At 47.3% G+C, this 71,149-nt stretch overlaps 1 protein-coding gene and 1 long non-coding RNA gene across 2 annotated transcripts; one reads left to right on the top strand and one right to left on the bottom strand.

Moving 5' to 3' along the window:
• The first annotated feature begins 4,851 nt into the window (after window positions 1-4,851).
• GAP43 (growth associated protein 43) lies at window positions 4,852-58,320 on the top strand. Its single transcript, XM_084512030.1, has 3 exons — window positions 4,852-4,969; window positions 35,782-36,409; window positions 57,524-58,320. Exons 1-3 carry the CDS (start codon window positions 4,940-4,942, stop codon window positions 57,610-57,612), a joined length of 747 nt encoding a protein of 248 aa, XP_084368156.1. The 5' UTR covers window positions 4,852-4,939; the 3' UTR covers window positions 57,613-58,320.
• Window positions 58,321-66,183: 7,863 nt separating this feature from the next.
• LOC311429649 lies at window positions 66,184-68,866 on the bottom strand. The gene is made up of 2 exons (XR_014688324.1): window positions 68,430-68,866; window positions 66,184-67,904 (listed from the first exon to the last, which is right to left on the bottom strand). It is a non-coding gene; the product is annotated as an uncharacterized lncRNA (long non-coding RNA).
• Between the last annotated feature and the right edge of the window lie 2,283 nt (window positions 68,867-71,149).

Genomic DNA, 71,149 nt, shown 5'->3' on the forward strand with positions numbered 1-71,149 from the left:
GACAAAAACAGGGAAATTATTGAGGCCATTTCTTATTATGTTCCCTATTGTAAAGTCAGGTGTCTTCGGTGCTGTGAGCCCAGCTGTGCAGGCATGGGAAGAAAAGAAGAAATCACCGGGAATAAATGCAGAGCATCTGTGCATATTTCTTTGGCTAACACGTTAGCAACAGGTGCTAGTAACGTCCTGTGTGTTCATTGTGGTGCAGGATGAGAAACCAAGCAGTCACGAAACTGAATGAAATATTTCTGTACTGGCATTTTCTGAAGCAGAAAAGCCTTCCAGAGAAGGCTTCAGACCTCAGAAGACGCAGTGCCACGCTGCCATTGTGACTGCTGAGAAGCATGGGCTTAAAGCCGCTTATTACAACCTGTTGCACACAGTCTTAGGTCAACATAAACTAGGCTCTCCTTCCTTATTATTAATAATTCAGGATTAACTCAAATCCAAAAATTGGCCTGAGTAATCCTTGTGCTGAAGACTGTACTCCCCCAAGGAGATTGTGGTATCACAGAACAGTTTATAAATATATCTAAATAAAAATATAATATAATGAATATGTCATAAATCCATATAAATCAGGCTACAACAGGAGTTTGGTCGCAGTGTTACCCTGCACTATTTTGTGTCAATAAGACACAGATGACTGAAAGTGAGCCCAAACGAGACCAGAGTTGGATAGCTACTGAGGATACTAAAAATGCAAGTGGGCCAGCAGTGGGATTTTCAGGAATGCCTATTCAAATGAGGATCCTAAAAAATCTTTATGAAATTGGCTTTTTTCCCTCCAGCATGAAATTTGGCTAACAAAAGGCGAGGCTACCACTATATGTGGAACATATGAATAAGGAGAAAATCCAGTCTATCTCCCAATGAAAGCAAATCCCTCACTTCAGTGCTGTTTTTACTGAGGCTTTAAATATCCCTAGTAACGGGACTTTCACAGTACTTCTCTGGAGAAGACGCCTCTTCAGCTTAGCTTGCTTACCACTGGGACAGCTCTTAGAGGCAAACTATCTTCTTTTTTTTCTTGGTTTTATTTAAGTTCATCTGGCCAGGGGGGTTGGCCTGATTGCAGTCGCAGAAGCTGGTTCAAATTAAATGGTTCTCCAAACTAAAAGTGATTATCAGCTCTTCCTCTTGCCCCTAAACTAGCAGCTGAGCCAAAGATGCTTTTTCCTTGGACCAGTAGGGACCTTGAGCTGCTGGTATAACTTCAGGCAATGCTAAAACTCGTAGCAGAAGTGAGCAGGGAAAAAGCAGTGGTTTGTGTCTCTTAGTTCACCACCCTATGTTGTAACAACCACCAATGTGTCTCATTGCTTTGAAATGTTCTGGACCCTTTTAAATTGAAAACATGGCTTTGAATTAAAGGAGTCGTCTTAACAATTACTTTATGTGCACCAAACCCTCCTTCGCAGAGAAGGAACATGCAGCATGCACCAAGCAGTGGGCTATGTATTACTCCAAGTAATTCCTTCCCTTTCTTGAGGCTTGCAGCTTTAGAAAATACCAAGCTCCTTCACCTCCTTAGCTGTCATTTAGTCAAGTCTCACAGATGAATCTTTTAAAATCTATGTGCATTGTTCACCCCCTCCTGCCAGCCCCCTTCCCCAGCGCCCCATTCACATTGTTCTTTGGCCTGCTCTTCCTTTTGTTTGTGTACATTCAAAAGCCAAGGTCAGAGGGGCCTTCCAGGGCATGTCTACGCTGCACAGAGCAGCGTTATCCAGAAACTCTGAAGGAGTGCTGAATGAGCCAGCGTTGGCAGCACAGTGAAGAGACAAAAGTGTCAGCTGGATGAAAGCGTCCTATCTTGACTTGGTGACATCAAGAAATGGGGATTCACGTCTCTTTCCCTTGAGTTTTGCTTCTGCTGCTCATTAACACCTTGGCTGAAGTGTCTGCCTTTAATTTCTTACTCAAATTCCTCATTCCCTTCAGCCTCTCTTTCACTGCTGCAGACTCATCCTTTCTTCCTTGAGTGTTGCTATCAGATAGTTTACCCTACAGGCTGACGTGATGGCATAGCCAAGATGACAGGACAAGGGATGTTGGGATGTAATTGTCAAAACCATATAGTTGGCTAAAGAATCTAAAGTCCAACTTTTAAAGGTACTTAAAGGGTCCTGATTTGAAAGAAAAGGGGTGTCAGGAACTGAAGTACCCTGGAAACTCGGGTCTCAGCATCTCTCTCTTTTACTTGAGCAGATTAATTCAGAGGGAACTCAGACGTGACTCTGCAGTGGGCTGGCTGCCCACCACCCCTCCACATGCACGGGGAACCCACTGAGGGGTTTTGGCCTATGTGACAAAAGTGGTTTGCAGTAAGCTAGAGCACAGAGTGCCCATGGGGCTGGGCAGGTGGCTCTGACTCTGGATCTGACTCAAGGTGGTGATAAACCACCCCAGGTGTGTAGAGGAAGGGGGTTGCCCCCAGCTGGCTGTACCAGCGCAGCCATTCTGCTGCCAGCCTGCTCCCTCCCTGGGTGGGTGTCTGGGAAAGGGGGAGGCAGGCAGGCTTTCCTCGCTAGGGCTCCCTACAGCAGGGAGGTTCCCTAAAAAGGCCTCCTCAGTGGGAAGAACATGAGCTTCTCAAACACTCCTGAGGCGTGATTCATCTGACCTAGTTTAGGCTCCTGCTATAGGATGATCTGAATCACACCCGAGAAGTTCCCATTCTTCTTCACTACCACCAAAGGGAGCCCAGGGTGACGCTCTCAGATAGAGCCACGCACGCTTGGCCAGATGAATCCCATCTCCCAGGGGCACACGGAGCACTCATGTGGGTTAGCAAGCGCACACAAGCTCACGACACGCTGACTTTGTTCTGGTGGTGAGCCCCCAGCAACTCCCAAAGCTGGGGCAGGGCCTCCTAAATCCCATGGGCATATTCCAAAATGTCACTGCGCCGCTTCTCAGAGCCTTGGCACGGTGTCGCCAGCGGTGGTGCGTGCCACCAACACCCCTTCCTCCAACCTGATGCCCATTGCTTTCTGCAGATCCACTTACCTGTCTTTTTTTTTTTTTTAATGATTGCATAGTTGGCGTTCTTTCTCTCTGCATGCATTTTCTGAAGCTGAATCTAATTTTCATTACTTAATCCTGTGGTCTTCTTCAGTGTCAGCTGGTGTTTGCAACTCTTCCCAGTTTAGTATCATCTCTGAATCTCATTACCATGCCATTATTTCCCTTTTCTACACTGCAAAACCAGAGCCAACATTTATACCTGCTTAACCCCGAAAGGCGCTTCCCTTAAACTACACACGGATGTAGATAGCTAGGTAGATTCTCTTTGAAATGCTGTTTACTTTCCTTAAAAAAAAAAAAAATAAATATAGGGTGCTGGGAACTGCAGTGATGTCATAGCAACTGAATATGATTATGGAGGAGCCTGCGCTGAGGGGTATTCCAGAAGCTGTATCTATATATGCATTTATCTGTGGAAGGGTGCGTGTCAATATTTGTATTAACAATGGATTTGGATATACTTAATAATAACCCAAGACAATTTTTTTTCTTCTCTTTTGCGAGCAGGTTAACATTAAGAATAAATTAGAAGCAACTCCAGGGCGTAGCAGAGAAGTTGATGTAGTGACATTAGTACTATGAAAGAGAACAGCATCCGGCTGTGCCTCCCAGACACAGCAAATAAAATAAGCTAAATTTGAATTTTTGTAGATGAAATCCTGAAAATCCAGCAGCCTTTTTATATTTTTAACATGCTCGACAATCTCATGCTTCGGTTTAGACGTCGTCTGGAATATCTTTTTTCTTTTTGTGATGACAGATATAGCGATCCTGCTCATATACATTCGGAGAAAACACCGTGCTATAACTTCCAAGACGTGTGCTTGGGGGTGTGCGCGTGCATTAATGCTCACTCAGACCCCGGCATCGCCATGATCTCCTGTGCATGCAGATCCATATATTTTTGTTCCCACACGTGCACAGGGGCGGGCTGCGTGTGTGAACGTGCACGTCTCCCTTATAATAACTCGGAGAAATTTGCAGGCTGGGATCAATAGGCGCAGGAATTACTTAGGCAGGGAAATTGAGAGGGGGAATAGAGGAAGGGGAAGGGACGATGGCTGTAGCTTTTGGAGCTCTTCTGAAGCACGGATCTGTAGCAGCAGCAGCATTTTCTGCACCTGGACAAAGTCCACGGGATGGACTTGGGGGACGGGGGAGAAAGTTGTGCTGCAGGACTCGGCCCTGCGGGGTTTGTGCCTGCACATAGGAAGGAGGCAGTGTGTGCATATATGTTGGCGAGTGTGCCGGCGAGGGGGAAGGGGGGGGGCTTTTAACAGCCATTTTACCATATTTTCCGACTCCCCTTTAGCTCCCACCTACGGCACGTCACCTGGGCATGAAGCACACCGCATGCGGCGGCGAGGACCCCGCTCCCTCTTCTCCCCTCCGCGCCCACCCCATTTCTCCCCCATATAAACCCCACTCCCACCCACCCACCCACCTGCTGCCTCCCCGCCGCAGTGTCCCCCTCTGTACAGTGGGGAAGGCGTTGGGTAATTGGGTCCAGATTGGAGATGTTAATAATTCATGAGGCTGGCAAAGGGACTTTGGGGGGGGGGGAAGGAGCAGGCTGGGCTGGGGGTGGGGTGGGGTGGGTTGGGGTGGGGAAGGTGACGAGCTGGGGGGACAATTCTGGGCAGGGTAGGGATAGCGGGAGGGAGGCAGGGAGAGGCGGCGTGTGCATGTGTGGACCTTAGAGCCGCTGCTAACTGCCCTGGTGTGTGTGTGTGTGCGTGAGCGTGTGCGTGTGCGAGAGAGGGAGAGAGAGAGAGAGAGAGAGAGAGAGAGAGGGAGGGAGGGAGGGAGGGAGGGAGTGGAGAGGGTGGGGGGGAGAGATAAGAGAGAGAAGAGGAAAAGGAGAGAGGAGAAGGAAGGAAGAAGAAGGAAGGAAGGGGACAATACGATCATGCTGTGCTGTATGAGAAGAACAAAACAGGTAGAGCTGAAGATTTTTACGTTTCTTTCTGCTAAGAAATCGCCCAGGCTCTCGGGGGGTCCGTGGGGTGCGTGTCTGCCTTGCGTGTGTGAGGGGCTGGGGTAGGGGCAGGGGCAGGGGCAGGGGGGAGGAAATTTCAGCTGCTTTCAGCAGATGTCTCTTTTGCAATTCTTTAGCATCTTGCGACTGAAGGCTCTTTTCACACCCTTCAGCGCGACTGCTTTGCCTTTCCGGGGCTGGCGATGTGGGGAAAGGGGGGTGGCCTACGTCCACATTTGGGGAGCTACCAGGATCCCCCCTCTATTCTTCTTATTCTTTTAATTGTCAGCAGATGCATTGCCTAGGGTTTTCGGTCCGTGGATCGGAGGGTGTGGATGGGGGGTGGGGGGGCTGGCAGGAAACGTGATGATATCTGCCTCTACCTTGGAGATAAAGGAAGCAATTCTTCGTCTTAAGCCGAAAAAGAAAGGATGCCCGGTGAGCCTTGATCCCCGGTCAGAACGCTCCCTTTTGCTCACGGCTCCGATGAATGGGGGATGCTTTATGTGCATGTGCTGCGAGGTGGCTCAGAGGACAGGTGCATTCATATTTTTTTGTGTGTGTGTTACAACAAGCTGAGCAGGACTTAACCTGAAGCCTTTTTTTTTTTTCTTTTTTTTTTTTTTTTTCTTTTTTTAAACCTCCGGTATAAGGAAAAGTGTAATTAATTAATAACAAAAGCGTGAGCCCGGGGAGGGGAGAGTCACCCTCTTTGCAATACCCTCCATAGTACAACCAGTTAGCCAACTGCACCAGCTGGGAGAGAGACAGAGGACCACGCCTCTGTCAGCTCCCAACTCGGCTGGGATGAGGGAGGCTCGCGGTGTGAACCTGTTGGAAACCAGCTCATTCTCTTTACTGGTACCACCTGGCTTTTCCCGTCACCAAACGGGGACGCTAAGAAGATTTGGGTGGCGGCTAGTTTTCAGTGACAACATTTTCGTGACCAAAACGACAAGGAAATTTAATAATAATAATAATAATAAAAAGCTACATCATTTATCCCCCCCACCCCCACCCCCTGGCTCTTCCCCTTTTTATTTCATGTTAAGTCCAAACCTGCTCCTGCTCGAAAGAGCCCATTTTGGCTGAGCTCCTTGGACTTCCTTGGGAGGATCTGGGATTTATTCAGTCGGAACTTGGAGGCAGGAGCTGGCCCTGGGGATCTTCATAAGGCATTTTGGAAACTTCCCCTAATTATGAATCTGTAGGTAACGACAAAGAGCTTTGGTTCTGGGAGCAGAGCTCAACTCAGTGTGAGGTGTGGAACCACAGCGGTTACTTTCTATATGCATGCATTTCTGTGTCTCTTACAGTGGAGCACTGCAGCACTCGGGAGCAATAGCCTAGCACACTGAATGTAATTAACTCTGGTTACTACAGAGAAAATCCAGGTTAAGGTGTGTTTCTGAATGGAGATCCGTGCGTTATCAAACGAAGGAGCGATTTTGTAGAATAATGGGGAGGGGCAGGCGAGCAGGATGGAAAGGGACCCTGCGTCATCCCGTGTTTTTCCCCATGCAGGTTTCAAATGCTCCACAATTAACCATACGTTCACTAAAATCTGGAGGGAGGGAGGGAGGGAGGTGGTGGTGGCTGGGGGGGAGAAACCACGTTGCAGCCAGCCAGCAGAGCACGTTCAGCCGGCAAATACGGGATGAAAAGAGCAGAGGAGGCAAAGGCAGGCAGACGGAGAGGCAGAGTGACAGAGCAGTGGGCGGAGGTGCACAGCAAATTTTGAAATAAAGTAGGTAGCTCTGGGATTCTTCGGAGTCAGAAGACAGCTACTGGGGGAGAGGGGGGTAATTTTGCCCATATCGCCACAGGCTGGGCATTAATTTCCCGATTAATTTTCCGATGTGTCTGCTCTTTACATCTCGCTGCCTCCACTCCTATCGCTCTGTATTCGAGCACGCCTGGCAATGCGTGGCATGCAGGTATCCTGCTCACACGGAGTGCTCTCGCCGCACACTGTACATTAATCCACCGCATGGTACACACCCCTTTGCGCGTGCATGTGCGGCACGCATCCTCGCTCTCCGGCCGCTTGCCTCTGTACTACACATATATGCAGAAGCACACAGGCACTCGTTCGCACATGCTTTCTCATCCCCATGCAGCCATACATCCTGAATGTGCAGATTCTGTGAACGTTTCTGGGCTCAGAGCCCAGCTCCTGCTCCTGTACCTGAATACACACCAAAACTGCCAAACTGGCGATACATCAGCTCGGTCAGCAATGTGCTGATACATCAGGGGAAGCTTTAATTTGAAGGAGAAAAAGATCTCGTTTTTCAGCTTGTGCTCTTCCTCTGTCCCCACCCAGACCTTTCACAGAAGGAAAAAAAAAATAAAAAAATAAGGAATAGGTTCTTCATGACAGACAGGAGCTTCCTTCCCAAAATAAAGACAGCTCTCCTCAAATTATTTTTTGGGGGAAGCCCTCGGCGTCCCGCCTTTCTGGCAGTGAAAGAGCAGGATGCTGAAATTACAGGCTTGGGCGTGGAAGAAAGCTTTTCATATCCATGTCTAGGTGTGCCTGTATGTGACTGCCCTCCCACCCCTCACAGACAGATACGTTCACACGCTTCTACCTTGCGTGTTATTCTTTCTAGTGGGTGCGATGCCAGCGTGAGCAGCGAAGTATCTGGCTGGCTGTGCCCACCCATGAGAGATGTAGATCGCTCGGTGTTGTCATTTCTGCCCGCAGCTGACGGCACCTCTGAATCCGTGCCCACAAAAGATTCGGCTAAAAGGAAGCATACCCAAAAAGGCGATTTCTGAAAATCTGAGGTAAACCTTTGCTGCCAGGAAGGAGGTGCAGCCACAGAGCTGGGCACTTAGATAGGTGGCTAGGAACGCGGGCGTCGCACGCACCGCACCGCATCCTCGAACAGATGGGCGTTACGGGGGTATGTGCTCAGCACCGGCTCGCATGAGTGATTAAACAATAACCCGCAAGCAGGTTTCCCACTTGTGGGTGCGATGAGGCTCATTCATCACCCGCCGTATCCGATGGCTTCCCTCCTGCTCTGCGTCCCCTGCTCCTCGCCCCAGCGCTGGCGAGCCGGCGGCTGCAAAGGTTTAAACCTGCCACACCCAGCGAGGCGAAGGAGGGAGGGGGGGGCGAGGCAGTCTGCATTGCTTTCCCCTTCCACGCGAGCAGCATGAATAAACAGGGCTGTACCTCTAAAAGATGCGGCTTAATGCAATCGGAGAAGGAGGAGGCATTAGGGAAGTGTTTTCAGCGATCGCAGCCAGCCGGCGAGGTGTCTTGTCGCTTCAGGAACTGCAGAGGTGTGCGGGAGGGAGGAAATGGTGAAAAAGGGAGAGAGCGGGGAAGATGCACGCGGAGTTCAGGTTCTGTTGCCTCAGGATATTAAAATATCTCCGACCTCATTTAGAATAACTCCATTATGATGCAATGCGTGGATGCCTCTACACTTGCAAGGCATGGTCTTGCCTTTAAACACCGCCACGGAGGGAGGAAAATGGGCATTTTAAGGGAAAGGTGGCCATCCACGCCCCTCCTCCCTCCACTTGCCAGCGTGGTGTAAATCACCACAGACCATTGACTTCAGGGCAGAGGCACTTCATCTGCACCTGGGGAGAGCCTAGCGGCTGCCTCTGCCTTTCTGAGAGATGCTGGGAGGTTTCTGCGCTTCTTTCGGTAAACAATTGCTGCATGGGAGTTTAATTACTTCAGGTCCTTACTCTGTCTCTTCCTGGGGCAATACCACTGGGATTTCTCCTGAGAAGAGCGTCTCCAGAGAAACACCCCATCGCCCTGTCCTCCTCCGCTGCCTCTGCCGACGATTAGGGGCATTGATTTCTCCTAGATCGCGTAATGTAGCTGTTCTTAATGGCACAGGCAAGCCCCTTCCTCAGGAACTAATTGCAGGCAGAGTTTCCAGGGGGAGAAGGGCAGCGGTAATGCTTGGTAGGAAAGAAACCAGTCTGTTGATACAAATTGCCACGTGCTCCTGAACAGGAGCCCCAGTTGAAAGCAGTCGGTGCCCATAGCTGCACCCAGGCATCCCCGCTGAGCAGGCCTGTGCAGGGCTGGGTACACGTGTGTAGCCTGAGACACCAACACGTGTTGTCTGAGGGCTTGTCCTGCCTGATGCTGAGAGGATCTGAGTTATCTCACAGCTGCTCCTGCCTCAGGATGAGGAAATGTGCCCCTGGCTGCCCTGCCACACCGAGAGGGTGGGCATCGCTTGGGCCTCCCGTGTCGTGTGTTAAGCAGAGTAGTATCTGCCTTGCAGTCACAAGTTGTGTGGAGCCTGGGCACTGCCCCAAGCTCAGCTGAGTCTGAATCCAGTGCTTGTGCTGTGGTGGGTGAGGCCTTCTCCTGCAGAAGGGTCACTCCGGCTGGGAGCCCTCCTCCAGTCGTGGGGCTTTCTCTGATGAGAAGACAAAAGTGCAGAGAGGCTTCACCTCGGGTCTGCTCTCACTTCAGGCCTGCTGTCATGGACACTGAAATGCCATTCCAGGATCTAGGAGCTGCCCCACGCAGACATTGCTCTTCCTCCTCCCCATTTCCCAGAGACACCATGTGGAGGGAGAATTCCCTGCTGCCCAGAGCTGCCAAGTTGCAAAGCCTTCTTGTGCTAGTGGGAAGGTGGACTTGGCCCTCTGCCCACTGCAAGATAAAAGCAGGCTGATAGCCTTGCATGACGTAAATCAAGGGTGTGTGTACCTGCTCGGGTTCACTGGCCTCGTGCCTAGAGGCATGTGCTCCCCGGGGCAGCTCTCTCCTGCTCCACGTGTGGAGGAAACGGAGCGTGTGTGGGACTGCTGGGCTTTGGGGTGAGATAGCATGAAGCAAAAGAGCCTGCTTGGTTTTACATCGAGTGCATACAACCTGGGACCTCTGCATGCTGCCTGTGGTGCATTAGTGCTGGTGGTGCATTGCTGACTGTCATTTGCTCAATCCACGTGTTGCATCCTGCCCTTTGTATAACTCTCCTCTTGCCCCCTCCTCCTTCACATGTGACTGCCCCTTTCTGTTGCTTCAGGCTTCCTCCCTACACAGGGAAAGCTTATTTTGGATTTGAGAATGAGTGCTAGCTCTGATGACAGATCCAGCCTAAAGCCATCTCAGTTTGGGAAACCTTTTAATGGCAGCTCGCTGTGTGCTCGTGCCCTTTGGAAGTCACTGTGCATTTCTCCTGTTTGCTGTGAGGCTGGCAGGTGTCAGGGATGGATTTGGCAGCAGATCACATCTGGCTGCACTTGAATTCAGAAGAACCAATGGCCAACTGTAAGGCAACAGCCACAGCCCGCTAGCTCTATACAGGGAGCTATGGGGCTGGTTAGGGGAGGTTGGCCATCTAGAAAGCCCAGTGGAATATTTATTGGCCTTGCTGGTGGAAATACCAGAATAGCAGAGCAGGTATCCTGGTGAAACATGTTTCAACAATTGAAGTCCAAAGTCAAAGGCTGAAATCCACCCGCATTCGCTTCATCTGTAATTCCAAGATCCTCCCGAGCACGCCAGGAGATGTCATGTAACCTCAGCGCTCTGATGGCCTCCTGTGGAGAAGGTGTTCATATATCCTTGGGGCTCTCTCTGTCACCTGCTGAGTGTGTTTGTAAAACTGCACAGCTTTTCACGGTTGCAAGCACCACAGGCTAGTAGTTAGTATATAGGAATGGGCTTGGGGAGAGCTGGTTTCTGTTCCTAGCAGTACTATTAACCTGTTTTCTGATTTAATGTAGGCATAGTTTTTCTGCTTGTCATGGCCCTCTCTGCAAGGTGTTTCTTTAATTTGGAAACTAAATAATTAGTGTGTGAAAAAAGGGATTCAGATGCCTTCAGGTGAAAGGTGATTTAAACAGGCAAAGCATTGCTTTATCCACCCTCAGTCACTCCCACAAGTCTGGGCTGTTCACTAGCCATTTGAGTTCCTCTGACACAAACCATTGATCTTCCCACACCCAGGTTTTATCTCAATGAGCCAGAGCTTGACAATAGGGCTACAACTTTTCCCCTGCCCTTCACCAATGTGCCAGCTCCTCCCTACCAGCACAGTGCACCAGCCTGTGTAGCCTACAATATGTGTGGGGTGGAGAAAGTGTCATGAAAATACTCATTTGTTTTGCATATAACAAAAGGAATTTGTGCTTTTAGAGTTACACTGATCCTGCTGTCTCTTCCTGTTATTCATTTTGTCTCTTCCCCCATCTGTTCTGCTCCTTGCCTCCTTCTTGCTCCCTTGACCATGCGGTCCTCCTGCTGTTTCTTCTCTCCTCCACCTGGGTACCAGCCCTCCATTAAGCTGTGCTTCCTGGGGACTCCTGCTGGCAGCATCAGCCACTGCCATCAGGGTCCTTTTCCCTTCACCCCTCCTGACTCTGGTATAAGCAGGGAAGCTGGTAGGAGGGGAAAATGCACAGGTTCTTCCTTTGTGCTTCCACTTGGCCTTTGTAGCATCCCCAGATCTCTCTCCTCCACTTGGGCAGCTGTCACAGCTGCTGTAAATGAGCACAGAGGCAGCAACGTGGTGCATCCTCACCTCTCACACTGCTGTCAGCATAGGTGAAAAGTTGCCCAGCCCCAGCAGACAGCTGGGGAGGGGCACGACTCCCGTAGGAGCAATGCAAGCAACACAAGATAGTATCACCATTCCTGCTTTCTTGAGGGTTCATGCTTCCTCTGAGCTTGTCCCTCAGCTACTAATGCCCCTCGTGGGTGCCAGGGTGTGGTCCAGCTGTCTTGCTAGCTCAAAAGGATGTGCTGAGCCTGGCTTCCTCCCACCAGGGCTGATTGGCTTTGATTCCTCGAAAGGGGAGCCAGGATGTACTTATCTTCTTTCAAATTATAATCAATAAATGTCAATCCCATTCATTACTCGTCTTACTTCTAAAGTTTCTTGAATTAATTCCAGTCATAATCGTGGTATATATTTATAGAAAGCCAGGACATCTCACAATATTTAAACGTTATCTCTGTAGCAGACATCTTTCTCTCAAGGCTGCTAATTTGTAGAGCTAATAGGCTCTGGAGGAATCTTATTCGTTTGGTGTGACTGTCCCTCAAATTTAAGGATACAGAGGAGTGTGTTTGGATCTAGACCCAGCTCTGAAGATAGTTTTATTCCGCTCTTCTCATAATTGCCTAGGCATGAAACTATAGTCTCAGGAACTTCTGTTTTTTATCAGTTGGGATGGTTTTTAATAATTCATGAAGTCCAGAAAAAATTAGTTTTGATTACTCTTATAGTTAAGACTTATCAATTGGCATCCATTTCTTTAGACTATTCAATGGAGGCTAATCTATTTATTTTATCAGCAGTATCCAATGACCTTATAAATCTGCAAAGTTAAGTAGTCAAGGGTGGGGAGATTGCGGCAGCATGGTGCCCTGCTCTTCTCTTTTGTCTACCCACAGCTTTTGGAGCCAGTTATTCAGTGGTGGACTTACAGATAGTTTAATGAAAATTACCCAGGTTTGGAAAGGTAGAGCTAAAGAAAGAAGGATGATTTGTTGATTTGCTGAAGTAAATCTTGCAGGTATTTAGTTTCATGTAAAAGCGGGGTCCCCTCCTGCAAATCACCTGCTGAAAAAATGCTCCACTGTGCTTGCGGGGTGTGGTGTGGCTGGGAGGCTGTACTGGAACTCAGGGGAGTTCAACAATGGGGAACTGATGTAAAGGAGCTTTTAGAAGCTGGACCAAAAGCTTGCCCTCAGCAGGGACACTTCACTGTAGACTAGAGAGAGCTGCACTGAAATGGCACTTGTGTTCCTCAGAACCAGCGACAGCTTTCTTAGGTTAGGATTCCCTTCTTAGCTTATTGCACTGGAGTAGTCAGACTGGCAGCTTGCAAAGGCCTGGACTGAGTCAGAACCTGTCAGAATGGAGACTTTTCCTGATTAGAGACAAAAAACAGTATTTTTAACCCTTCCTGCTGTTTGCATTTCCAGTGGAAGACCCAGAGGAACATCAAACCCTACGTAGAGTTTTGAGGACAGACACCCACAACAGAAAACTGATGTTTAATGTTGACAGAACCTTTAAAAATGCAATAAAAAAGCATGGCAAGGATGCAACCAATCCCACTTGAAGCACAGGATCTGCCAAAAGGCCCTTCCTTTGTGTCCAAAGGCCAGACAGAAATACCAGCTAGAAGAGATTCAATCCTGAGAAAAGGAAGAATGGAGCAAAAGGAAAAAAGATGTTCCCCCCAAATAACTGAAGAACTGAAGCTAACCAAAACCTTCATGAAGTAAACAGAATTTGGATCACTTCCAGAGGATAGTTAGAAAAGTTAATATGTGAATCAATACCTGACACTCCCTCTTACATGGTAGAATTATAGGCATGCAGGAAAAAGAACCTCCCATTGTGATGCCAGTGTACATGACTCTGTGGAAAACAAAAGAATTGACAAATCCATGAAAAAATAGCCCCAAAACCTTGTAAGATCTTTTAGCAAATCTTCCTTTAAAGTTAATTCTGTTTTACAGTTTTATTTTATTTTATTTTATTTTATTTTATTTTATTTTATTTTATTTTATTTTATTTTATTTTATTTTATTTTATTTTATTTTATTTTATTTCCATTTAAGTCATATGATTCTACAAGACAGGAAAAGATACCATAACACAATGCCTTATCTTGTAGAATTTCATTAATTTTTAATTAGGGTGTGGCTGAAAAGAGGAGTCTGAAGTATATCACAGTTATTTTACCATTGTTCTGAACCCAGAAATAAGGGATTTATACTGTAGAGCTTCCTTCCTTTCTAACTGTGGAGGTACCTCAAGTCCCGGGATAATTACACATACACCTATAAAGTCCTCTAAACATTTAAAGACTGCTTACTGGCATTCTTAGATGATTCTTAGTTTTATAAAAAATAATAATTAGCTGAATATCTACTTACCAGCTAAGCTACTTTGGGATCTACAAACCAAGTATTCTTCTGGTTGCTCTCCCTGAGCAGCCAAAATGGGTAAGTTTGTCAGGTGAAGCATCCACACAGAACGTACCCAAGACGAAGGGAATGTGCTACCTTCCTGTCATCCAGAAACATTTTTGTTAAAATATTCACCCAGGAACGTGGTGAATGCACCTTTTCTCCCTCAGTAGATCTGAACCCCCATCTCCAAAGAGAATGTGCTATTAGGCTACAGAATATGCCGGGACCCATTTTTTTTGCAGTGTTTCCTGTGCACAGTGACCTGTTTTGCACAGAAGAATCAAATATTAATATGGCCAGAGGAAAGGAGGGAAAGAATGTCATATTACCTTAGTGTTTATGATACTCATGGAGGGGAGGGAAGAGCTTTGCTTAAAACTTTACATCATGCATTGTCAGTAAGGTCATGGTGCTTAATGGCCATTTTGCATGTCTCCAGCAACATGGGTCACTGCTAGTAGATGGCTGGGACCATTAACAGTGGCCACGAAGGAAGAAGATCAGGATCTAGAAAAGGGGTAGAACAAGCCAGGATATACTGATGTGAGATGGTTGATTCAAATCTTACTAGTTTATTTACAAAGCTAATGGAAGCAACCTCTGAAGCATCAGGTATGAGAGTTTTGAAAACTCACAAGGGCTGGGTGAGGTGTCTGAAAGCTGAAATAAAAGCCAAGGATGAGATAAAAAAAATAAATAAATTACAGACTACTCAGTTTAACTTCATTCCTGGGGGAAAAAAAAAAAAAAAAAGTGGAAATAATCAAATAAAGAAGATGATTAGGAGCCAGCACAGATCTGTCAAGAATAGATCATGTCAAACTAATTTAGCTTTCTTCTATAACAAGCCTTGTGGATACAGGGGAAGTAGTTGTCATATCTTGTCATTTTGACATTATCTCACAAGCTTTTATCATAAGTGAAGCAAAGAAACATGGTCCAAAGTAAAACATTACAGCAGGGATGCAGAACTGGTGTAGCTAATCCCACTCAGTGAGTAACTCTCACTGATTTCCTGTCGAAATAGAAGACTGTATTGAGTGGGTTGCCACAAGCTTGAGCTGTGGCCTGTTAGTGCATAATGTTTTCATTAAGTACATTATACTTTATATTTTAATTTCAGCCTGGATCACTGGCTAGAGGAAATGTTTTTTAAATGTGCAGATGGCATGAACCAGATATATGTTGGCAAAAATTACTGGAATTCAAGAAAATCTTGTCAAGACAAGGACCTAGTTTGAAAAGCATCGGAGGGAATCCAAGTTACTCTGCAGGGGAAGAATTAACAAATTGCACCCAGCTGCCCATGGGGGCCAACAGGACAACTATCTGTCCTTCAGGAGGGGAGACAGGATCTGTAGAGGAGCACAAGTTCATCTTATGAGGTTGTGCAAATGGGGAAATAGGTTGTAAGACACATCCAATAAGCCTTCAGCTCTGCTCAGCACATGTAAGTCTCAGCTGAAATAGCAGGCTTTGTTCTTCACTGCACTTTAAGAAGAGTATGGTCCAGTGAGGGGGAGTGCAGACTGGGACGATGAGAATTGCTGGAGGTCAACAGAAGTGTAATCTGTAAAGAAAGATTGAAATAAATTGTGTTTTCTTTTGTTTTCTTAAAAGGAGTAGGGATGAGAGGACTCAGGATACTAGTCTTCACATACATAAATGACAAGTGCAAGAAAATAGGAATAATCTGCTCTTCATATCCAGAGTGGATAAAACAAGGAGTAATGGTCTTTAATGGGCTGTCAGAATGATTCAGACTAGGCTTTAGGAGGAGTTTTCTCACCAAAAGGATAGTGACACACTGGAGTAGATTGTCTGAGAAAGCTATGGCAGTCACTGAAGGGCTGTAGGAGGTACTTCTGAACCAGAGGATCAGAAGTATATCATACATTAACTAAATGGTCTCTTGTGGTTTCCCAGCAGTATTTTCTATGATTAATATCAAATATTCAGTGAAGCAAGAACTGGATCAAATCTGTCCTTTTGCAGAAGAGCGCATAACCAAATGGTCTATCAAGCTATATTTACTTCTGTGCTCTCTTTGTCTCTGGCCTCCTGTGTATTTATTTCATCCATGAAAAAAAAAGCCTAAGAGCTTAAGCAGTAAAAGCTAGGAGCACCTTACTCTGAATAGGCTTGTAGGGGGAAGGTAAGACTTGAGGTCCTTCAGGTACAGTGAAGAACTGAACTGACATCTCCCATTACTTAGGTATGCTAGTGTGATCACTGAGATGCTAGATAAACACCTATCAACTGCATGCTGTCAGATAGGACTAGAGCTGTTGTCCTTTTCTGGGCTGAGATTCAGGGCTTGGAATCCAAGACAGAAAATGCTTCCCTGATAACCAAGCAAGATGCCTAAGATAAGAGCAAGATGCCTAAACACAGAAAGTTTAGATGCCATTTTGTCTTCAGCATTTAATATAGGCAGGTTCAAAAGATTTATTTGCTGTATTATGATACTGAGGTGCCTAGTTCTCCCCATATTTTCTGGAGGACTTAAGGCTATGGTTTCTGCAAGGCATCTCATCTTCTTCCTAGACTAGCTTCAACATCTGTCTTCTGAACATGGACATCTGCTGGAACTCCACACTGGGATTCCCTTTTCATCATCCTCAGGAGAGGATTGTTACAAGGGATTTATCAGTAGGTGACTTCTTCTACCTGCCTGGAATAAATTGTCTCAAAGCATATATGTGGCTCAGAAACTCCCAACTGGAGTGCTGCACCCCTACTAGCACTCACCTTTAGTGCTTAATCCCCTCCGCTCCCATTATGATGCGTCCCAGCGGTAGCTGGGAATACTAAATAAAACATGCTGAGACATAACATTAAAGAGACTTCACCTTCACCAGATACTTTCTCATACAGCAGAAGAAATACTGCTGCACAAGAATGTAGGAGAAATAAAATTGACCTGTAGTATCTTCTGTTATCACGTGCTGAGTCCATACAGCCCTCAGGAAGATATCCTTTTCTAGGTTCTTCCAAAGCCTCTGCACAACACAAAAGCAGGAGCAAGACATCCTGCCTGTAGTCAGGATTACCCAGCTTTTGGGGGATGAGAAGTTTGAACAGTCAAAGACAGTCTTTACAAACTACATGGATTTTTGCTGAGCTTTTCCTGTTTGGATAAGAAGTTTCTTGGTAGGGATCTTCTTCAAATATGCATTGTGATTTTTTATTTTTTATTTGGCTATATCTGAGGTTGATATTAGAAGAATAAAGTTTGGAAAGCGCACTAGTTTTGCAGCTATTTAATAAGCAACTGCTGTGAATTTATAATACAAGGAGAGAGAAAGCCATTATGATTTCAAATGATGGAATTTCCAATTTTCTTTCTTTTTTTTTTTGCAGTTTTAAAATAGGAAATGAAGCGCTTTTTTAAAGCATACATTGAGTTTTCAGTCAGACGCTTTGGATGTAGTCAAATGATTAACTGAAAGAGTTGCCAATCCCTCTCTAATTTGCCTTCCCTCATGTACAGGCATAATTACGTGGTCCTTAATTATATGGTCAAATAGTGGTATATATATTTTTTTCAATAGGATCGCAGCCTCATTCAGTGCACAGAATGGGATATACTTAGGGACTGAATGGGTTTTGCCATAAACGAAGGTGTTTTCTATAGTCTCCTGTTTCACTTATTGCCAATGATGAAGGTTGTGTATTGAATTGGGCAGGGGGCTGTTCAAAAGCAGAAGAATGGTCTCATGTTATGGCAATTGAATACTGCCCCTGAACCTTCCCTGCCTCTTGCCACAAGTTCCAATGTGATACTGAAAAAGCCATATAAATGAGGCTTTCCATGGGTGGCCACTAATTGGCGTGCTCTCATTCTCTGGGTTCTCAGCCTGAGACACCTGGGGTCTGACTTGCCGAAATGCGGAGCTGGTATTGTATGGAGGCTGCTCCCAGCATGCACAGAGCTGGGGAAATGCTAATCCACTGCATCTCAATCTGGGGACACAAAATTAGTGGGTGCCCTGGACTTTTTGGCATTATCCTCTTCGTGTCTGATTTCAGTGGTTGTAAAGCAGAGGCAACAACCTCACCTGCCTCCCCTGTGAGAACATCTGTTAAGGCTCGTGGAGCGCTGAGATGCTGCAGCAAAATTGCTCAGTGGAAAAGCCTATGAGGAAATCAGTAATTCTGTATTCAGTGCTGGGTTTCAGATGTATGGCAAATAATGCACTTCACCATGCCTGAAATTAGGATGAAGGGAAAATGCTGAATGCACCCACTCAGTGAGCTTTGTCTATCCTTTGTACTAGCTGGGGTGGGGAGGACTTGCAGGAAAAAAAAAAAAGTGATATGATAAAAACTGTCATCAGGCATATGCACAAAGGAGTAAAAGCAAGATTTCAGAGGTAGTCTCCATTTTATGTTTTCTACTTCAGCCTTTAGCATGTGCCAATGAAGATGATTTTAAGACAGGCTTTTTATGTAATGTGTGAGTCACGGTACTTTGTGCTTGTGCCTATGAACAATGGCTTGCAGAATAAGTGGACAAAAATGGGCCAAATGTGTTGTTACTGAAACTAGTGCTGTTATTTTTGCTTGGTGCCACAAGAAGTCATTTTAGACTCTTAACACATCATTACTCCCTGTTATTACTCCCTTTGCAAGTGTGGAAACTGAGGCACAGAAGAAAGTGGAATCATCTGTCTGTTTTTCCCTCTATATGCTACCTGTAGTGCTTACACTAGTATTTATATGCCTTGAATTAATTAATCTAGAGATAACGGGAAAAGTACTTTTTTTTTTTTTTTTTTTTTTTTTTTTGCTTCTTCCCTTCCCTTGTATCTCGAAGAAGCAGCTTGAGTAATGTAAATCATTTGGTTGCTTCATTTACTGGTCACTTCATGTTTATGTCTGTGGAAATGGGGCGTGCATCTGTCTACAGAGAAGGGCTAAGCTGGAGAACTGAGGAAGCAGGAAGGTCTATGGTTTTGTAGGTCCTGTGTCCCAACCTCGATGCTGTTCTCTTGAAGCTTAGGCTCCCTTTGTTACCGTGGAGGGTCTCCGTGAGGGGAGGTTGTGCTCAGTCTGCCTGGAACACCAGCTCCAGTTGAGGATGGGCTTAAGAGAAAGATCAGAGTCTTCAAACAGGGATTTACAGGCAGGCAGAGAAAAGGTGGGAGCCTCGTTGATCCATGGTCATACACTTTTATTAATGAGAGCCTGCTTGGGGTTGTTACTGTAGAGACTCTGAACACCTGCACGCATGAGATGGGACACAGGTTTCTGGCCAGGCGCAGGTGGGAATTTTTCCCACCGTTGTTACATGTGTTGGCTGCTGATGAACCGATGCACTGCCTCTAAGGCCTCAGTGCTCATGAATTATCTCCAGAAAAAAAGTTGGCTTCTCCCACAGGGACACAAAGCAGCCTGACATGCTCAGGGGAGAGTTTTGTCTTAACGGAGCCTGAAATGGAAATACAGAAATCCCAGTGCAGAAATCCCAAAGTCTGTGAGTGAAAGGAATTCACCCACACTCTGATAGCATGGAAGGAGACTTGTGCCTGTGTCTGTTCTCCTGATACATGTCAGCATGGCATGACACTGTAAACCCCAAAAATCTAACTACTGGTTATGACTTGAAGCCGATGCCCTATGAGGGCACCCCATCTCTTATTTTGGGGACCTTCTGCTTGTCATTGCTTGTCATGGCATCTCAGGAGACCTCCTCCCGCTCCTCTAGTTAATCCTCTGGCTGTCAGCAGTGTTGCAGGCTTGATGGTCAAGGCTGAGTGATCTGGAGAGACACTTGGCGGAGGTGGCCAAAAGAGGAGGTTCTGGTGCCAAGTCTGGGAAAAGGACCCTGCTCCTCTCCAGTTAAGAGTGGAAGTGGGGAGGCTGTCCTCATGGGGAAGCAAGAGGCCTGGTTGCAAAGTGAATCTGTGGCTGGCTCTCTAAGCCAAACCAGATGCATGTTTGCCAAGAAGGTAATGGAAACAAGACTTGTGGTAGCGTTTGTGAGGTGGTGGGGATTTTGTGGTCTTTCGTAGACCTGACCCTGCAGAAAGGCAAATGTATTCCCCATTGCTCTGCCTCCTCATATCCAGCCCTGCTCAGCCCCATCTTTCACGTGTGATCCATGGCATCTCAGCTTCACACAGCATGGTAGCGTTGCTGCCGACATCTCCAACCTGTAATTTTTCAACTCATCTCTGGGGTACTTGCCTCAAAGCTTTTCCTGCTGTCAGGCGCAGCAGACGACAGAGTGTACTGAGTACCTCTTAGGGGCACCATGAAGAGCGATTCTGCTGTGTGGAAATCTGTGAAAGCTCCGAGCAGCACAGAAATGCCTGGAGATACTAATCAGAATTGGAGATGGGCACAGTTTTTAGGGAAAAAAAAAAAAAAAAAAAAAAAAAAAAAGCAAGTTGCAAGTACTGTGGTGTAAACAGGAGGTCAGTTGGCTGCCGGTGGCAGTGAAATAGCACTGTTATCCAGAGCATAGGAAAATGCTGAACAGGATTTCTGTCATGCCTTTGCTCCACTTTTATCAACATCCTGTGCTCTTGCCCTGCAGCACTCCTGCTATTCCAGCTCTGACACTGCAGGGTAGCCACTGAGCTGCTGAAAACCAGGCGAGGATACAGCTCATCCTTTGAACAAAGTAATTCTCAGTTCAGTAGCTTTTTGTACATATTAAATGATGGAATCTTTAGGGGGCTTTTCCCTGACGCAGTAATTGTGCATTCATTAAATTGCCGGATAAGACTTACTTCCCATTAATTTATTTTTTTGCTAAGGAAAACGTCTCATTTTCCACTGATAATCCTGCCTCTCCTAATTCAAGGATGGCCACCCCATGACTTTTAAGCAATTGAAGTATGACTCTGGCAATGGAGATATGTCAAATTACTGCCAGCACACTCTGCTGATGCTAGGACTATTTTTCTATCAGCATCTTCATGCAGGAGGATGGTCTCTGAGGCTTCTGAAGCCCACAGCTCCCAAAAGCCCTAGGACTCAGCTGGACACCTGGCCTCACCTCATCCCACATGGGGTGCTGGGACCCCAAGGATCAGTTGCTGTTTTCTGTCTGTTGAAAACCCCTCACCTGTGTTACATGGTAGGGCTTTGACACCTCTTGGGCATTGGCAGATGTAATCGTAGGCCAGTTAGTTTGAGCTCCCATGCTTTAATTCGTTGTGTTATAGAAAGTAAAAGAAACATAGCATTGGTTGAATTATCCTGCATTGCTAGGAGTGGAAACAGATCTGGACTTCAGATGCAACGTGAACTGGTATATGTGTGAAAAAGACCCCAGAGAAACTATATTAGAAGAAAGTTATTAAGGCTGCTAAGTCAAGTACTCAGAAATTAGCCAATACTGGAAAGGCAGTTGCCTGTGAAACCTCAGCATGGCCTCTTCTTGTGAGTGTGTTTCAATTCCCTCCTAATAACAGGAACACATCTTATTTTTTTTTCAAGGGATTCCTACCACATTCAGGTCACAGAATGGACAGTGCTCACTTAATGAGCAGTTATTCAATATTTTGTTCTCTCATACTATGTCTGCGTGTGACCCCACAGCTTTATTCAATAAACACTATTCAAACTCTGCTCTGAAATCAGAAATACTAATTTTCTCCTGAGCTGCCTTGTGATTCTGAGCACTTAGCTAACATTACTTAGTTAATCTTTGCAGTGCTCATATGAGATAACTGAGCATTTTACTACATTTTTGCAGATGGAGAACTGACACAAAGAGAATTTGGTCAGCAGGATTCCTTATTTTTATGTACCAAATTTGAGAAACAAAGGAAGTGAATTTTATTAGTAGTTTTTCTTTTTTTATGGTACATATCTGAAAACATCTCCCTTTAATCTCAGCTGCAGCTCTGAGCGCTCAGCATTGCTCCAAATCAGACTCAGAGTGTCTGAAGCCAGCTACTCAAAGATGAGGAACACGCAGCTAGGAGTTGCCCTGTGAAATGTAAGGGCCAGGATGACAGAGGACTTCTGCAGCAAAGGTAGGGCAGGGCTGTAGAAGAGCCATCTGTCAGCTGTCCTAACCCTGAGATCCTGTTCTTCTTTGGCAAGCCTCTGCCTCCTGAATTTTCATTTTCTACCTTCTGACTGAAAAAAAATGGGACCAAGACTTTACTAGTAATCCTTTTATTCCTCCGAGTTTCCTAAGCTTCAAATATCCAGAATTCCTACTAAAGCCTTAATTCTTCTTTAAGCTCCTTTGTTCTACTTTGCAATCTTTCAGCAGATATTTACAAGGCTACTTCAAAACAGTGTCAGGGTGTTATCAGGTAATTTACAGAACTGTCCTAACAAATAAGATTTATACAGGCAGGAGGCTAGTAGGTTTCTCGAAGAACCTTGGTACCTAGTTCTCACTGGTTTCAACAGGATTAAGGCAAATAGGTATTTGTGAAGAGCCCACCACTGGTTCCTCAAAACCTAGTTTTTTAGTTCCTCATTCAGTCAACTTTATGCTGACCCACTAGAACTAAAGCATAGAAATGTGTACTAAAACGTTAATAATTCATGAATGTTTGTAAAGTGCTGTGAAAGTACAATCTAGAAAGCAAGCATCTGGGAGGACGAGAGGAGATGTGTTATATTTTCTTGAGGCTTCAAAATAATTGTTCTGCAACCAAAGCAAAATACAGGGAACTTTTTTTTCCTCTGCATTGCACTGAGATCAAAATATTAAGTACCTGAAAGCCCCAATAGGTTCTCCAAGTCTACACTGAATGCTCTCAGATGTTACTAGTGATTAGTCAGATCCCCATGCCCTGAGTTAGTGACTGTTCTGGAAGAGTTCAGAAAGCGTTTGTGCCTTTGGAACTCATTCTTTTCTGGAAGGGCTCGAATGACTCTTGTTGAATTTAATCTCTTTGAAAATATTCTACATCCATGCTTCATTTCTGATTTCATTTCAACAGAATTTAGTGAATAGGTTATGCAGACTGACTTCAGGCAGTAGATTTCTTGCATATTATTGACGTACTCCACTATTTATATACATGTATCTGTGTGTGTGTGTCTGTGTCTGTGTGTGTGTTTGTGACATGCCATTTGTGATACTCATGATACGGTTTCCTCTGTCTGACAGGAAAGGAGAAAAAATAGAGTACAAACAAACAAATAAAACCAGAACACTATCCCACAAATAACAGAAAAGCCACATTCCAGAGCTGAATAGGTAATCACTCACTGCAACAGCATTTGTGGGATTTGTGTCTATTTTCATGGCTGAGGCAAAAATTCATCTGAAAAGTGGGATATAACAATGCCATAACCTGGCCACATGACATAGACATTTGCATACCTGTAATCTTTGCTTCGTTTGAGCAGACCTACAATTTGCCTAACTCCAATTTAGGAAGGAGTAAGTGTTGTAATTGTTGATGGTCAATAAATTGGGTTGGCAAGATCCAGTTTTGTCTTGCGATTTCCTGATGAAGCAGGAATTATGTCTTCTGCTAAGCAGCAGCTCTATATTTCATATGGTGGTAGGAGAAAGCAAGCTGGTCCCTATAATATCTGAATTCTTTTTCCTCTGAACCAGCATGTGCTGCCTGAGCACTTTCTTGTGCTCAGCACACTCCCATTGTCTTGCCTCCTGTTGCTTGTTTCATGGCTTCCTTTCCCAGCACCACAAGGGAGATATATCCCAAGGATGTAGAAATAATAATTATTGTCATCATCATAAATCCTCGTGCATTTGGCTCTTCTCACAGTGGGCACCTCTCCCTTCATCTGGAAGCTCACTGTTAGTACAATAGGAGCCCGGATGGAAACTCTCTGAGAACCTCTGAAAAGTGGTTGGCTTCCTTCCACTCCATCTTATTTGTCCTAGCCTGCTTCAGCTATCCAACCTCTTGACATCCTCAGAAAACTTCTAAATGTGCTGAATAGCATCTGGGGGAGGCTGACGGGAAACAGAGCAGTCAGGACTGTGTTTAACAGTCAGCATGGCTTGCTATCTATCTATAGGATACTCAGCCATTCATAAGTTCCCCCAAACTTTTTTATTTTGCCTTTTTTTTTTCTTTTTTTTTTTTTTTTTTTTTTTTTTTTCACTGAGTTCTTAGCTATTTTCGTCACCATCCATGTTCATGGCTGCAGCTTTTTCTACTGCCTTTGGGAGTCTGATCCACACACGGATTTATTTTTAGCTACGTCGCTAATTATTATTTTTGTGAGTGTAGTGTTTCATTATTCATTAAAGCTGGGGAGACATTTTAGTCATTTCTCAGTAGAACAAATGTGAGTTGTGTAACCAAAGTAAGAACTCTGATTAGGAGTTAAGAGAGCTAGGAAGAATGGCCTGGTAAAGGAGGATGGTATGAAAGGTGAGAGCTACTGACATACAAAGGAGTGTTACTAAGAAAGCAGAAACAAGCTGTTCTCAACATAGACAAGAAGCAGGAGGCTGAGTGAAACTCTGGAAAGGAGTTATTTAGCTCACCAAGGGAATAAGCTGTCAGAGAAACCCAGAGAATCATCTTTGGGGGAAATGCCCAAAGACTGATAAGAAACACTGCTCTTGCAGGGTTGGTTAAATATGAAGAAAATCAGTCCTGCTGCAGTGCACAGGGAGGGCTGAGAGGGCACTGGAGAGGATCCAGCTGGCTGTCAGGGCTTTCTAATGATTCGCTCCTCACTCCGTGACAGAGCTGTGCGGTGTGAACTGGTCCTTCCTGGCAGAAGATGAAACACTGCTCACTTTTCTGATGTTAGACTGTCCATGCATGCGTCCCAGTTCTTTCTGTCTGTCTTTGCGCTGGACCATGAAGGATGAAGGTGCTGTTCCACAGGTTCTGCTCAGGATAACGACTCACTTTCCATACCACATCTGCAGCAGAACAGAAGGAAGTGGAGGGAGCTCTGTGCCAGCCCAGCCATCTCCTTGTTCTCCCCAAGGGTCTTCTTTTCCCTCATCACCTCTGCCAGGCAGGCTGCTGAGTAAAGCCTTCCACAAGGAGGGCTCCAGGGGTACCTGGATGTACAGTAAGGTTGTGTTACAGATGTACCAGATACAGGGATCTAAACTGAGTGCCTGGGGAAAACACATTGCCATGCGCGGTGCATTGAGGCTCCTGCCATGCTTCCTGACTGAAGAATGGAAAAAAGCCAGAAGACTTTAGGACCAAGATGTGTTGAGCTGTTTGAAGCCCTCTTACAATAACAACTTAAAAAGACGGGATGCCCAGGCAGTGAAAAACTGGAAAGACAAAAGAGCACACCTACAGTGGGAAGCTTAGGGCAATCTCAGAATGTCAATTAGATGTGTCTGTGATATACTAGCCCTTAGGAGAGGTGATTCCAAACACTTTTTTCTTTTCTTTTTTTTTTTTTTTCAACTTGTATTCACCTCTATTCAAAATGTTCCTTTTGGCTGGAGGTTTTTATAGCACTAACTTAGCAGTGTCCACAAAGGGTCTATCTCAGCATGCACTGCAGGCTTGCATCCCCCCTTCCCCTGTTTCAATAGAGTTGTATACAGCGGAGAAGCAAAGTAGGAAACAAAATGGCTTGAAGCCACATGTGCATTTCCCATAGCTCAGTGCCAGTCTCTAGAATAAGTGATTAAGCCCTGAGGCTGCTCAGCCTCACGTTCAGCTGCCCGTGGCCCCAAAGGATCGTTCCAATCAAAGCCGTGTCTGTGCTCTGGTGACAGTCCCACCTGAAGGACAGGAGAGGGGTAAGGCACAGCATCAAGCCTTGGGCGCTCTGCCACTCAGCAGTGACAGCAGCAATCACGGGCTTGGTTCATCAGCTTTATGCCCCCCCAGAACACACCGAAGCAGCACAAACGGTGCGTGGTCTCAGACAGACAAGCCCAGGTTCTTGAGCTGTGTCATACAGGCTCCCCCAGAGACCTTTTCAGACTCTGACAGACGCTCGTGCCTCCTTTCAGGATGTTCTTATCCTGCGCCGACAGGAGGGAATAGATAAGAGCACAGCTTAAATATTGCACAATCCTTTGTCTTGCTACAACACCATGCATTTGAGACTCTTGCAACACTACAAATGCTAATTCAATTAGATTCAGAGCCCTTTTGGAACATAACAATGTCCTCTCTCCCATGTAGCTTGGAGCAGCAGACCACAGAGGTCTTGTGAAAATTACCCCTGGTGAAAATGATGTTGAAATCAATGGGATTATGCCCCCACTTTAACCATCCAACATTGCATTTGGCCTTGAAATTCCAGTAAAATCTCAACGCAATTGTTTGTTAATAAGCTGTAGAAACTTCAGGATAGGAGGAACAGAGAGATAAGGCCTAGGTTTTCTCACGGTTTGCTGTGCCAGCAGTATCCAATAGCTCATAGTGGGCCCACAGACCTATTCCTCTGTGTGATATCTCAAGGGCAATTTAACTTAACAAAGGTGAGATTAAGAATGAAGGAGATAGGGGACCTCTCTCCTTTCTCTGCCTCTGCTTGCACATTAAACACAAACAAGGAAGGGGGAAAAAAAAAAAGTAGGTTGAGCAATTTCACAAAAAGATTCCTGTAAGGTCTCTGACACCCAAGACGTGCTGCTGCTGTGAAAAATTCAAATCTATAAGAGGTGGCTATGTCTTACCCATTGCTTGTAGTGAGTCCATACCCGTGCTGTCATGAGAGCCCTGTTTCCTGCCCTGCAGATCATCTGTGGGCGACCATCAGCACCAGTGGTACTGCTGAAGTGAGGGTGGGTAGAGGGAAAGGCCAGGGCAAGCCAGAGGCAAAAGTACATCCATATGCATGATGGCAATCTCTGGGTCAGGCAAACCCAGATGGGCACAAAGAGCCAAAACACAAATCACAGAACTGGGCTGCTGTGAAGATCAGAGCCAGAGCTCAGTGCTGTCATTCCCTGCCTCCAGCAACAAGGCTGACCCCAGCCCTAGTGGCGCCAGGGCTGGTGTTAGCGAGGTCAGGCAGCACCACAGAGCAAGAAGCTGAGCCAGTCCTGGCTGGGAAGGAGAGGCAGGGCCACCGAGACCCACTGACCTCTTCAGAACCAGAAGCTGAGGAAAAAAAAAAAAAGTTTCTCAAGTTATGTAGGAGACCTGCAAGCCTGGTTGAAGCCTGGTTGCTTGGTTGCTCTGGTGGTTTGAAAGGTTGCTGTCTGCTCCCTGGGGAGAGGGGAAGCTGTTGGCTGGAGGTGGTGCTGTGGGTTAGGCTCTCTTTCAGGAGGTCTGAACAAGAGGATAATGAAGAGTAAGAAAGCAATTCTGACTTTACTGCCCTTGCCAGATCTCGATAAAGAATGCTGGTTGTGACTTCTTGAGTGGTGAAGTGGTGAGGGATGCGAGGTCTTGTTGAAATACCATTTCATTTAGGGTTGTTCATTGTGGAGCAGTGTGGAAAGGCTGTTGCACAGCCTAAAGCATTTTCCTAAGGAAATGTTGATTGACACAAGCATGGTTGATAGGGTGGTCTGTGCTGAATGAACAGGGTATTCATGAGAGCACCTTGCCTCCCCTGCGACACTGCAGTGAAACATCAGATTTCTAGAGCGGAGTAAGCATTGCCCTCTGTGCTTTTCAAGCAGGGTGACACAGAGCTCTGAGGGAAGGACCTGGGACATGAACACCCCTCACTCCCCACTTGGATTTCCCCTCTTCTATCTCCCTGCCACTGCAGAGATGCTGCTCCATCTCATTTCCTTCTTCCCCTGTCCAGGATGGGGAGGGAGCAGGAGAAGCCCTGCCCCAAGCCGTCAGACATCAACCCAGTTGCTCTGCTTATGGACAGGGCCAGTTCCCCACTGTTTCTCACAGGAATAACCTGGCTGCTCCTGGAGAGAAGCCCAGGGAGGGTCCCCAGGACCACTGCTAGCCCAGTGCCATGGAAATGACAACCAGGGCTGTGCAGCGAGGTGGCACATGCCAGAGAGAGCAGTGCCAGCTCTTCTTTCCGCCGTGGCACAGACAGTCATGCCGATCTGCTCCAGGAGACCCTGCTCAGCTATTTAGCTGCCCATTTTCTCTGGGTATTTCTCACTGTCATGGCCTTAGGATGTGGATCAGTGATTTTTTTTTTCTCCATCTCTCCTGCACTCCCCCTTCTTCCATATTGCATCCCTCTCAGTGTGCCTGTTCTTTATTTGCCTCTTTTCATTCAGTGGCTTGGCTTTGGCTAGCTTCTACCTCTTCCCTGCCTTTCCTTTTCTCCTCCCCTTTTGGTTCCTGTATTGTTCCTACTCCACTCTTGTTCCTTTTCTTCTCTCCCTTGACCTCTGCCATCTCACTCCTCCAGTCTTCCCCCTTACCAGACCAGCCTTTAGAGCCTCTTCTGTGCACCGTGGGTTTCAGCCCCACACCTCCCCGTCCCTGCTCACCTGCAGAGTGGCAAGGCCCGGGGCTGTGCTGCAGGAGCAGAGCCCACCCTCCAAGCAGTTTCCCAAGCCACTGGGAATTAATCTGCGCTTTGCTTTTCCTAATTGCTGGAGATGTTTGCTTGACTTTAACAAACCTATAAGTGCTTTCTTAGAAGATAATTGCCCTGATTCCCAATGAAATAAATTAAAATAATAATAATAAGAAGAGAATGAATACAGCCCCATGGTTATCATCAGGCAGGGAGGAACCTCCTTGATGCTCTACTCTCCCTTGTCAGTAGGCTGAGTGATTTCATGGCATTAGGGTTAGTTTGTGCCAGCAGGAGGTACCAGAAGAAACCCAAGGCTAGCAGGCAGGTTAAAAAGCAGGTTTAGAGGCTGGATGGTCATGGGGGTGAGGCTTTCACTGTTATTCTGCTGGCTGCAAAAACCCTGGGGAAAGCAGCAGGGAGCACAATTGGGTGCTGAGCTAGTGATAGGGCCTCAGCCTAGCTGCTCATGGACTGATGGTCCCAGCACAAAATGCCTCACAATTCCTAGGTGTAACCCAGGAAATATCAAATTAACCCCGGAAACCAGCAATGGAAGGGCTTGCAGTATCTCTGCCTACAGTTTCTTCAAGCTGGAGAGAAGTAGGGACATTTCCCATCACCGGAGCTGTGTGCAGACCTGTGTTCCCACAGAGGGGATGGGGTAGGAGCTGCTGCTTCATGTGGAAGTGGCTCCAGAGACACTGCGTAACCCTGGGCTCTGGGGAGGCTTGGCAGCTGCCTGCATGAAATCTCAGGGAAGCAACTCGGAGCTGTAAATTAGCCTCTGGCCCTTGGCTGTGGCTAGAGCAGAAGGAAATGTGTCCAGCCCTCACTGGGGGACGGGCGCTCTGGGCCATCAGAGATTAACAAATCCCTGAACGTTTTTGTGGAGGCTAAAACTAAACATGAAAAGAGGAAGAGAGAGAGAAAAGTGACAGAGAAAAGGTGGGGAGGGAGGGAGATAATTCAGGATTTCCTTATGTCTTCATGGTCAGCAGAGAATGCAGGGATTCAGAGTGTGAAGGTGATACTTTAAAACAATTCCCACAGCAGCAACCATCCTTGCCAGAACCACCCAGAAAAGGACCACCCAAACCACACAGTCTGAGGCTGGATGAAACTTCTCTATAGTCCAGTGACATCCAAGTTTGTGTCTGCCTAAGCACATCTGCAGCACAAATCTCATTTTCTATGAATAGGCTTTTCTAACCAAAGCATAGTTCAAATGACTTTTTTCACCCTTTTGATGAATTTCTTCATCATGGTCCATTTTGGAAGAGAATTTGCACTGTCTGCTTCGACACGTTCCTGCTTCATTCCCAGGCTTTGGCCCATTGATCTGAACATCTACTCTGTCTCCTTCTGGAGCAAAACAAGTATTTCCCTCCAAAAAGGAGACCGGGCACAGCTGACAGCACACTATGTGCCAAAATCCAACCTGAAGCAAGGCTGTTGATCCTGAAGCATGGATGTTGATCGTGCCAAGCACCCAAGACCTTCAGCACAGTCCTCACAGACCTTGTGTTCTCAAGTGTCCTCACACACTTAGGCTGTGCCCCAGGTTAAACACATGCCTTTGGCATCACACTGTAACAGCACCACTTTGGTGGGCTGTAACCCAGTCCTCTCTCTGGGTTCTTTGAGCAGAAAGATGAGTGGATGCATCCTGTGTCCCATGACCACAGGCATGCTACACAGAGCCCAGATGAGACTCAAGGAAAGCCCTGGAAATGAGCCACTTTGCATCAGCTTCAGGTGCAAGGCTCTTCTTTCTCTGGTCTAGCCTGTGAAGGAAGCATAGGCATTGCTGATTCCTTTCTCCATTTAACCACTGGAGCTATAAGAGCTTCCAGGCAGTAGATGACACCGTGGTTCACCACCAGCTTAACAGAGTGACAAATGCAAGAGAGATTCAAAAACCAAGCGAGGAATGTGTAATGGATTTATTGAGAAGGCACACTGAAAATACCGAAATGGGTCTAATTTAGGTTATTTTCCACCTCTCTTCTCAGTCACTGTACACAAAAGCATAACATCCACCCACCTGCCTGACCATCATTACCCTGTTCCATTCCAGGTACCGTAAAATAGAGGGGAAATTTCACGTGTGAAAGGATCTCATAGAGAAAAGGATAGAAACTCGATCATTGTTAGAGGATTTGAAACCAGAGAGCTGATACCCTGCTAGTTACACACTGGGGAACCATCCTGCATAAGCCTCTGGAGACATGAATTAACCTTTTCTCTCTCAAGGGTGTTTTTCCTACCATCACCATAGCCAGCCTGGGAAAAAAAAAAAAGGAACTCTGTTTGTTTCCTCGCCTCGCAGACAGGTTGTGCTGAGAGGTGCCATCCTCTAGCCAGGTGTCTTCACACCATTTAACTGGGTTAAAAAAAAGCTGTTCTCTGTGCTAAATTGCTTCCTCACTTCACAAGGCGTGAAAGTCTTTTCTCTCTCATGCGTCCATGCTTCACTCCTTCTGGGAAGACAGCTGGTCTTTTTTAGTAATGCATTTTGCTCCTTAAACGCTGTCTCTGAGACAAATCAGGTCACTGAGCCAGGCCCACAAAAGCTTCGAGGTGACTCAGTCTGGTGAGATCAGTGAGAATCAGGTGCCTAAATTTCATTGTGAGTCTGGGCCCAAGTGACCTTGAATGACATCAGTCCAAACATACCTTGTGCTCTAGCCAAGGTTAGAGAATTGGTTGAGATGTACCTTAACCCCACAAACACCCCAGGTGACCAGTTGATTCAGTACTGCATCACTTAGTCAACAGAAGGAAAGGTTTCCACACATACCTTAGTGCAGGTGTCATGGAAATGGTATGACTTGGGATCCTTATGTCTTTGCATGGAGTACAAGGCCTTTTTTTTTCTTAATATGAGGGTATCTCTCCATCCCATCATCCAAAACACAAAGCCACATGGCTGTTTCTCTGTCCTTCCTCTGTGGTTCCAGTTCATTGCTCTATCCACTCTTCTGAAAGGCAAATCAGCCCCTCTGATGCCAGGCAATGAGGTGCACCACAGGAGAGAAATGGATAGACAGCAAGCAAAGATGGAAACACAGTTTCCTCCTTTCTTGTTTTGCCTGTGTGGCTGCAAATACACTGAACATCTGGAAAACATCTGATTTCTCCACTTCACCTTTCTTGCCATACCAGCACATGGGGTGTTTAGATGGGCCTAGAGGTTAAAGCAATGCCTTCTTCATTCTTTGTCATGTTTTGATGCTTCTGTAAGCTTTGCTTTTGGAGATGGAAGGTAGAAAGGTGGCCAAATTAGAAATCTTGGGGCCATGGATCAAAGCAATTTCCACATTCCTGTTACCTAAGAACTAACAACCCCTTCCCTATCTGTGTCCTCAACATTCATTTCTCATCTCCTAATCTGAGCTATGTGAGAGCAAGGAAAGTCTCACTCGCAGGAACAGTCTGCCTGGGAAGGGATGTCCTAGAAACCTGGAGGTGTGGCAGACAAGCAGATGGAGATGGTGAGAGGATCATCCCTCTCAGATCGGAAGGAGGATGTGGGCTGTGTAGATAGCAGCATAAAAGCTTAGCGGTGCATTTCATGAGGGCGAAGCTTTCCACATTGGCTTCAGTGGGTATGTGGGGATGTCCAAATGAAAAAGGATGTGTTTGGCTATGTATATCCCTTATTACATTCATATAGCTATGTATCAACCAGCCGCAGTGTATTCAAGCCCTACCATTGAAGGATCTATGATTTGTTTCACACTAGATGAAACAGAGGACATTTTCTCCATCTGAAATGAGAATACACTGAATGCACACTTAAAAAATCACAAATATTTTAATATTAAGTACGAGTTTCCTTTATACATAAATGTGTAGATGAAAGGGGTTTGTGATTAAATAACAATATATGAAACTTATCCTTACCAGATCTGTTTTTTTTTTTGGCTGGGGGCTCTATATTCTGTACAAACATGAATAATAATAGCCACTTTTATACCAGAAGCCACAGTGCTATGACCAAGTTGTCATACACGCATGGCAGATAGATAAGACAGAGATTTCTTGTTTTCCACTGTGATGCTTTTGAATACATCCCGGCAAAGCTGACTCACCCTTTTAGCTTTCCAAGGAAGATAAATTGCTTTCCAGGAGCTTCATTGTATACAGGTTATTTTTGAGCAGCTTCCTTAATTAAGGTTTATCTGCTGTGTGCATAATCCACAGATGAAGGGCCCTTGTCTCTTTCTGTGCGAACAGAAGATTCCCCCTGAACAATCTGCTTCTCACCCAGCCCATTGTTACACAACATGACATACATACCAGATAGATGTCGTGTCCTACCCCAGAAGTAGCTGCGGGCCAGTAGCCTGAAAATAAGTCATTTCAAATGCTCAGGATGCTTCAGTGGGGAAAACCTGAATAGAAATGGGATTCCTGAGGGCCACTAAGAGCCATCCGAGCTGGCACAGACACGCTATTAGTACATTTCTGTCATTCATGACCTTAAACCCCACCTCTGCCCCAGCCTTGTATTCCTTATCCTTTATATCTGAATTGATGCTGAAAGTGCCCCGTTGGAAATATATTTTTCAACCGTGAACCTTGCGATCTGGCAAGGGCTCAAACCTGATGTCATCCCAAGTGGGATAAGAGGACAATGATGTCATCAGAAGAGCAAGAGAGCCTTTTAGCTCTGTAATGCAGTAGGTGTGGGTGGGAGCTTTCAGTCTGACATCCTTGGAGAGAAAAAGCGCTCTGCTTTTCCCTGCCAGGTAAAGGTGAGCTCTGCAGGGCAGCAGAGTCACAGCTCTCCAGGATGTCATCTGTCAGGAGAGGAGGAGAGCCCACCCCGTGGCTCCCCTGGCCCCTGCTCCTGCTAGCAGCAGGAAGGAGAGAAGCCCTTGCAGGGCTACATAGCCCAGGTAACAGGGGAACCCTGGAGGAAGAAGTCACCAAGGCATGCAGCAGGTCACATTTCATCAAAGCCATCCTGGTTGGTTCAGAAGGTACCTGAGATGTGGGAGCAGCAAGGCCAGTGGCAAGAGGGGTCTCCCTTCAATCAATGGTTCTCATTTTTTGTTCCAGGATTAACAATTTTGTCATGTTCACTAGAGGTTTTGCAGGAATAGGATATATAGTACAGGACTTTTAGTGTCTTGTAGGTATCTTTCCTGTCTCCCAGTCCTGCTGCTGTTTGAAATTGGCCACAGACCTTAGTGAGGGAGAGTCAAAGCTAGGGCATCCAAGTGTTATTTGGTGCTAGAATGGAATACCTAGTCTATGCCCATACTGCTGTGGCTTCAGTGTAATGCAGACATATTCAAGCTCTCCATAAACACGCTAGTCCGTAATGTTGCCACAGTGATGCAGGACTTAGTGCAAACTGCAAAACTTGCCTAAGGAGCAGGGTAGATGAACCTGTGCAGGACTTTGCATAACATGTCTGGATCACAGCTGTTCCCCAGACATGCTAGTTTAAAGCTACTTTGGATTTGCTTCCATCCCCTTGTGCTGAAACGAGGTTGAAGAGCTTCCCCCAGATGCTGAATAACACAGTGCAACATTAGCTGTACAAGAAAAAGACACAGGTAAATGGTTACAACATGCAAATGTCTGCATCATCCTTACACTTAACCATCCCCTGCTGCCTGATGAGCTGCCATGAACACAAAGGCCCAATTTCCAGACCACACCACTTAGTATACTGGGGGAAGCTCAGCTGTAACTGCTCAGCTCTGCCCTTCTGGTAGGTGCAGCCACCGTTTTGCTCCTAGGTGCCAGCAGGAACACAACCTCTTATGCCAAATCATGTGTATTACTATCCGTTGTGCATTTATTCATAGGCTTTTTCATTCATCCCCTACATAAGTGTGCTGGTCTTGCTGCCAGGTTAATGTCCTGATGTGTGCAGACCCATCCTCAGGTGTGTGGAGCAGCTCGTGATGATTTGGGGCTGCTCACACTTTGGTCATCCTACCCACTTAAGCTCATCCCTAGGGGATGATCCTGCTTGGGCACCAGTGCCAGGGCAGGGGACTGTCCCAACTGGTGTCCCCAGAGGGATATGGTGGGTACCACCTCTGGCATACTGGTGGCCACGCGTTTGGCTCCCTGGCACCACTTTTCCCACATGTGGGTGCCTGACCCTGTCTCACATCAGTGCTTGGGGGAATGACCACCTCCAGCCTGTTCCCCAGTGATTGCTGCCAGTCTGTCCCATCAGCTGCCACCCTCTTCACATGCATGGCATTTCCAGCATCTCCTTCTCCCTTATTCCTGCTGCACTCTTGAGTGTGCTGATGGACTGTGTCCTCTCTCTGCTTTTCTGGTCCCGGGCCTTTCCCCATATGGCATCTCCCAATTGCAGCAGCCTAAGGAGTGGTTTCCTCTTCCCAAACAAGACAAAAATGCTCGCTATCTTTCTCAGCCAGCTCGTTTTCTTTCTTTTGTGACCTGAGCCAGCGCTGGAAGCCAGGTGCAGACAGCAAAGAGGCCAGTGGCTCTGCTTCAGAGTGGCTCTTTTGAATGCTTCCCATTGGGAATATTAATAGGATGGTGTCCTTTCATCAATATGCAGCTGAGCTGCTACTTGCCCAAGAGCTGCTAAATTACTGGGCTGAAGCATGCGATGTCCTGTACATTCAGTGGGAGTTTGCAAGCAGAGCATTATCTGTCTGCAGCAGACCAGCATGAAGCACAGGCTCTGTTTTGGTCCCATTTAAGACTTTAATGCATGTCTTAAGCCTAAAAAACACGGGGAATGTCTGTTCTGTGTTGTAAGGCTGAATTCCACCCAACAGAGAAATAATAATCATCTGCTGGAATGGCTGATATCTATCTGCCTATTACTCCTTCATTGGAACGATGAGTGGGGAGTGGAGAAAAAGTGCTTGAAGTGCTTGCAGACAGGGCATTTGTGAGGTGTGGATCCGTGTGTGTCTGGCAGCACGCATCTGCCGTAGGGTGGGCAGCAGTACTACTCTCTGTGGGCAATCCTGAGCCGAAAAGCTATAAAGCACAAAGCACTTGGTGTCATTAGAGTCACACACCTGTGCAACAAGGTAGCGTTAAAAGGGAACAAAGCCTCGAAGGCACAGGTGGATTTGGAAAGAGGGTGAAATTTGCCCTTGGAGAGTGTTTTGAAGATGACTAGGGGAAAAAGACTGGTACGTTTCAAAATGGATGGGAAAATAAATCATGGCAATAGTGACAACCCAGCTGGTGCAAGCCTTTCCACGCAGCCAAGGTGCTCTCAGTGTCGTTGACAGAGATGATGAGGTGCTTGAAATTCCCTTTACAAAACCCCTGTGTCTGTTCAGCCGTAGGATGAAATTAGAGCCACCTGGCTTCAAAGCCGTGCCAAATGGGAAGGTTGCTTCAAATCGTGTCACCTGTTAGGGGGAGGGGAAGGTGGGACACCCTAAATTAAACCAGAGCCTGGGCTACACCTGAGGAAGTCTTAACTTATCTACCTGTTTTCTCCCCTGCCTTCCTCCCTTGTTCTCTTCCCAAGGTTGAAAAAAACGAGGATGGGGACCAAAAGATTGAGCAAGATGGCATCAAACCAGAAGATAAAGCCCATAAGGCAGCCACCAAAATCCAGGCCAGCTTCCGCGGACACATAACAAGGAAAAAGCTCAAGGGAGAGAAGAAGGGGGATGCCCCGGCGTCTGAGAGCGAGGCCGCCGACAAGAAGGACGAAGGCCCTGCTGGCGGAGCGGCCGAGAACAAAGAGAGCGAGGCTCCCGCTGCCACAGAGGCTGCCGCCGCTGACAGTGCCCAGCTGGAGGAGGGCAGCAAAGACAGCAGCGCGCCAGCGGAGGAGAAAAAAGGAGACGGAGCCGCTGACACGGGCTCGGAGCAGCCAGCCCCACAGGCTGCCACTCCTGCTGCCTCCTCGGAGGAGAAGTCCGCTGCTGCCGCCGCCGCCGAAACGGAAAGTGCCACTAAAGCTTCCACTGATAACTCGCCGTCCTTGAAGGCTGACGAAGCCCAAGACAAAGAGGAGCCTAAACAAGCCGACGTGCCTGCTGCTGACACCACTGCCACCACCACCCCTGCTGCAGAGGATGCTACTGCCAAGGCAACAGCGCAACCCCAAATGGAGACAGTGGAGAGCAGCCAAACCGAAGAGAAGACAGGTGAGTGAATGCCTCGGCAGGGAGGGGACCTCTCCAGAAATGGATATGCCTCCCTTGGTCTCCTGGGGATGTGTCTAGCCAGCAAAGAAAAATCAGAATAAGAGTTAACAAAGGAATCCATTTTAGGGGCAGGGGATATGCATGCTTTTGCTTAACACCCTCTCCTCTGCTTCTCAGCAGCTTATGGAAAAACTGCATCTCCTCTTGAGGCTCTTGCTCCTCTAGGTGGATTTTCCATCCATCCCTTTTTTTGTGGAGTCAGTCAGCTGTGGGGCTTGGAGGAGCCTGCAGAGATCCCAGGCTTTTTGTACTCTAAAGAGGGAGGTGAGCTTCCCCAGTCACACCAACACAGGCAGCTCCAGTGGGGCAACCAGCTTAAGCTGGACATCCCACAAGGGAAAAGCCCTCTCATACTGCAGGAGGCCATTCATCCTTGCTGGTAGGATGGTAAAGAAGGGGCTAACAGGGTCTTTTTTTTCCACCTGCCTGTGAATGGGTGAGATTGTTGGTACAACACACATCCATGTGATTGGTACAACCACATCCATGTGGGTTAGACCCACATGATAACAGGATCAGGTAGGGAAAGCGAAGTTTAAAAGCCCTGACAGCTCTGTGAATGAGGACAGAAGAGAGAGCTGAATACAACAATCGCTCTAGGAGGTATTTTCAATTCTTTGCTCCTGACCAAGCTACGAGTCTGTTTAACTAGTTCCCCTGGGAAGAAGTGAAAAGTTTTGAGAGGCAAAATGAGAATTTTTTGGCAGTGGCATGGTGTTTACAAACCATAAAGAAAAGCTGTTGTTGAATTACAATACTGAGACTTGTAGAAAACATGTCAAAGGCCTGAGGATGCTTTTGCTCTTGTTCTTTACCTTCCTTACATTATCAAAGAAAGATAACTTAAATAAAAGAAAGTTTACATTAGAAGTAGGCACCATATGAAACTCAGTCAAGAGGAAGTACCAAGCATAACTGGCCTCCATGTTCACGAGGCACTCAGTTGTAGAAGGTATTCTGCATTCATTAGCTCATTAAGGAACAAATATGGTCTATTAGCTTAAAGTTCATAAACAGCCTTATGTAAATGCTATAGAACCCCTACATCCAGTCAAACATTTACCAATGTTTCCTTTGTTCCACTACTTTTTTTTGGTCACAAATCACAATTCCTGCACTCTAATTAGACTTCCATCTTCATAAGTAACTCAGGGCTTCAGGTAACTCTGTACCCACTCTGCAAAGTGGAAGGATAAGGAAGAACTTATCCAGAATAACTGATAAGTACTGAGAAAGAAGCTCATGCAAAACAATTGTGATTTAATGTGTGGGTGAGGGGAGCTGTCCTGAAGAGTTTGACTCTAAGCTGAATGAACGTAATAACAAAGAGATGCTTGTTTTACTTCCTTTCAGCTCAACGTTTCTAGAGATAAGCCTTGAACTTGCATCTGCCATGTTGGCTTTTTGTGATCCAGGTCTCCAGTTCTTTGTTTTCACTTTATATGATGAGTTGAGTGACAAAATAAATGTTATGTGATTAGAGAAATCCAATTTGGTATGTTGCATGCTGTACTTGTTTTTATACATGGGCAAAGGTATAAACATCAATGGTAAAAATAGGACAGACTGAATCAGTGTTTTGGGGCTCTGTGTACACAGAATAATGAGTGCAAATTAACTCTTAGTTAAGATCTGCAATGCCTTATTCCTAAACAGGAATAGTGATTCTGTTTTGCATTAATATCCTATTTTTATTCAGATTAATCTGCCTTAATGGTTGGAGATAGGAAATTTATAGTAGCAGGCTATTTCATTTGCTTAATTTTACCTGTTTTCAATCATTGGTAATCAAAGAATGGTTTATTTCTATTCAGTATTCTGAGTTATTTGCAGCTATCTTCCCCATAGTCTTGTTGGCCTTAGCATCATTCGAAGTGGGAACATTACAATTTAATACACATTTGCACATGATACTGCTACTTATGCAAATAACCAGCCAACGGAAAAAGTTATAAAATCTACAATCAAATATATATTTAAAAATGAGCTTTTAGTAATTATTTGACCGTTCAAGTCTAGTATGTGCATCTGTTCAGACTCATCCAATATGCATGCAGTAATATTCAAGCTTACAAATGTTTGCAGAAGGCAAACATGGAAGGTGTGTGGCCACAGTTAAACTGATATTCTCTTTAAAATGTTAATGAATATAGATTTTTTTTTTTTTTTCTAAATTCCAATTCAAGGGTGATATCAGCCTTCCAGTCACAAACTTGAACAGCTGGGTAAGTGCCCCCTGAGCCATGCAAGAAGGAAATGGAGAGAGACTAAATAGGTCTTCTTGTCCATCTTTTTGAGGATGCTGGGCTGTGTTCTAAAATACACTCTACAGTGCAATGTTCAGAATACTAAGGAGCTGCTTTCTCTTCAGAGTACCTTCCATAGAGGAGCATCATCACCAAATTAAAGATCCCACAAACAGGAAATATTTCTTAATAGCCTAATTTCTCTTTTTTCTTATCTCTTTAAGCCTCTCTGTTTCTCTCTTGGTACTCACTCCTTCCATAGGCTTAAAGACATGCCACAACATTTCTTCCAGTCTTTCCCCAGCAAACACAGCACTGGTGGTTGCTGGCATGGCTGCAATAGTTTGGTCATTCATGAAAGAGGGAGGGCTACCAAACATCTGCCACTTCAGTACTCCGCCAGCCTGGGGACAGATCCTCTTTCAGCTTCATCAATCCCCCTTCTCCCAGAAGTTGTCCCCTTGGCTTTCAAAGGTCATTTCTTATCGTTTCTGTGATCGAAGACTGGCACAGTAGCACGCCGTGTCAAGCTGCCAAAAATAAATCAAATTGGCTCCTCGCCAATGTCATCGGTTGGCTGGTTGCCATAGCATGCTTGGCTGCTACTACCGCGAGGCGTGCCGACCATGCTACTTCTGTGCTGTGATGATCATCTGCCTCGAATTTTACTACAATGGCTGTATCACGTTATCTGTGGATGTCTTCCCTGGTGCAAACATGAGAAAAAGTCAATGACACTTCATATGCAGAGACTTTTCCCTTCGTTTAAGGGCAGGATGAAAAAGAGAGGAAGAGAGGAAAGGGCTAACTAACAGACCAAGAGAACTGCATGATCTTTAATGCTTAATATTTAATGTTTCTGGAGCAGGAGAGAGGCTTGGTGATTCTTCATACCATTCCCTAATTCCCCTGACAGACCTCAGCCCTCCTTGTTATTCGGTTCTACATCCTCAACTTGTCTGTTGGTAATGGCTTAGGAAATGGCTTCGACCAACTGTCTTGTATCCAGTATTAGTTGTTCTCATATCCTGGGCATTCCCAGTTGTACAGTAGGGCAGTTTCTAAGCAATCCTCGTTGTATCACCGCTGGGAAAAGCAGATGGATTCCGATCTGAGTAAGCCATTAAATGAGTTAGTGGGCTTTGTTCAGCAGCTTATGGAGGACTGAAGAAAGAAGGACATCTTTCAGTTCTCTTCATGACTTCTGGTGGGCAACTCGCATGCTAGGATGTTGTTCTCTTATTTGAGCTTCCTTGTCAAGAAGCTTTCTTCTTATGATCCAGCTTTTGCCTCTTTGGAGTTGGAATTATGCTTAGAGAGGCTGCCTGAGATGCCAACCTACTCAAGAGGTCAAAACTGGTAGGAGGGAATTTATGCATTACTTATGGATCATGATGTAAGATATATTCTAATCCATTTTGCATTGGCTTAAATCTGAAAAGTCTTCATCAAAGTCACTGCAAAGAGTCCACATTAATACATATTTGAAAGGAGATCAGCCCCCAGCACAGCAGACTATAGAAGATGGGATACTGTGTGCCTTATGGGGAGGAGAGAAGGTGAATACCACACAATGTTTGATTCTCTTTATACTTTCCAAGGCTCAGCTCCAAACCTGGCTAGCTCTCACATCAAAAGCACTCTCAGATTGTCAGGTAAGGATATAACAAAGCCCAGAAATGTGAAAGTAAATTGTGCCTAAGGAAACAAATTGGTCTTCTTTTGTTGGGAAATGAAGAATGCTTTCTCCTGCTTGATGAAATAGCTTTACAATGGAGCAGTTTCACAGCTGAAATGAAAAATCAGCCACATGACAATTGCTTTGCATGCATGTGAGCCCACAGTTCCCCCTGGGCCCTGTCTCCTGCATGCTGGGAGCACTGGGAGGCACTATCTTCTCTTCACTTCCTTAGAGGGAGCAAGTCCCTACAGATCCTTTTTCATGGTTTAGAGTTGAATCGGTTCTTTGTTTTCAGTTCAATCAGCATATTGATTGAAGGGCAATACTTGCTGCACCTAGAGAGCACTGGCTATATAAAGATTTGGAAAGGGAGACTGTCTATTGTCACGCACAAGCCAGAGGGTACAGCCTACGCCACGCAAGAGGATTGCAGTTGTATAACCGGAGTTTTAGTCTTGGCCCATGGGTAGCTGGCAGGAGACAGAACACCCTCACTGCCATGCCTGTTTCACTAGAGCTTATCTCTGCTGCTACACCTGGCAGCTGAAGAAAGCAATGCAAATGCACCAGTCTTCCTGTGACTGCCCCAGAGGGAACAACTCTAAGCATGCATGCCAGCATTTTCCTGTCTGTAGTACTACTCAAGCAAAAAAGCAAGAATATAAATGCAATTTAGGTTGCCCGCTACGTGCTGAAAGATGACAAAATATGTGCCTAGTCCTCAGCTGCTTTGAAAGTTTTAACCTTTGCATTGTGCCTAGGTGGGTACATGTGTTATGTATTTCAGAGCCTGCAAATCAGTTCAGATAAACTTGTGAGGGGCAGAGTGAGAAAAGCAGAATGTCATGGTTTTCCAGAGAACAGGAAACCTACATGCCACCTGCAGCAGGTGCAGGATTTCCTTTTCTCTTGCAGAGTGAAATAGGGTCTCTGGTCCCATGAGTGCCTCAGATCTGCTTTTTCCAAATGAGATGTTCCTTACCCAGTAAAGGTGCGAGCAGTGCCATTGGTAAAGCAGGATCTGACCTCTTTTAATGAAATCCTAGGTGGCACTAAACATATTGACTGATGACAAGGTGTGGGCTGACTTTGGAAAATGCCTTCAAAGGAGAGCAAATTAATCATTGATTTGTACTAAGGGGGTACCGGTTCTTTCGGGACCACAATAAGAAAGGTGTGGACAGTCAAGGCTGGTTAAGTGGTTTATTTTGTGAGGATGGAAATTACAGAAAAGATGACAGCAATCCTACATAACCACAGCTGTTGCAGTATCAGAAGAGCCCCTCCTGAATGATCACAGCACGCTGTGCAGAGTTCCTGCCCACTGTGAGGTTGGCCAGCCTCCCTGTTCTTCACATCTTTGTAGCATTTTTGTATGTGAGCAAAGTTATTGGTCTCGTACCTGTACGGTACTGAACTTTCTAGGTGGTGCATACGGTGAGGTTTGCTGAGGGTGTTACACTCTTACACATCTCCATAGGAAGGAGCTCTACAGATGGTATTGTTAAAGGCAGTGCATACTGATGGCACGGTATGTGCTTTTGTTATATAGTGGTCACTCACACTAACACACCAGTCTCTACAGCCAAGGCCCATGATTAAACTCAGCCTAGGTTCTGCACGAAATCAGTCTCTGTGTTACAATGTCTTCTGCAGTGACCCACTACAACTGCACTCAGACCGTCTCCAGAAAACGCTCCAAAATCCTCACATGGGAGGAAGCCTTCCTGCCAGGAATGCTAGCCAGATTTTCAGGTGAGAAACGCTCAAATAGCAGACCAGTGGACAGAGCAGACAGACAGACAATGAAACTTAAGTGGCAGCTGTTTGCTGTAGCTGCCAGTAGTGCTCTGCACCACCACCAGCGTCATCTCTTTATGCTAGGATCTGAGTAGGCTGAGCTTTTCAGAGAGATATAAGCTTGCAGAGTACCAGCTGGAATTTACAGCTCCAATGAACAGCACTTTACAGACAGCAGTACTGGCCCTGTGGTACAGATGACTGCCATGCACTGAGGGATGGGACTGAAAAAGTTCACCAGGTCAGCACGATCAGATTAGTTAGACATGCCTTGAGTGCTGTATGATGGCTGCATTAATGCTGGATTATCAGGGGCAGTTCAGTGATCACTTCCAATCTCTACAGCAGCTCCATGGAGTCTGGCAAGGTGAAGTTGTGCTCCCAAGGGACTGTGGGTCCATGCAGAGGAAAGTAAGAACTGCCAAGGCGGGTCAGACCTAACTTCCATTCACTGTACTTCTCTAGCTGGGGTAGCACCAAATGCTGCTGTAGGCAGATTTGGGATCAACTGCCCTTCTACAGCTAGGATCCATCTGTGTTCTCTGCCACCTAGGGTTTGGTTTAACAGTCAAAGCATGATGTATTATCTCTTGATAGTAATTATAACTGGGGTTTTACATGGCATATGCATGAACATGCACAATATCTGGCTAAGCATTAACAGCTTTCCCAACTCCAACCAACTGTACAATGGCTAGAAAGATCACCAATGAATTGGCCACCATTGCCCTAAGTATCTTTCTTTACTCATGTTCATCAGAGAGAGAACAAAAGCTCCTGGTAGCCCTACTTTACACTGTTGCTCATCGTATATAGCATCATATTGTATGTGCATATGCACAGATGGCATAGTACCATAGCCCTTGCTATTCCTATCTTTCCTGACAAAAACACAAGCAATGTTTTCAATTGCTTTTTGTGTGAAAGCACTCCCAGGCTTCTTAGCATCTTTGTTGCTTTTCGATGAACTTAAATCTCTTAAATCTACAAATGTCCTTTATGAGATGAGGTGACAAACACTGCATACATTATATACAATCCAGAAGACGCTGCACTTGTATACATGGATTTCCAGAAAGGCATTATTTCTTCTCTTTTTCTCCTCATCCCAGTTCTTAGGCACACTAACATCTTGGCTTTTTGAACACAGCTACCCAATGGTCATGGATGACCACAATGATATCCAGGTCCATTGTGGAAACTCGAAAGCCCTCCTTTTTGTAAAAGTACCACAAAAATATGATATTTCTCTGCATAGCTGTCTGTGTGATTGGGCAGTGGCCAAGAGAACCAAGGAAACATAGGCAGTGGCAGGAGGTCTACAAGTCAATGGTTGGCATGAAGACAGGTGCTGGCATCAGATGTCTGGGCTAGGTTCCACGTCCAGTTCTGGACTGCCAGTAGACTGTCCGAAAGCCTAACTCAAGCTAGCTCAACTTGAACAGGTCTCTAAGCACAGAATATTTCTCAAGACTGCATTCACACTGCAAGCCTGACATAAAGGAGGGTTTCCTCATTCCCTAGCTTTTCTCTCTTGGTATTGAATGTCTTTCAGGCAGGAAATAGATGAGATGCATGAAGTTAATGTATGGGGGGAAATTATGTGACAGAGTGATACTGCTGTCTGCTTTGCTGTTCTCTGAAGGGAAGTTTGGTCTATTTTTTCAAGTTAGTAGAGCTATGGCTTTCTTCCTGTTTTTGTATTCCCTGCTGAAGATTCCCCTTTGCACACATTTTAGCTCTAATGTTCTATACCATATAAGAGGTCTTGATTTTATCATCTCCAATTGTGAATATGTGGTCTGTGGAAATGTGTCTTCTTCCTTTCTGTGTCTTTAGTGACATCGCTGTCAGCATGGGACACTGAAACAGAGCTGAAAATCTCATCTGAGGTCTTGGCAGCCCTGAGTTGGACACCTGCCCTTTGCAGGGCTTCAGAGTAGTCAGGAAAAGAGCTACAGAAACCTGGACAGGACCCAGAGATGCAAAGGAAAATGACAGGAAAATCTCCTAATGACAGAAAAAGTGAGACTCAAGGCTTCATGTAAATAAGTCTTAGATAGAGGTCATAAGGTCCCAATTATCCAGCGTTCAAAAGACCACTCACTTTCCAGCTGTACCTTAAGGCAACTGCAAATGAGTCCTCTTTTCATTATGAAAGAAAACAGAAGGTGTAAGCCGCTATTCAACCTCTCCATCTTCCTTCAGCAAGACACAGTAATTGGGAATGCTAATAATGATGACTGGACATTACCTGTAACCTACAGGGCTTAACGAAGAAGAAAATTTCTCTAACATTTAGAAGAGCATCCAAATCCCTATGCTAAAGTGCTGCAGAACCATAACTGTCAATGCATTGCATGGACAGGGAAAGGGGTGGGAGAGCAGGAGAGCTATGAGCAGTCTGCAGTAGCATTCCCCAGTGCTGCTGACTTTGGCAGAACTGTCTTGGCAGCTGTGAAAAACGTTTCAAAGACCTTTCTGGATAACTACTTGAAGAGATGAAAAATGGGATAAAATAAAAATAATTAAAGTTAGAGCCGTGCAAAGTTATTTTTAAAAATATCTTTGCTGTTCTTAAGCAATTTGGGCACCTGTTGATTTGGAAATGACACAAGTCTCTAAGAAGAAGGAGGAAAGTTGAATGCAAGCTTGTGTGGACTAAGTCCACAACCGCCTAGTTTTCTGATAAGTGTAAGACTCCTTCCCCACACTGGGTCTGGACCTAGAAATAAAAGTCTTGACAGCTTGTTTTGCCTATCCCCAAGTTTCTCTCTGAGCTTCCCCTCTTCCTCCATCCTTACTTCCATCTTTTACAGCCTGTCTGGAGGCAACGCTCCCCAGCTATAGCTATATCTACATGGCTGAAATCCTTGCCTCACCAGTTTACGTAAGGCGGGGATTTCACATGTGATTTCAGCACGGGTGTTGTAAGGGATTCAGAGTAATCTTCAGTCATCAATACGAAACAAGGGCTAAGACCCAGTCCTGGGCTGGACTCTGCCAAGCTGCGCTTCAGGAAGATAAGCAAGTTGAAGGAGGCTGTGGTCTTCATTTCAGATCTGCTTGCAAATGATCTGTATGTTTCTTTCCCTGTGTAGAGCTCAGTGCAATATTTTAACATTGCCCTTCTGCTTTCCCTTGTGGTTGGAAGAGGTGGTGGGACCCTCTCTGCATTGACGGGGTCTGATCAGAGGCTGCTGTAATGTGCACAACAGAAATCCTGTCTGGTCCTTTGTCTACAGTCTGTTATGTTAAGGGATGCAGATGGTCAAAGCGCAGTGAAAGGAAGTAACTTTATTGCCAAACAGTGAGTATGCACTGGCACAAGATCGCCTCCGTACCATACCTGGTCATCCTGTCCCTGTGTACAGCTCCTACTATGTACCATGGACATTCAGGGTGCTGCAGGTTTGCAAGTCAGTGGGACCAGTGACTAAAAGATCCTTCAACAGCGTAAGCAGTTTTGACACATGCCTTTAATATTTTATGTGGGGGTGAAGGTACTCTTTGCACAAACCCGTCCCTGCACTTTCAAGCCTTAATCTGGAGACTTATCAGTGTGAACAGACACAGTGCCAGGCACAGGGACTAAACTTTACCTCCTGTCCATGACACAACCTCTCCTGAACACACCTGATGTCCGGCAGCAAGTCACTGGGGAGAAATGCATGGCACTGCCACTGAATAGCACCAGTTCTGTGGATGAAGAGCAGGCTTTGGTCTCAAGAGATGCTAACCCAGTACTGTTCATTGCACTCAATAAAGACACACAAAATGAGAAAGAAAACGTTTCTTTCTGCCTCAGGCTAGAAACCTTCTTCATGGCTGAAGCCAAATGACTGTGAGAAAGATGGATGGAGTCACTGATTTCTACCTCAGGGAACAAAGAGAAAATTCCAGCCATTCCTAAATGATGTACTATACTTCTTGTCCTCATCTCTAGCAAAACACTCACACGTGTTTCTACCATATTGAGGGCTTGAGCCTCGTTGCAGCTCAGACTACCTCCATGCAGAGCTTCTGAGTCCTGCCAGGCTAAATTTTTTTTTTTTTTCTGTGAAGCATGTCTTCATTAAAGAACCCCTTAATTTATCAATAATGAACATAACATACCAGTACATCCCAATGGTGGTATTTCTAGATAAAAGTAGTAAGAGAAACTCTTGCCTGATTTTATAGTAGCTCATATGTGAGGGTCAGGTACTCCCTGAAGGGGACAGAAGACAAGATGGGCCTGTGACCTACAGAGGGAAGCTGAAATCCAGGGAGCTTAACAAGCAAGCCATTGGGCTGCTGGCTATGTGGGCAATGTTTCCCCTGATGCTTCCTGCTGGAGATGTTCCATTTTGTATAAATTATTTATTATTTACTGAGGCTGGGATGCAGAGCTTGGTCTCCCCCATTCAAGATGAATGCCCTCACAGCCAGGCTACGGAGCCAATCTTCTTCTCTGGCCCAATGAATATTTAATGATTTATGGAAGTGGAACAGCTCCATCAGGAGAGGAAGAGCGAGAGAAACGTGTTCATTCAAGTAGAAATCCCACAACCTCTCTTTGTGACCACCACGCAGGACTTAAGCCAAGGACTTTTGCAGTGAATAGGATCAGCCAGAGGATCAGGGGAGACGACATGAGCACAAAACGGTGGGGTGCCACTGCCTCCACTTCAGTGCAATTTCAGAGCAGCTCAGGCATGTCCAAGTTCTTGCCCTAGATAAGGCTGTTTTCTGTGATGGTTGTCATCGAAATGATGACTCTCAACCAAGCTGAGAGTACAGGCTACTTCACTTTGAGGAAGCTTCAGCTGTGCCACTCACAACCCAGATGAGCCTCCTGCTCCAGCATTTTGGGTGGTGTAGCCTGGCTGTGCACGAGACATGGGGCTGACACACTGTGCCCCGATGAGGTGTCCCCGACCTGCTGGGTGCCCTCATTAATCAGTTCATTACCCTTCTGATTGAACTGTTTTAGTGAAAAGCCAATTAAACCAAGATGACTACTGTGGGGCAGCCGCCCCGATGCACTTGGTGCAGAGCTCACAACATTTGGAGGATGAAAAGTCTCCCCTGCAGAAGGCAACCTGGTAGAGGGTAAAAAACACTCCCTTATTTGAACTAAACCCAGAACTACTGATGCTAGCTGCTGCCCCTTCACAGAAACAGATTTCCCAGGATTGTTCCTCCCCTGTCCCAGCTCCATGCCGTCCCCTCGGGTCCTGTCGCTGTCCTCAGGGAGCAGAGCTCAGCGTCTGCCCCTCCGCTCCCCTCGTGAGGGAGCTGCAGGCCACCACGAGGCCTCCCCTCAGCCTGCTCTGCTCGGGGCTGAGCAAACCAAGGGACCTGTTCCTTGAGCTGTTCCTCATATTTCTTGCCCTCTAGACCCTTCATCATCTTAGTTGCCCTCCTTCGGACACTCTCTAATAGTTTTATGTCATTCTCATACTGTGCAGCCTAGAACTGCACACAGTACTCGAGGCGAGGCCGCAGCAGCGCAAAACAGAGATAGACAATCCCTTACCTCAACCCGCTCGCAGTGCTGTGCCCGATGCACCCCAGGGTAGGGTTGGCCCTTTTGGCTGCCAGGGCACGCTGCTGGCTTATATTCAGCCTGGCATCGACCACACCCCCCAGATCTAATCTGTGAGGTCACAAACCAGGCAGGATCAGGCTTTTGTGGCATGAGCTAGGAAGGTGCCCAGTTGTCCACCCAGATTTTCAGGATGAGTGCTGTGAATCCTGCTCTTTCCACCCCTGGAGGGCCGTGAGTAAGCAGTCTCAGATAATGGATTTGGGGTTGAGAGGAGGGTTGCTCTGCGCCAGCACTGCCACTCTGCGTTTTCTCTGATTGTGGATTTCCCCACACGTGTTCATGGTTCAAAATCCCTCCTCCTATATCCAGGCTGTCAGAACCTGCGTGGTGACATCCTCATGTTGAAACAAACAGCAAAGGCTCCCAGTAGCTTCGGTGGGAACAGCATTAAGCCTGAAATGCCTCCCAGAGAGCTGCAGCTGTGTTTTGGTGCCCGTTCTGCACAAGCACATTGGGATCCCGCATGTGTGCACACCAGCTGTGCATATGGGAAATATTAATAATATCCTGATGCAAAGAGCTGGTGTTGTTGATGTTGCAACTGCTGGGGACAGTTATTGACGAGATGGCTGTGGAAGGCCTGACAACAGGCATTTAATTCATTTTAGCATCACATTTGCAGAGCCTTGGTGTATGAAGATGGACTGCAACAAACTAACGATCTCTAAATGAAATTTCTCTTTCGCTTCAGCACAAAATGGGAGGATGGCAAAGGGGAGAAAAAGAGACATTTTATATCCTCTCCTTGATTGTAATTCCCTGCCTTCAGCTAGATCAATATCACTTCTGCTAGAGATGGAGGCTGCCTTTGGTTTCCATGGCAATCTGGGTTGTTGGAGGCTTGCAGGCTCCATGAATCCCCAATTTATCAGCCTTCTAGGGTTTAATAATGGAGACCAGCAGTCAGGCTGCTTATGAATGGCACATGTCTTTTGGTCTGGGGGAAGGGAGGCGGGCGTGTGGTTTGTAGTAAGGGCTGCAGCAATTTGTTTCCCTGTCACTGACAGCTGAAGGGGGAGGAGAACAAGGGGAGGAGCAGCACATTAATTCTGGATGCACCGAAGGAATTTCTAGACCTTTTTGCTGCAATTATGGAAGATTTCCTCCTCTGGCCTCTTTTCCCTGAGCAACTTTGCTGAGGCAGGGGAAGAGAGCAACCTCACAGCCTGTCCTATGTGACAAGGTGGGAGCTGTAGACTGAGAACCCCAAAGCTCCAGCACTGCACGTTTCCTTCTTGTCCTGAGCCCTCTTTATTTCAGGATCAGCAGTGCATGAATGCCAGCAGGCTGCCATTGTTTTGGGCTCATTTTTCTTCCCCTACTGATCCTACCACAATTGCCAGGCTGATCAGCAGAGCTGTCACTTGCTGTGCTACTCTCTGTGCATCTGCCAGAACTATCCAAACGTGCACCTCCATCCCCAGATTGCTGTAAGCTTCACTCCCAGAATTGACTAGTTTTCTGGGATTGTCCTGGCTGTATGGCAATCACCATCAGCCACTTCAGTAAGGCCACTTTTGTTGCACGTGGCCACAATCAGCTCTGGGTGTTTCCATTGCTTCTTATCTTTCCTCTGATTTCTTCCCTATGATCTCATAGGGCAATCACAGTAAAGAGGCTAAAGAATAAATGGGTGCATCTTGTCAAGACCCTGGTACTCTCTTTTCACATGCATTCTGTTTCCAAACCATCCTCCAGCGTTTAACCCAGCAAGAAGGAGAAGTTGGGTGACACAACAGAACACTGTTGCATGAGATGGGGACTTCTTGTTTTCCAATGCGTAAGCCAAGAACAGCTGCCAAGTGTTACATTCCACAGCTGGAAGCCAGTAAAAATATCTGTAATCAAGCTGTTCGAATCGCAAGGTATTTAAGGAATTTAAAAAGGTAGCCTTTATGGTCTGCAGGACCTATGTGAAATCTACAGGGGTAGGGAAGGTGAAGAGCAAACAACTGGTGGGTTATTTCTCCTCAGGTCTTCCTGTTTCAGGGAGGTAAAGTAATGAATGCCATTCTTCTCCCTCCCATCTTGTGACGGCTTGTGGGGATATTACTGAGATTGCTGCACCATTTTGGCCTGAAATTAGGACTTTGTGGCATTTCAGAAATCACAGGCCCTTTTGCTGAGTAGCAGGGCCAAGGTGCAGCACCTATGAAGGTGCTGCTGTGTGTGGAGGAACTGGCTGAGGCTGGAAGGAAGAGCTGAGGAGACTCAGCCTCATGGGTACACCACAGGCTCTTGGGTGACCACAGCCCAGCTCTTCGTACTGTGCTCCCTCTAAAATACAGATAAAAGCTTTTGCTTTCCTGGCTGGGATGCCACAAAAATTAAATACTTCCACAATTTTGAGTTATGCCATCGTTACGGTGATGAAGACCAGTGCTTACATTGTTGTCTGCCTGTAGCAATTTGGGAAGGTCACAATGGAGACAGCTCTTGACCTTCACAAAGGTCCGCGTTTGTCATAAATGTATGATTTGGTTATTATAGTCCACATGATCTGTATGTATATGTATATATCCTGTATGATCTGGATATTATATCTAAAAAGACCAGTACATCACCCTGCTGGAAAGTCAAGCAGTGCAAGCACCCTTGGGCTGCGTTTGCTTGTGACTGTGATGGCAGACGAGAATGAGGTGTTGTTACAGGAGAGCCCATGGCCTGAAAAACCTAACCACTCCCGTAGGCTTCTTCCAGTCCTAGCTGGATTGCAATCCTTGTTAGATCGATATAGGTACTGTGCATGGGAAGCCTTGGCCAAAAGTGCTGGCGCTAGGCAGGAATAAAACACCTGCCAGCAGCAGGCATGCCATTTGTCTCAGCCTTCAGGCTTGGCTGCATCCATGCATGCGGGAAGGAAACGGCACCGGGAGAGAGGAGAGCCGCTCCTTTCCCACTCCTCAGGAAGCAAAAATGTTTGCCAATGTAGCTGTAACAGGGTTAACACCTCACATTCGCGAGGAACATCCCCCCTCTCCTCTCTCCACCCGCGTCCTCCACCACTCCCATGTCTCTGGAGACCTCTCCGCTCCCGCCCGGCAGCCCAAGTTGGGAGTTTCCATGGCAACTCGGCAGCTGGTGTCTAGACACTGTGAAAGATGCTTCGCAATGGAGCCGGGAGCCTGACTCCCTCGGCACCCCCTCCCCGCTGCCGCGCACCCCCAGCTCCGCTCCCCCCTTCCCACCCTTGCAGGATGCCGACGCACGGTGGGATTTCCGCGGTGCTGGGGACCAAAGGCACCGGGAGGGAGGGGAAGGAAGGAGGGGAAATCCCTCAGCCACTGGCTCGGCAGCCTGACAGGGTGCAGAGGCAGCTGGGGAGACAGATCTGGGGCTGGCTGTCCTCAGAGGATTGGGCAGGATCAGGGAAAGAGGCGGTTATCCAAGCATGGACCAAAGTCGTCAGCCATGGGACCGGCAGGAGCTGGTTTTCTTCTCTCTGCTGGTGCAAAGGAGGTTGGCAGGCATGGGCTGAAACAGAGATGAGGTGGTCCAGGAGTGGGAGGCCCAAAATGCCATGTATTGTGACCATATTCACCTTTGTGTTTCAACCATAATGGGCCACGTCCTATCCCTTGCTTCCAGTATGTCCCATGTCCATTTTGTCTGCGGTATCTATGAGCACAACCCATATTGCTCTCATTTCCCTGCTTCTTTGCCTTCTTCTTTGCAGCAGTTACAGGGCAGCTCTCTGGGACCTCCTGCCTGCTACTTGCGGCAGGGACATCCCACCCCACCACCTTCTTGCAGGGTGTGCTGAGGGGATGCAGGTCTCCCAGGTGCCACATGCCCTTCAAGACCCCCAGGGCTCACAGGAACCATGTAGCACCCTGGGTCCATCTGTAGCAAGCGAGGAGGTTGGGAGAAATCATGCAAGTTGGCCCCCTGAGCCAGGCACAGCCACTCATCCGAAATCCCTGACTGCTTCGCTTCTCAGCATTTTGCTGGGCCAGCGAAAATCTGTCAGTTTTCAGAAGCAGCGAGCGGGAAGGGCGTAGGATTTTAGCACTGTGTATGGCACATAGCAGGGCTGACTGCAATGGGCTAACTTGGATCGGGAAGGGAACTGCATAAGCGACAGCTCTGAACCCGAACTGCATCTTGTTTCAGCAGTCTCAGACCTACCATTGTCTGCCTGGAACTGGCTCCTGGCTGGCTAGGAGGACAGATGGATCGGGACAGATGAATCAAGCTGTGAAGCCTGGATCGAAATCTGGACCCAAATGTCGTTAAAACTAGGAGATGCTTAGGTCATGGATTTCAAACGGGGCCTTGCAGCATTCCTCACCCTCCAAAAAATGTCTCTAAAGAGAGCCGTCCCTGGAGCAAATGAAGGCTGCTTATAACAGGGCAGCAAGACCCAGATTAATATTTGGAAGTAAATAGGAGGGGACCAGACAAGGCACAGGTTTGCAGTCCCATCTCTGGACAAGCTGCAGCTGGCAGAGGGTGGATGGGGGCAGGAGGGAGCATGGCAAAAGGACCCACCTTGTGGCTGGAGCCAGAGAAAGAGCAGCGGTTGAGGAGGCATGGGCAATGCTTTAGCACAAAGGCATGTTCTAGCAGCACAATCAATATCAGCAATAATTATGCAAACAGTGGGAAAGCAGCAAAAGCAAAATCCCTGCATCTGTAGTAGAGTCCCAGAGTGTTTGTGCAATTTCTTTTATCTTGGCATCAGCTGTGGTAATTTAAAGATCTGCAGTGGAAAAGAGAGGAAAAGGAAAACAAAACCCAAGCCACCAGCCACAAAAGAAATGATCAGCAGAGAGGTTATTGCTACTATGGTCATAAGCTGATGTCTGCTCTGATTTAATTAATCTTGGCAAGTCAGACGGGAGCTGGGCAGGTCCCAAGAGACAGTGTTTTACCCGGAAATCCACTCAACCTAATTTCTCTAATGTAGGGCAGTGGAGAGACTTGGAGAGGAGCCTGCACGCTCAGCCATTAGAGCGCAGCACAGGCAAAGGCAGCTGGAAGTGCCACCATCCAGCAATACTGCTGCCTGCGTGCCTGCCTCAGCTTTACTGCAACCAGAGCTGCATATGTTCGAGGCGTTTGCTCACCAGCAGAGCCCACAGACATCGTTCTCGCCCTTTCCAGGAAATAAATGGAGTGCTGAGGGGCAGGAGCGCTCTAAGACCCTATTTCAGCATGGATCTGTAATTCATTTCTGTATCATTTCTCTTCCGTGGGCAAGGCACTTACAATTCCCTGTAAGGTACCTGTTGGAGCAGTAGGTTTGAGGCACCTCTTGACACAGACCCATAAGCTGGGAAGCAAACACACCTCAGCCTCTCCCACCAAAGAGCTCTATCCCTTAAGCACTTGCACAGTCACAGCCTAAGGTTTGTTGGAGGCTGCCCCAAATGTTTCTCAGCTCAAGGCTGCCCCACCCAGCGTGCTCGAATGAAGCAGGTTTGGTAGCAGCTCATGGATGCTCATCGCCAATACCAAATTATCTTATGCTATAGGATGATTTGGACTGAGGAAATCACCGTAGATTTAGAAAGATTGAAACAAAGGTTGAAGCTGCTTAATATTACATCTCAGCCTTCCCTCCTGTACTGTTTCTTCAATGCATGCACATGTTGTTTTCTCATTTTTTGAGCCTGGGCCTTTCTTTTTGCTTTGTCTCTGGCTGGGATGCTCTAGAACAAATGTGGATGTCTGCACCTATGCTAGACACCTTCGCTTGATAAAGACACCGGCGTTCCCTGGCTGCAACTCCAGTTGTCCTATAGTAGGGATCTAAATAAGTTAGGTTAATAGTCTTAAAAATGTGTTTATTTCCACTTCTTGGAAAGGGAGCACAGGGTGAGAAGACCAGCTGGAGATGTCTGTGTGTAGATGCCTGAACTTAGGTAAGATGCCTGTTATCTTCCACTTCAACTTTCCCATTTCATGATCCCTCTGTGCTGCCCCAGTCCAGGTCCATCTTAAGAGATAACTCACAGCTTCTGGCTTGTTCTCTCCCTTGCAAGTGGACACAGGGGGCTCACATCTTGCAAGAGGAGACCTCACAAAACCGGTGCATTCAGAAGGGGGCATCTGTAGACAGGTGAAAATTTGGCTACCTGGGATGACATGTGGTTGTGCCTCAAGCAGGACACAGAAAACTTTGCATAAACACCCTGAATTCTCACCTGCTTTCTTGTCACCTTTTACACCTAGTCCAACAAAGTGCAAGGTGAATGTGCAATGCCAAGGCTGTAGTTTTGTCTGTGAACTGTAACTGTCTGCTACAAACCAACAGCTGCGACAGCCCCGAGTTCAAGCAAGTGGGAAATCAAGCCTAGCATCAGGTAAAAAAACAATGTAAGAAAGATCCTCTCTGATCTATGAAATCCCCCAGGATAGCTACCTAATAACCTCCCCAGAGACACCTAAGAGCCCTTTTCTGGGACGCTGAAAACTAGGCTGGAGAAAACCCTGGAGACCATGCTGCAGAAATAGCCTGCATCAAACAAAGTGGCGAAGGGTGAGTCAGACAAACTGTCTCACCTCTTCTTGTGAATCAGAAGCTGCTATTAGCTGGCCCCGATGTCAGTAGGGTTGCGCTGCCATGCTCCCATCGCACAGAGAGAATCCTCTTCTTTCACTGCTATGATTTAGCAGTGCCACAGCTTGAACTTCATTTTTTATGCTGGGTTGTTTATCCTTTGTGATGTTACCTCTGTCTGAAGTTCATTACAGAATAATAACACCAGGTTGCTTCTTTCCCCTTGTTCTAAAGATCAATGAAATGATGCTAAAGCTGCTAGGAGGTAAGACAAAGCTTAGTGGCAGCAGGGTGCACCTGTGTGTATGCTATTTCCCCTCACTGCTGCAAAACCATGCAAGAAAAAAAAAAAAAAAAAAAGAAAAGAAAAAAAGAGGAAGAACGGAAGAATGGCTAGCTGAATTTTGCTTGATAGTTCTCATCAGAAAGATAGACTTCTTGTTTATATTTTGGGCCATCCACAAAGGTGGAAATTGGCTTGACTTTGCCATGTGTCCAGTGTTTGGGTTGTCTGATCCCTCCCAAGACTTAAATATGTGTCAAATTGACTTTGTAGCTTTTCTGGTGCTCCTTGACCTCAGAGTCAGTCCAGGCTATTTCAGCCCTGGCAGAAGTCAGTGCAGTCTCTGCCTACCACCAGCTGCTCCCCAGAGAAGAGCAGCAGGAGCAGCGAGGCTCCTCTGCCAGCCAGGAGCCTCTGGGTGCCGGGGGCATTCCCTGGAAATCAGATTTTTTCACTGAGAAGATGAAGAAAGTTTTAAATATAGTGAAATGCAGTGGCTGGGGTTTGTGTTCCTTAAGCTGTGTTGCTCATCCTTTGACGATCTTTCATTCGTCTTGCATTACTGTATGGGAAAGCAGACATTTTGTCTTACTAAGGATCTCTCAGAGCCTCCTAGCGAAGCTGCTGGCTAACAATAGTCATTTGGCCTACATTTAGGTGTGGATGGTCATGCATGCTCTCAGCTCCATAATTCACCATGTGTCCTGCTACTAATGCCTGGGAGAAGAGCAGGATTAAAAGGAATCCCCTCCCTCTGCAGAGATTGAATCATTCAGCAAAATTAAGGAAATCATTCAGGAAAATTCAGGAAATCATTCAGGAAAATTCAGGAAAATTAACCAAACTGGTGCAAGTTAGCTTGCATTGCCTTCCAACTATAATTGGAACCTATTTTAATCAATAACTTATTTTGGTTTTGGTTCGTGGCTGTAGCTGTACTATATATAGAAGGAGTCTTTGAATGTAATTCTGTTTTGCTGCTCAATGTCAAGGGAAAGCAAGTGCACAGCTTTTGCTGACAGGGAATTGCAGGTGCAGGGGCTCAGGCCTTGGTATTGGGTGATGGAGATGTTCCCACAGGCTCTCTGTAAAATCAGCAGCTGGAGTTCACTAAGAAAAATTATTTGGAGGTCCAGAAGTAGAGCAGCTAACGTAGTTGATTCAGGGTGGGAAGTTACACACACCTGAAAGGTGAGCCATATGGAAATGGTGCATAGGAAGGCATGTAAATGAGCGGCTGAGGAGTGGAGGGGGACAGGGAAGTGAGAATTGCAGCACCTACTGGCAGTGCTGGAAGCAAATACAAGCCTGCCATCTGATGGCATCGAATGGACCAGGCAAGAATGAATAAACGGTCTCAGTCAGGAAAGGTTCGCAATCCTACTAATGCTAAACATGGGTGTGAGGATGCTAATCCTCACAAACTAAACATTGGCATATGAACATGAATATTGTTAAGCTGACAGCATGGGCCGTGGTGTGGGTTTTGAACATGCCAATTAGCTTTGCCCCAGACAGCTCCCAGACACATCCACCCTTGTTCTGGGGAGCCATATGGGCAGGAGCCGTGTGGTGCCAGCTGGCCTCAGGGCCAGAGAGCAGTCCCTGGCCCATTTTGTTTGCTGGTACAACATAATCTGATAGCCCATCGCAGAAGCCAGGAACTGGCTGGTTCAGAGGGACCCCTGAGCCCACCATGAATGACCACGAGAGGCCCGGTGATGCTATGGAGGTGTATCAAGCGCCTGCACTGAGGTATGTGACATAGCAATCTTGTGCTCCATCCTGCACCGCCCAGGCCCTTGGCACTTGCTTCTTTTCTCCATTTTTTATCCCAAAGCTGGAGTAATGCTGCTTGCTTGACTTCTCCACAGTGTATGTATAGGTTGAGGGGCAATCAGTGAGAACTGGGGAGAAAAAGGGATATAGAGCAGACCAGCCACTCCACTGCACTAAATTCTTGTGTGTTATTCTACTGGCTGAACCACCGCCTTCACTTGTGAAAACCAATCCACACGGTGCACAGACCTTAGCGGTGCTTCTGAAAGAGGGTTGGGGACACACCAGTGTACCCTGATCCAAGGAGGATGAGAGCTGGTCAGCAATAATTCAGAAACAAATGTGTCTTAGGCAGGATGAGCCCAGCAGCAAGATCATCCAGCTTGAGTGGTGCTCAGTTTGCTTTGTCCCTCCTGGCTGTCCCAGTACTGATTCCCTGTCTGGTTCCTTGTTGTGGGATTGCTACTGGCATACATTTTAACATGCAAACAGTATGCTGGCACAAGGTGTCTGACTGACAGGCAGACCCAGCCTCAAGTTACATCCATTGCTTCCCCCCGGGGCAGCTCTGCCTTTGAAAGGAGAGCACAGAGAACTGGAGACAGTGACAGCCTCCTGGGTCCTGTTCTTGAAGGCTTAGAGACATTTCTCTAGACCTCTATTTGATGTAAGAGAAGTCTGAATTACAGGTTATTATTATTTTTTCCTTCTGGGTCTTGAGAGCTTCAAGAGCAGGCAGAGTTTTCTCTTCATGACCTCTTCAAGACTCAGCTGGGAGGGCCAGTAGCAGAAAGCAGGGGGCAACAATTACAGGGTGGTTGGCACAGCTGGTGGGTTCAATAAAAAGGTGATACAGGTATCCGATCTAGCTGATTTTAGCACAAAAGCCAAGGGCTTCATCAGTACGTGTGATGAAATGAATGATGGTTGCTTTCCAGTTGCACATGGTCTCTGGTGGGGCTGGAGGCATTTTGTGTGTGCTCGTCTGCTGGGCTGAGCCCTGGCACGTTCTTCCCGTGCCATGGAAATGTCAGGAACCGTGAGACCTGGTCACTTCGGGAAGAGAGAAGCCTGAAGCCATGCAGTTCGTCATGCAATGGCTGTGTGCATGAGCAGGATGCTGTAGATCATGGCTGACTAACCCTGGACCGTCTCTTTCCCTACTAGATGCTGTAGAAGAAACCAAACCTACTGAAAGTGCCCAGCAGGAAGAGGTGAAAGAAGAAGAGAGCAAGGCGGACCAAGAAAATGCCTGAACATTAAGAAATGACTCCCCGTTGCCCCTCCCTCCCTCCCCCTATCCTCTATCCTTCCTTCCCACCCCAATCTCGATCTCCCCCTTTCCTGCTCACGTCTGTGAGCCTGTCCGTCCCTCTCCCATTCCCACTTAAACCCTTTTTCTCTCTGTGTGGCAAACATTTAAAGAAAAAAAAAAAAAGAAAAAAAAAAAAAAAGCAGGAAAAATCCCAGTCAAACAGTGTGGCTTAAACATTTCTTTGTTTCTTGGTGTTGTTATGGCGAGTTTTTTGGTAATGATGATCCAATCATTTTGGGAAAATTCTTGCACTGTATCAGAGTTCTTTGACCTGGCGCGTGCGTGTGTCTGTCTGCCCACCACGAGCGCTCTCTCTCTCTCTCTCTCTCCTCTCTCTCTTCTCCAAGTGTGTGTGTGTGCAATGTTCCGTTCATCTGAGGAGTCCAGACTTACCGAGTGAGTTAAAACAAAAGCAAAACAGGAAAAAAAAAAAAGAAATAATAATAATCCTTTTCTTCCTTTTTCAATGTGATGGAATGAACGAAAGAAAAAGAAAAAACAAACAAATGAACGAAAAATAATACCAAACCCCAGTTTGTTTTCAGAACTAGAACAAAAAATAATATGTGCCAATTAGCGTAATGCTTGGCTCCAGGCTCCTTTTTCAAACTGAACAATAATTATAATAAATGAGAATAATGATCATTAACACCGCCGTGTCGCATTTCTATGCTGCCGTACACCCTCTGGCCTGCGTACACAGACCGGTCTTGGTGGGCCTCCTGTTGCGTGGCCCCGCTCTGCTCCTCAGCCACCGGTCAGTGACCGGCCGCTCTCCCTGGCATCACCAAGGGGATTTTTAGGGCTTGGATTCTGAGTGAGGCATCAGCACTGAATGAGGCATTAACATAAATAACAAAAGTAGCAAAGTGGGAAAGAACAAAATCGGTGCCCCTCTAGGAGGCCCCTAGGAGCGTGGCGACCTCGGAGCAGCCCCACGGGTCCCAGCTGAGGCACCAGCTTTGGTCCACGCTGAGGCCCCAAGGTGCCAGGGGACACACCAAGGGCCAAGAGGGCCCCCACTGGTCCTCACCCCTCTCTGGAGTTGGAGAAGTTGTTGAGCAACGTGGCGTGGTCCCCCAAAAATGTTCTGTTTGGCAACAGGAATCGGGCCAGTGCATTAATAGGTGTGCAGCCAGGGCATGGTCTGGTGGCGTAAGAGCCAGCGGACAGCGCTTGGAGAAATCTCTCCGTCCTGCTGCCTAGCAAAACCTGGGTTTATTCACCCAGATCTGGTGTGGGCCTGGGCTTTATGGCCTTCCCCTGCAGCCATCTGGAAGTGCAGCCGAGGCCTGTCACGGCGGCATTGCACCACCTCGTGAACCTGCACGGCCACAGCCCACGGGGTACAAAATTGTCCCCAGTGCCCACCCAGCACCTGCTGGGCCCAGGCTCTCTTGGTGAGAGCAAACATTTTATATATATTGAGGGGTTTTTCCCTTAAAGTCTTTTTAAAGCCTTTTCCTAAAAGCTCGGTTGAGGCCCAAGTTTTTCCACATGTTTTGCCACAGCTATTGCAAGGTTCCCTGGCTGCATTGGCAACGACAGCCAGCGTACCCCACAGTATTCCCATATAATACAGTTGGCAGGACCAGGATTAAATTGGCCTCCAAATGATAACACCAAAAAATGTGTCTGCTGACAGACCAAGAGTCCCTTTCTGGCCTTTTGGAGCAGCAGCCCTGCAGCCTTCAGAGGGCTGGCTGGCCCTCCCTGCCCGACTCCTTTCTTCTCCTCCATCTCTTTGTTGGAAATAGGGAGAAAAGATGAACGGTGTCTCCTCAGAGAGGATCGCTTTGAACGTAGACCGCTCACTGGAAGTGCCATCAAAATGCGCCAGGGCTCTTTTCCACGCGCTTCCTGGCCTTGTGTGGAAATAAGAGAGAGAGAGAGAGTGGGAGGATTAAAAAAGAGAGGGAAAGAGAGAGTGGGAGAGAGATTGGACAGAGATTTTAAAAAACAGGGATTAGAGAGAGGAGGGAGAAAAAGATTTTAGAGCGGATAGATGGATGATAGGGAGAGAGAGGGGAGTATAGCTAGAGTAAGAAAGGTTAGAGTGAAAAAGATGAGAGAGAGACAGGAAGAAATTAGGTAATATGGAGCAATAGGTGATTGATAGAGATAGTGAAACGTAGCTAGCTAAAGTAGATTAGACAGACTCAATAGGTAGAAAGATGGGCTGACTGACAGATAGGTATTGTGTCATAAACTTCATAAACGATATATATGCTAATATTCCCATGTCATGATGGGTAGTAAACCCTGAGACACCTTCCAGCCTGACCTCAATTCAGCAAATGTAGCGCGGACATCAGGCATTGCTTGGACCGTATGTCAGGTCTCACGAGCCTGCCCGTCCCTGCCGTGGGGCGGATGGTGTATGGGGAGGGACACGGGGGCCGAGGTGAGGGAGGAGAGGTGCAGAGTGTGTTTGCTGTTCGTAGCACGCTGGGTGCCTGGCCGGGAGGTTGCAGACGCCCCGTGTCTCTAGCAGTGAGTGCATGGAGAGAACTGAGGTTCAGCTCTCAGGATCGGTGGGAGAGGTGTTTGGGAGGAGGCAGGAAGGAGAGAGCACAGCTTTTTGTTTGGCCTCATCTCCTGTCATGACCATTTAAAAGGGCTTTCTTAAGGACTGTCTTGTCCGTGTCTGCAAGGACCGCTTGGTCTCCCTGCTCTTCTGACTTCAGATCCCAAACCTTTCATCTTGCCTCCGTTCCATTGTTACTATTTTTTACTTTAGAAGGAAAAGAAAACTGCCTCTCGTGTCCTTCTGGACACAGACCTTCCTCCCTCCTTGATAAACAGAAGCATTTTTCTCTCCCTGGGGACGTTTTACCTTTGCATTTCGCATGTTGCCTCCCCCTTGGCTGACGGCTGGGGCATGGCGTGTGTTTTGCCACCATTTGTAAGAACATACTTTGCCATGTTGCTTAGAGAACAAAGGGTTGGGTTTTGTGTTTTGTTTCTCCCCCCCACGAAGAGAACGGGGTATGTGGTTACCAACTGCAAACCTAAAAAAAATCCAAATACTAATTCCTCTCCCTTGGTTCCAGTTTGAACTTACTGGATGTAACCAAGCACCCCCCCTATCTTTCTTATTGTACCATGTCCTGATCCTGCCAGAGAGTCAGGGCAAAGAGAGCGTGAGAGAGAGCGCACAGACAAACCCTTTGCCTTGAGCATGGGGTGGTTTAATGTGTAGTACACAAGATTTGTATAGGAAGCTGGGCTGTCTTCAGGGTACAGGAAGAGAGCAGAGAAAAGCATTTGGATTTCCTTGAGTTGCCTCTTCAGCCAGATTTTTAAAGGCTGAAAGGAACCAGTACAAAGGATGTAGCATGGGACGGAAATTGGAAGAAGAACAGGGTTATTTGAGGAACAGTTTTTCTAGCAGGGTATCAAGTGAGCTAAGAGCAGCATGAGAGGCAGGAGGTCCCAGAAGTGAAGAGGGGAGCAAAGAGTACCCAGCCGAGTAGCTGGAGTTTTTCTACTACTGCTCCTGATGCAACAACCAACACGAATTCCCTAGGGAGTATGCATCTGTTCCTCCTTCCCGGAGGAGTATCTCTCTTGCCTGGAGGTGTCTGTGGTTGTTACTTTGTGCGTGGCAAGGGAAAAGGATGTCAGGGGGACTCCTGCTGGGAGGACGGTTCCTGACCTCACGTACAGTGTTGAGTCCAAGGGGGGCTGTTTGTATGCCTCTGTAGGAAGATATGCTAGTGACCCACACCTACACCGCATGCTCCTAACAGCTGTAGGCCAGCTCTTGATATTTCACCTCATCTAGATTAAGCCTTGGAAAAGTGTAGAGAAATCCAAGCCGTAACCCCTCCACCCCCACCCCATAAATGCCGCAAATCATCCGCGTGGATTTGGCCTGCTTTGTGGCATCCACCTGTGCTGGTAGGGTATAAACCCCACAGCCCTTGCAACCATTGCATCAGCCAAAAAGCTCCACCGCGAGCTGCGATCCAAAGGGAGGAGAGGTGCATCCTGCTGGGATCCCTTCAGACCCTGTCTTTTCCAGCCCCAAACCCTAACGCAGCCCCGTGAGAGGCCTCAGTTAGAAGGAGCCCGCCTATGGTGATGGCACGAGCACCATCACTTGGCGAACGTGCTACTCTAAAGGAAAGAAATGGCCATGACTGGAGGAGAGGGGTTTAGAAAGGAAGGGAAAGAAGGAAAAAAATAGAAAGAGGTAGCTCATACCAAACTCCCCGCGGGTCAGTTTTTTCCTGTGCTCCACAAATGGCACCTGGTAGCACGTGAGGCTTTTTGTACCAAAGGTCTGGTGTTTGTCGTAGGTGTTTTAGGAGGGAAACGGAGAGGCTGTGGTTTGCAGAGGCAGAGGAAAGGGTCTGAGTGAATGTTCTTGCGGTCCCTGTTGGCCAAGGTGTCCGTTTGGTGACCACCGGCAGCTCAGTGAGATGGGGCGGTGGTGGTGGGGTCCTCTTCCAGGCCTGTGCTCAGATCCCCTGCTTTTCTGCATTGCCACATTAGCACTTTCACTGGATATTTAGAGCACCTCAGGACTGGTTCTCCTCTCGCTCACACTGGGGTAACTCAGGAGTCGCTCCACTGGAACCAGTGGTGTTAATCTGGTGTGAAAAGAATGCGAGAGGAGGATTCATCTCCTCGGGGGGGGATTTTCCAGGTCCCCGAGGGGGAAAAAAATCAATGGGAGTTACATGTCTAACTGCCACTTGTGCCTGTGAAAGTCTGCCCCTTATCTACCCATATGTATATAGGGTACAGTTTTCAGAATAACCTAAGTGACGTGGGTGCTCAAGATTTTGCATTTCGTTGGCTTTCAAAGAGGCTTACACTCCTAGATCCCGAAGGATGTCCAAGATCCTGCCTGCAGCAAACTGGGGCCTAAAATTCTCCAGAGGTTTTTTGAAAATGGAGCTTCAGATAGATCATGAGTCATTTAGGTGGTCCTGAAAACACTACCCTCTATCCATTCTTCAGGGTGTTGATCTCAGGTCATGTGCGAGCCTGCATTCTTACCTACAATGCTTTATTACTACATTCCTCTGTTGAGCAATACTTGGAAGAAGAGGTGAAGGCCGAGATTTGCAGAACAGGCTAGTGACCGAGTGGCTCGCATCTCGAGTGCCCAACTTGGAGACACCTTACTGGGGCCCGGTCTGCAGGTCCCCCGTATGACCCGAACGTCACCATTCGTGTATTACACGCTCAGAACCACCGGTCACTTCCCAAAATCCCAGCCCGAGACCTAGACTGCTCTCACAAAAGAAAATCCTAGGATAGCCGTTCATCTAATAGCTTGGTTTTTCTGCTCATGCCTGTTCCCAATGAACAAAACACATCCCTATGCATCACCTAAGCCCTATTTTGAGGAGTTACACTGGCATACAGCTGAAGTAACACAGTGGTAAATCAGGGCCTGAAGAAGAAGGCTACAGCCTAGAGAGTATAAAGAACTGTGACTTGTCTGGAGGCTAATAAGAGCAGAACTTGACAATTAGAGCGGCCCATTTCCGATGCTCTTGTGTGAGGATCTGGAAAGAGTCTCTCACTCATTGTACTTGTGCATTATGAATGTGTCCATCTGCAGAGATCTAATGTACACATATGTCCTGAATATTGTCCTAAGGTTGCAAGCTTCGAAACTGAGCAGAAAACATTCCCAAGAAGTGAGAATAATACAGATGTCTGTATTTGAAAAATTGGTTCAAATAAAGTCTCTCACTTATAGATTCGTGTAGTCGTGTGCAGTTATTTGCTCCTGGAATAGATGTTTCTCCCTTGTGTGGATTTACAGTGCTTTTATGAAAAATCTCCTTCCATTTTCCCTCGGCCTTCCCAGTCAAGTCATGTTGCTGTGGAAAGAAATACCTTCTACTTATTCTCTCTGGGTAAAAAGCTATGTTAAAATGGCAGGGTTACGTAAAAGGCCTGGTATGTTTTACTGGTTTAAAATATCTATTGAGGTAGAAGACATAGGCCTGATGCAAGATGTGGTCTCTCCATGAAGAAGTACCAGATATTTTTATAATAAGAAACAGATATTGCCACAGAGTCTCTTGACCCAGGAAAGGCCACTGTGCGGTTGGCTGGACACTCCCTGAGACGTGGCTGAACCAAGAAAAGCCGTGCTTTCGGCACCACGTATCTGCACAATGCCTGTAGCAAAATTTTGGGTCTGGGTTGTTCCCCTCTGGGTAAGGGAATTTGCTGCGACATACGCATTGCGATGTGAATCACCATTAGGGAAAGCACCCAGCAAGTTTAAGGAAAAGTGAGTACCACATTTTTTAGATAGTCAGACAATCTGGAAAACTTTTTTTTTTTTTTTTTTTTTTTTTTTTTTTTTTTTTTTTTCCATTATGCAACTGTACCTAAAGGTATCAAATTCCTCGCTAGATTTAAAACTTCAGTAGCTCACTGGAAAAATACAGAAGCTTTTGAAATAGGAACATATATTTCAGCGCCTAGGAAGCCCCACTAAGTTCTTTCCTTCAGTATCAGCTTTGGGTCAAACACAATGAAACACGAACAGAGCAGCGACTGCTGCCCAAGCTGTGCTGGGCTGTTGCCTTTAATGCTGTTCTGTGTCTGTCAGCAGCTAAGAGGAGAGCTGAAATCAGACATTTTTATCTCATCTATTCATCGCAGGAAGCTCTGCAACCGCGATTTAGAAATCACTTGCAACTCATCTCTGAAATACAGCAGCTGGCTTAGCAAGGGCCCAGGAAAATTCCTGATGGGGCTCCAAGGAGCTGCCTGGGAAACAGAGCAGACCTCAGCATCTCGCACGGGCTCTGGACAAAGTGCCAATTTACAAATGAAAATGACACAATTAGATGTCTGTATTCTTGCATGTAATCATCAGTTGCCCCGTGGCTTCTCCAAAAGAGGCGTGGACTCCAGCTTGTGTGCAAACAAATATTTAGCATTCGAAATCAAGTGGTTTCAATTAGCCACATCGCTAGATTGCAGGGCTCAACCCTGGCAGATTGGTTGTGCTCCAGTGGGGTGAAACACCTGTACAGGGGCAGCCAAGGGCCTCCTCTCTGAGCAAGTGGCAGCTTCTCCTTAACTTCTGCAGGGCAGGGACGTGTTTCTATCTCCACGGATACCCAGCAGCCTGGCTGAAGGCATTTCACCCCTCCAAAGCCCCCTTGCACATCTCTGTGTCACACTAGGTGGTGATTTCTTGGGGTTTTGGTCAATACCAGCAGCTCCAGAGCCGCCTGGCCACCTTCCCTGCCCTGCTGAGGTCACCAGCAGAAGAGCAGTGCCTCTCCTGCCACCGCTCACATTTCCACGTCTGCTATCCCTCACACGACAGGCAGCGTGGAGCGCCCTGTAATGGACATTTACAGCCCCCTAACCGGTTACACTTTGCCCTGTTTTGCGTGAGGAGCTGGCATCCGGACTGACAGGGGCTGCTGCCCTCTGAAGATGTGCACAAAAAGCCAGACGAAGGAAATTACGCGCTTCTGCACCTAGGACTGCTTTCGTTTATGAAAAATGATTTTTTTTCTTTTTTTTTTCTTATTCCGTGCTTATTAAAGAGGAAATAATTTTCATCTCGCTTGGCACGGAAGGGTGAGCATGAATAATAGAAAGGCAAGGAGGTAAAAGCCTGGTCCTCTCAGAGGAGCACCGCTGGATCTGTAGGCAGGGCTGGCAGGGGTGGTAGCTCGCACCAGGCAGCTGCAGGAGCAGACGGGCCTTGGGGGGCTTCAACTCTGTAAACGAGCCGGCCCACAACCCAAATTACAAGCCAGGAACAGGTAGAAAGGCAGTGCTTTGAGCTTAATTTAATTGCGGTAATTGGTGAAAGGAGTTATGAGTTAAATGTAATTAGGCTTGTAGGAGCCACGGGCGGATGCTAGGCTGGGGGAGAGATAAGAGACGCTATCTGTGGAGGGAGAGGGAGGGTGGTGCAGGCCGTCCCTGGCTGGGCAGCACGGCAAGGTTAGCTGGGCTGAAGTCAAAACTGAGGGTGAGACACCTGCTTAGCCTACAATTGCATTTTTTTATCATTTTCTCTTGAGCTCATCATCTTCTGAGGGATTTTGTGGCCATCTTTAGGACGCCCACCCAGAGAGGAGCCCCCAGTTTCTGTTGCTGGAGGAGAAGTTTGATGCAGAGGGCTCAATTTTCCCCTGCACACTGCATCTGCCCATCCTTGGCCATTTATCTACACACATTCAGTCTGGGGTTTGGGTTTTGGTGAGCCCCACTCACCTCCTCTCCGTGCTCACGGCTAATGCAGGGACAGGTTGAGTGTGGGTGCTGTGGGGCAGAGCCCTCCTCTGTGTGTTTGTTCTCAGTTTGGGGTGGAATCTAGCATTTTAGGGACACCACCGGCAAAAGCTAAAAAACTGCTAGGTTTAGTGGTGGTGCAAGGGGGTGCCTGGTGCTGGTGGCTGGGGAAAGGTGGCTCTTTCTCCTCGCCACCGCCAGACATGGCGGGGCAGCTCCCCTCACCAGCCGGGAGCCCATTAATAAGGCTTTCCAGCTTGTCACTTCCACGCTGAATCCTTTGAAAGCCACGCTCCTCTGGGCCCATTAGAGGGAGGAACTGTCTCTGCCGAAACATATGGGGCTGTCAGGCTCTGTCTGGCTGCTGCTCTGAAAGCTGCCGCCGCTCTCGCTGTTTGCTGACTGCGGGGGAAGCTGTCTGGAGGCGGCTCTGATGGGGACGGGGCTGGGGGAAGGTGACAGGGTGGCTGGGAAGGCTGCTGGGATGAGGACACGGGGCTAAAAGCCAGCTGAAAGGCTGCTGGGTGCGCAAGGGGAGCTGGCATTTCTGGGTGGCATAGCGGGGGGCTGAGGATGACCGGGGTACGTGAATATTGGGTTGGTCTATTGGGACAGGCTGAGGCCTGACTGGGTTTGGGTGGGGAAGGAGATGACTGCAGCATGGGGTGGCTGTGGGGATGATGTGGAAGGGATGGTTTGGGGAGAGGATGCCAAGATGAGGAGTACCCCGGGTGGTCACAGCGGGCTGGGAGCTGCTGGGTGCATTCCTGCCACCGCCTGGATGCCGCTGGAGCCTCTCATTAAGCAGCACGCCCGCCCCCCTCTGCTCCATTTGCAGAGGCTGAAGAGGATTTAATGGAGTCCCTTGACTTTTTCTGCTGAAATATTCATGGGTTTTAGCAGTCCATTTCGTGCTCACCTCCTCCTCCATTAGAGAGCATCGAGGAGGGACTGGGTGGAAAGTAGGCTGCCGTGGAGCCGGGGAGGCAGACGAAGGGACCCGAGGCTCTGACCAGCGACTGCTGGGAAGTGATCCTCTCGCGGGCTGCTCCCCGTCCCTCTCACCAGACCCTCAAAATGGCTTGAGAAGAGCACAGGGCAGCATGCACAGGGAGGTGATTAACACAGTGGGAAAGGAGGGAGACCAATTAGGCAGGGAGCGCTACCCAGAGTTGCTGCCCCCCGACCCTGTTGCAGACGTACAGCCCATGCCTGTCTCCCTGCCCATCTTCATCACCTGCCGGGAGCTCTGCAGGCATTGCACAAGCTGACGAAAAATGCCTGGAGGCAATTTAGTTCCCTCCTTGCCTCTGCACGAACACTGCACTCAGATACAGGGGAATCCAGAGCTTTGGCGAGACAAAGCACAAGTGTGCTGTATTTTGGGGGCTGCGTACAGCAAAGATCCCACAGGGAAGCGAGGGTGCCCTAAGCAGTGCCACTGCACTCTGCTGCAGGAGGTGTCCCAAAAGATCTGGGCCAGATGGGATCTCTTGTACAAAGCAGGAGCAGCCAGACCCCAGAGCACATCCCACCGTGACATAAAACAGATCCTGCTCAGGTGTGCTCATTTCCATTTCACTGTTTTCTCCCTTTCCAATCTGACATTTTCTCCAAACCTGCTAGGTTCTAAAGCAGGGCTCGAATAGTCCAGCTGGTATGTCCCCGCCCAAGTCCCCGATCCAAATATCTCTGGTAATTTGGGGGTAGGGAGAGGTGCAGCTCCCTGCTCCACATTTACACATCCTTCCCAGCAGACATACTCTCAAAGCTTGCCGCTGGAAGTCACAAGGAAGTTTTATCAAGGGTCTCACAGGCCACAGTCGGATCTGGAGAGTGCCCTAAGAGAACAGATTGTTGCTCCAGCAGCGCCATCACAGCAGAAGTACCAGAGGAGCTCACCCAGGGGCCCCAAGGTCTGCCTGGCTTCTCCTTGCATTAGGACTTGGATGCGTGAAAAGTGCACAGCCTTGATGCTACTGAGCTGTTCACCTGGGATCAGAGACAGAAAGCAGGAGAGAGCAGGATTATAAACTCACACATTCATCTGGCTTCTCCCTGATCGATTTTTTTTTTTTTTTTCTCAAAAAGGAAGATGCAGCAGCATTGATTTACCCTTAGTCTCAAAACACTCATCAGGCTGCTTCCCCTTCCCTCCCCATCACACGCACGCACGTGTGTCCCGGGAATCAGATGTTTGTGTAAGTGCTTGCAGGATGTTCCCCATCCTCCTGAAACGACAATCAGCCTGCCTAGAATCAGCTTAATTACTAGGTATTCATCACACGCCCACAGGCTTTGCCACGGCAGCTCTGCACAGCCTTGCTGTGAATGAGTCTGCGTTTTTTTTTTTTACCCCGCTGCCAAGCGGTGCTCATGATCAAGAGCCCCAGCCCGCACATCCGAGCTGGTGGGCTGCCTGTTATTTGGGCATCGGTGGGCAGGGAGAAGGAAGTCTGCAAAGCAGCGGCAGCGCACCAGCAGACGCAGAGCATCTCAGGTTTAAGCATGCCTCACCTTTCAGTCTCTTTTCTTCCAGCCATGTCTTTGCTGTCCCGTGGGTCCTTTCCAAACGCAGACCGTGTGGCTCGCAGCACCCCAGGCTCTTTTCGGCTTGGTCTGTGCCCATCTCTGGAGCCTGAGCCGAGGCACCCACAGCTGTGGCACTGCTCAGTCTCGTGTGCACAGCCAGGTAGGAGAAGGTATTTATTTATCTCATGCGCCTGTGATACAGTTGTTGCAGTGCTTGATCTCTCCCTGAGCAGTCAGATGTATCCCAACACGTCCCCACTCAACTCGCTTCATGTGGCATCCCCCAGAGAGACATAATTGCTATTTACACCACTATAAAACAGGTAGCCACTTGTACACGCCACACAGAAATGCAGGGGTCGGCTGGTTCAAAATGCTGCGAGCAGGCACGCAGCACAATTTCTCCCAGTGCTGGGTGCCCTGCGAGGCAGCAGAAAATGTTTCCTGTAAGAAGAGCACCCATCAGGGCTGGGCAGAGCTTTCCTGAAGGACCTTCTGGGTTGCAGCTGGGGGAATCTGCAGAGATCATGGTCACACCTTCACTCTATCAGTCTTTCTATCACCCTTTCTATCGGCCCTGCAGCAACCAGTCCCTGGTGTGACTTCTCAGGTGATGGCACAGAGGTGCTCAGGGTGGGGGGCAGAAGGGCCCAGGCTCTCCTTCATCGCTCTGCCATCTTTGATTCCTACACACAGGAGAAGTGCCTTTTCCTCTGTTCTTACAGGAAAATCATAAAATGGGCAGAAACCATTTTGCCAAACATTCCAGGTGCCAATCTGGAAGCTGTTCAAGGCCCTCCACATAAGCAAGCCAATGCTTAGGGCTGTTGGTTGCTCTCACAGGCAAAGGAGATGATCCAGCAACGCCTGGGCGCCTGTGTGGCCAGCCAGCTCTAGCCTTTCGCTTTGGTTTCAGCAACTAAAGGGCTGTCCCACGGCTCTGCTGATGCCTCCAGACCTCAGAGGTCTGCCTGCCTTAGTGTCACATAATTTCTGTCTATCCCTGGAGCGCCGTGCGAAGGAGGATCATTGCAACACGGGGCTCAGCCCCTCGAAAGGTGCTGTGACACCCGTTATGCAGCGGGGCTCTGCGGCTTGCCCAAGGGCAGGGAAAGGCTGTGGCAGAGCTCAGAAGAGAGCTCATCCCTCAGGAGCTCGTGCAGATCAGATCAATAGCGCCTCTGCTCCCAAGTATTTGTTCCTCGGGGAAGAGGACGGGGATAAAACAAACCTTTAAGCCTTGTTAAAAATACATGCCGTGAAGACAGCTGCCTTCCAGGGGTAAAAGCATCTCCGGGGATGATCTCTGGGGAATCCCTGCTGACAAAGCACCCAGCAGGGAAAAGTCTCCTAGGGAGCATCACTCCAGGGAGCGCTCTGCTAAGTGCCTTGCCCCAGGAGAGCACCCGCAAGGCACCTACCTGACACGGCCGCCCCCTCAGTAGCACATCTCTCCCCCAAAAAACAGTCTCAAAAAGGCCTGCTTGCATAAGCTAAGGGTGTCTGTCTTTCAGCTTATCTTTATTAAGCCTGTAAGATGACATTTTAGACCAGAAACACCTTTTCAGCTTCCTCAGCTCCTCACCAAACCCCACCTGCAGCAGCTGACCCGTGCCCCATGGCACACAGTGATGATGGGCCTGTGCTGGCAAACAAGCAGACCCACCCTTGCTTTTTTAATTATTAAAATAAATTGCTCTTTTTTATTAATAAAATTAATTGCTCTTTTTAATTAATAAAATTAATTGCTCTTTTATTAATAAAAATAGATGATGGGGATGAACTCCCTGTCCTGTGACAGGGAAGGGGGGGGGGGTCAGGGTGGCAGCCCCCTGGGGCACTGCAGGGTTTGCAGAGTTTGCTGGAGAGCCGAGCATGGCGAAGAAGGAGCCGGGTGCTGTGCAAACAGATCAGCCCTGCCTTTCTCTGCTGCCGAGACTGCTGGAGGGGAAAATTGGATTTGATTTTTTTGTTCAGCCAGCCTCACGGCAAGCCCAGCTCTGCGGCGGGTGGAAAGGAAGCACCGCTTCTATCTGGCTTCACATGCTCGGGTATCTGCTCAGCCACCAGTGGCCCCAAGCGCTGCTCCTTCCCCTCGCTCTGACAGCCGGCGCTGGGGTGGGGATGCTGCATGCCTGCCGCAGAGACCTCAGCCTCCCTTGGCAGATATCCATATTGCCCTGCTCACGATGGAGAAAGCCACGCTCCAAGTGATGGTGGAGAGCCTCGGGAGCCATTGCTAAGACCCGTCACGCGTGTGTGCTTGCTCGGCTGACTGCAGCTACCTCCCAGATGCTCCCTGCCTTGCCCTGCTTTTGTCCCACCAGGGGATGGGATGGGATGGCACACCATGACCATGAGCCCTCCTTCATCCCTCACTTTCACCTTATGGTCACCCCCAAAGGCAGCTCCTGTAAGATTTTCTGGCACTGATATATGAGCAGCATCTAATTTTTTTCCCCATAAAATATTTTTTCCATGAACCATTTTTTTTTTCCCCATAAGCCATGGGACAGCTCGGAGTCTGACAGGTTCAGCTCTCACCGGATGAAGGGAAGAGCAACAGTGACAAGGAATTTTTAGGAGCTCTGCATTAAATTCACTCTGTGTGGGATTACCATCCAGTGTTAAGAGTAAAGTGAAACCTGAGCTGATGGCCCATTATCACCTTTGCAGAGCACTCTAACAGCATCTCCATTCATAAA

Source organism: Aythya ferina (assembly GCF_964211825.1).
Source record: "Aythya ferina genome assembly, chromosome: 1".
Lineage (NCBI taxonomy): Eukaryota > Metazoa > Chordata > Aves > Anseriformes > Anatidae > Aythya > Aythya ferina.

What these genes read in the sequence shown, in the direction of transcription:
- GAP43 (XM_084512030.1), top strand. Translation starts at nt 4,940, where the DNA reads ATGCTGTGCTGTATGAGAAGAACAAAACAG. An exon ending in GTATGAGAAGAACAAAACAG is followed by an intron (nt 4,970 to 35,781) that starts GTAGAGCTGAAG and finishes TCTCTTCCCAAG; the next exon opens with GTTGAAAAAAACGAGGATGG. An exon ending in CCAAACCGAAGAGAAGACAG is followed by an intron (nt 36,410 to 57,523) that starts GTGAGTGAATGC and finishes TTTCCCTACTAG; the next exon opens with ATGCTGTAGAAGAAACCAAA.